Source organism: Bos grunniens, chromosome 13 (genome assembly GCF_055505025.1).
Source record: "Bos grunniens cultivar Pamir isolate PY7600 chromosome 13, Bosgru_T2T1.0, whole genome shotgun sequence".
NCBI classification, from domain to species: Eukaryota; Metazoa; Chordata; class Mammalia; order Artiodactyla; family Bovidae; genus Bos; species Bos grunniens.
Genome location: NC_141177.1, coordinates 11,309,798 through 11,371,194, shown reverse-complemented (window position 1 = coordinate 11,371,194; position 61,397 = coordinate 11,309,798). Strand labels below are relative to the sequence as shown.

At 48.3% G+C, this 61,397-nt stretch overlaps 2 protein-coding genes across 3 annotated transcripts; one reads left to right on the top strand and one right to left on the bottom strand.

Moving 5' to 3' along the window:
* Positions 1 to 2,103: 2,103 nt before the first annotated feature.
* On the top strand, positions 2,104 to 37,890 carry MYBL2 (MYB proto-oncogene like 2). Of its 2 annotated transcripts, XM_086331718.1 has the most exons (15): positions 2,104 to 3,214; positions 3,317 to 3,536; positions 15,136 to 15,229; positions 19,093 to 19,164; positions 19,981 to 20,073; positions 20,215 to 20,435; positions 22,769 to 22,931; positions 26,981 to 27,268; positions 30,091 to 30,501; positions 30,912 to 31,051; positions 32,355 to 32,454; positions 33,784 to 33,897; positions 35,279 to 35,371; positions 36,636 to 36,785; positions 37,375 to 37,890. In XM_086331718.1, exons 6-15 carry the CDS (start codon positions 20,422 to 20,424, stop codon positions 37,501 to 37,503), a joined length of 1,602 nt encoding a protein of 533 aa, XP_086187844.1. In that variant the 5' UTR covers positions 2,104 to 3,214; positions 3,317 to 3,536; positions 15,136 to 15,229; positions 19,093 to 19,164; positions 19,981 to 20,073; positions 20,215 to 20,421; the 3' UTR covers positions 37,504 to 37,890. The 2 variants fall into 2 exon arrangements, with proteins under 2 accessions (XP_086187844.1, XP_086187843.1); XM_086331717.1 differs by lacking the exons at positions 2,104 to 3,214; positions 3,317 to 3,536 and adding an exon at positions 11,341 to 11,615.
* Positions 37,891 to 55,930: 18,040 nt separating this feature from the next.
* Positions 55,931 to 56,808, bottom strand: GTSF1L (gametocyte specific factor 1 like). Its single transcript, XM_086331716.1, has one exon. It carries the CDS (start codon positions 56,479 to 56,481, stop codon positions 55,981 to 55,983), a length of 501 nt encoding a protein of 166 aa, XP_086187842.1. The 5' UTR covers positions 56,482 to 56,808; the 3' UTR covers positions 55,931 to 55,980.
* Between the last annotated feature and the right edge of the window lie 4,589 nt (positions 56,809 to 61,397).

The following is a 61,397-nucleotide window of genomic DNA, read 5'->3' as shown; positions in this document are numbered from 1 at the left end:
TTAAAAAGAATACATTTGAATCATTTCTAATGAGATGGATAAAACTGGAACCTATTATACAGAGTGAAGTAAGCCAGAAAGAAAAACACCAATACAGTATACTAACACATATATATGGAATTTAGAAAGATGGTAACAATAACCCTGTATACGAGATAGCAAAAGAGACACTGATGTATAAATCAGTCTTATGGACTCTGTGGGAGAGGGAGAGGGTGGGGAGATTTGGGAGAATAGCATTGAAACATGTATAATATGTATGAAACGAGTCACCAGTCCAGGTTCGATGCACGGTACTGGATGCTTGGGGCTGGTGCACTGGGATGACCCAGAGGGAGGGTAGGGGAGGGAGGAGGGAGGTGGGTTCAGGATGGGGAACGCGGGTATACCTGTGGTGGATTCATTTCGATATTTGGCAAAACTAATACAATATTGTAAAGTTTAAAAATAAAATTAAGAGTCTTCTCCAACACCACAGTTCAAAAGCATCAATTCTTCCGCGCTCAGCCTTCTTCACAGTCCAACTCTCACATCCATACATGACCACAGGAAAAACCATCGCCTTGACTGGATGGACCTTTGTTGGCAAAGTAATATCTCTGCTTTTGAATATGCTATCTAGGTTTGTCATAACTTTCCTTCCAAGGAGTAAGCGTCTTAATTTCATGGCTGCAGTCACCATCTGCAGTGATTTGGGAGCCCCCCAAAAATAAAGTCTGACACTGTTTCCACTGTTTCCCCATTTATTTCCCGTGAAGTGATGGGACCGGATGCCACGATCTTCGTTTTCTGAATGTGGAGCTTTAAGCCAACTTTTTCACTCTCCTCTTTCACTTTCATCAAGAGGCTTTTTAGTTCCTCTTCACTTTCTGCTATAAGGGTGTCATCTGCATATCTGAGGTTATTGATATTTCTCAGGGCAATCTTGATTCCAGCTTGTGCTTCTTCCAGCCCAGTGTTTCTCATAATGTACTCTGCATAGAAGTTAAATAAGCAGGGTGACAATATACAGCCTTGACGGACTCCTTTTTACTATTTGGAACCAGTCTGTTGTTCCATGTGCAGTTCTAACTGTTACTTCCTGACCTTCATATAGGTTTCTCAAGAGGCTACTATACAACCCAGCAAACATGAGCCCTTTATCCCCACTGCTGTTCACCTATGTACACAAACTTTTTTCTGGCACATAAGGCACTTGAGATGAAAAAGTTAGCTTGAATAAATGTTGTTTCAATTTCACACTTAAAAAAAACAAAACAACAAAGCAACCACAAAAAAGTGATAGAACTTGGCCTAGTAGGTAATAGCAACAACAACAAAAAATTGTTGGAGATTTTATTTAGTGAACTCAAATACATCTCTGAAGGAGTTAACATAGAAAGAGTTACCCATGGGTGACAAAAGTTCTCTCCCTCCCAAAGAGCAAGGCGGAAAATTAAAATCTGTGCTATCTTATGACAGATCACAGATCTACTATGTGGCTTTTGCTAAGTTACTGTTTACTTATAAAATCAAGTAAGACAGCTTTTCAAACTCTTCTGTAAAAAGTCCTAGTACACTACTTATGCCTCAATGAAACTGAAGGATGTTGGAGAGAGTTTCAACCTCTTCAGCCATTCAGTTCCCCTTTCTGCAACCAAGGCTATTAATTTCTTCCGCTGCCTTCAAGAGACAGGAAGAAATATATACACTTTAAAAAGAATAATAAATCTTGCTCATACCAAATTTTAACATGCAGATGACACCACCCTTATGGCAGAAAGTGAAGAGGAACTAAAAAGCCTCTTGATGAAAGTGAAAGAGGAGTGAAAAAGTTGGCTTAAAGCTCAACATTCAGAAAACGAATATCATGGTATCTTGTCCCATCACTTCATGGGAAATAGATGGGGAAACAGTGGAAACAGTGTCAGACTTTATTTTGGGGGGCTCCAAAATCACTGCAGATGGTGACTGCAGCCATGAAATTAAAAGACACTTACTCCTTGGAAGGAAAGTTATGACCAACCTAGATAGCATATTAAAAAGCAGAGATATGGGGGTGGAGCCCGAGAGTCTGCATTTCTAACGAGCTCCCAGCCCGTGTGGGCTGCCCGGGTCCGCCCCGCGCTTCCCCTGGAGTCCAGAGGTTTGGCTGCGGGCCAGTCCGCAGCCTGTTTAAAAAAAAAAAAAAAGCAGAGATATTACTTTGCCAACAAAGGTCCGTCTAGTCAAGGCTATGGTTTTTCCAGTGGTCATGTAGGGATGTGAGAGTTGGACTGTGAAGAAAGCTGAGCGCCGAAGAATTGATGCTTTTGAACTGTGGTGTTGGAGAAGACTCTTGAGAGTCCCTTGGACTGCAAGGAGATCCAACCTGTCCATCCTAAGGGAAATCAGTCCTGGGTGTTCATTGGAAGGACTGATGCTGAAGCCGAAAATCCAATACTTTGGCCACCTCATGCGAAGAGTTGACTCACTGGAAAAGACCCTGATGCTGGGAGGGATTGGGGACAGGAGGAGAAGGGGACGACAGAGGATGAGATGGCTGGATGGCATCACCGACTCGATGGACGTGAGTTTGAGTGAACTCCGGGAGTTGGTGATGGACAGGGGGGCTTGGCGTGCTGCTATTCATGGGATCGCAAAGAGTCGGGCACGACTGAGCGACTGAACTGAACTGAACTGAAGCCTACTAACTTTTCATCCTAAGGCTGTGCTCCTGTAGCTCACAATGTAAAGGGTGAAAGAAATTAATCTCTTACGTGGCAAACGGTGACAAACAACACGAAGGAAATCTGCAGCGTTAGGGGCTCGTTCAGGGCTGCTTGCTGAGCCACAGAAGGGGATCAACCGGGCTCTGGGTCGTGACCGCCACGGCGTCGGGGGCCGGCAATGTACCTGCCTTGCTCCCGCTCCCTCCTGAGCATTTCTGTCATCGTCCTCCCACGATCTGAAACAGCAGGCTCTCAGCGAGCACGGCTCTGGAAGGGGCAGGACCGGAGGGATCGGCGGGCGACAACGGAAAGCCGAGAAAAGACGGTGAAGACCCACAACCCAGCAGCCAGACTCCAAGCGGCCCCTGAGCGCCCGCGCCCTTTAGTGACGTCAAGGAGCGCGACTCCCGCCCTGCCTCGCGCGGCGCCGTATCTGGGGCGCGCCCCTGAAAGTGGACGGGCTGAGACTCAGGCGCCGGCTGCGAGGTTTACCCTGCCTGGCGGCTTCCGCCTTTGTTTACTAGGTGGGGCGCTTTAAAACTGGTCACGTTTCTAATTCCCTGTCACTCGGGGACGCCAGGGACTGCCAGGTGGACTCCAAGGCCTGATTTTCCCTGTCTTCACAGAGAAGAGCGATGTTGCCTCCCAGTGCGGCCCCGGATCCTGGCAGGGCTAGCCGGTGCCTCTGGACTAGGCCTTGGTGTTCGTCGTCAGTTCCCTCCCTGACTGTGTGCTCTAGCTCCGTAGTCCGTGACTTCTTCCTGCTTGATTGCTGAACTGCAAGTGGCCACGTTACAAAAGGAAGAACTAAGTGTTTGCGAAAGCTGATGCCCCAGAAGGCACAGGGTAAGAGATCAGAGGTGTGGGCTGGACTTCGTGTGTGTATGAAAGCACCCCAGGTCCTGGCACTCGTCTCAGTCTCATCCTCCTCATCAGGCATGCGAGAGATTTGCAGTAGATGGTTTCTAAGAGACCAAATTGTCACCGTTTGGACCTACTGTATAGCACTTGGAACTCTGCTCAATGTTAGGAAGCACCTTGGATGGGAGGGGAGTTTGGGGGAGAATGGATGCATGCATGTGTGTGGCTGAGTCCATTAGCTGTTCACCTGAAACTGCCCCAACATTGTTTGCTGATCAGCTATACCCCAATACAAAAAGTTTTTTAAAAATAACAAATTCTCACCCTTTGCAGTTGCATAAATGACACAGCTAGGGCTGGCATGAACCTGGACAAACCCAGGCAGGATTGATTGCTGTGTTCTGTGGTAGTGACCCCACACTTCTCCCAGTGATTGAAGAGGGACCTCTAGAGTCACGCTGAAGGAACATATCCATCACTCCTCCAAAACTACTCGTGTCCCTTTGTTATCCCTTTTCTACAACCGTTGTCACGTTAGATTGGTTCTCTTACTGCTGATTGGTTTGCAGTTTCTAGAGTTGTGCGTAAATGGAATCAGACGGTCTGTACCCTTTGTCTTCTTTCAGCATAATTATTTTGAGATTGATATTGAAGAAGTAATCCCTTTTTATTGTCAGAGTGGATATATTTGTTTTATATCTGTAATTTGTTTTCCCAGTTACCTGTTGGTGGACGTTGAGGTTGCCTCCAGTTTGGGCTCTTACAAATAAAACTATGTGAAAGGCTCTGTGTGGACATGTGCATTCACTTTTCTTGGCTCCATATGGCATTAACAGGTGTGTATATTTTTAAGAAACTGCTGAGCTGTTTCTAAAGTGATTGTACAATTTCATATTCCACCAACAGTATTTGAGATGTCTGATGACTCCCCATTTTCATCAACATTTGACGTGATTAGTCTTCTCAGTCAGGGATTCTAATAGGTGTGTAAATCTCATTGTAGTTTTAATTTGCATTTCCCTAATGAAATAGTATTGAGCATCCTTTCATGTGCTTTGCCACTTCATATATTTTGAAGGTGAAGTTGGAGGGGAAAGCCAATAGGATTTGCAGGTAGATCAGATAAGTGATGTGAGAGAAGAGTCAAAAATATCTTCAACTCTGGTCAGTCCCTGAGTACTTCCTAATAGTTCTGTCCCTAACATGCACTGGCTGTTCCTGCAGACCGCCTTGCAAATTCCTAAATCACCCAACTTTGAAGAGTCTTCAGTGACATGTTCGTTTGGTACCCACAGCCTTTGCCTTTATTTTCACCCTTAGAAATCTAATTTTTTGTTTACTCATTGTCTCCTCTGTCAGCTGGTGAGCTTCTGGAGAAGATGGATGGTTGGATTGTCTCCAGATGACTAGCCCCTGGTGTAGCCTAGCCCAATCGTTTTGGCATATTTTCACAAACTCTAGTCTTCAAATTTGCATTTCAAAGTATGGGTGCTTTGCTTCAAGTTATCTGCATCAAGCTGTGTGATCATGGCAGCTTAACATCTGTGTGCCTCAATTTCCTCATCTTTAAAATGGGGACCTGTTGATTGACACCTGCTTCTCATAGTGATGAGTATTAAATGCAAAATGGATGCAAAGCCTTTACTATGTTGCCTGGCCCATGGTGTCTTCCCCAGTAAAATCTAGCTATTATTTTCTGACCTGAATATTTTGCCAGTCCTTTGCTAGAACTCAAATATAGATGCTTTGCAAATAGTTATCCATAAAATCTCAATAATTTGAAAAGTGGATGGGGAAATTTCACTGTTGAAGTCTGATTTGTTGAATCAGATAATTGAATTGCTTCCCTGCCTTGAAATGGGAAAGTCTCCCATTTCCAGTGCTGGTCCCGGACCTCTCATGCCTCTGGCCACCTGTTGCTGTGATCTACAGTGATACCCTTGGGGGTGAGGCAGAAGTATTTTTTTCTTTTTTAGCCATACCGCAAGGCTTTCGAGATCTTACCTTCCTGACCAGGGATTGAACGCTGATCCTTGGCCTTGAGAGCACAGAGTCCTATCCACTGGACATGGTCAGGGAATTCCACGAGCAGAAGTATCTGAAAAACATACTTTGTTTCGAAATCTCTTTTGATGGTCCTTATAAGACAATTCAAACTCTAACATTCCAAGTTCTCCCAATTCTCTTCTGTGCCTTCCTAACAACTCTCCAGCCCAAATGTTAGCTTTAATATTTCATTCATTCATTCAGTTAAGAATGTGTAAAAGCCCTAATGTGAGTACCTGCCAAGAGCCAAACATGGTCAACCTCCAAAGCTAAAAAAGTGAATGCAGGAACTTCCCCAGTGGCCAGTGGTTAAGACTGAGCTTCCGCTGCAGAGGGTGCACATTTGATCCCTGGTCCGGGAACTAAGATCTCACAGGCATGCTTTGCTGTGCAGCCAAAAAAAATGTGAATATAGGGTTGTCCCTGATCTTAGGAGAGCAGTAAAATCATGGGCAGAGGAAGTATGGGTGGGAGGACAAGGACGATAAGGAGGTGCTCCCTGGATAGTCCGTAGGATTGCAAAGAGTCCAACATGACTGAGGCAATTTAGCACACACATAGTAGATGGAGGGGAGATGCCTGGCAAAGGGACTGTGATCCTACTTACCATTTGTGACCCCGTGGACTGTAGCCTGCCAGGTTCCTCCATCCATGGAATTCTCCAGGCAAGAATACTGGAGTGAATTTTCAGAGGCTCTTTCTGACTCAGAGATCAAACCAGGTCTCCTGTACTGCAGGCAGATTCTTTACCATCTAAGCCACCAGGGAAGCCCACTTATCACTGACTTATTATCAATCAGTGTTTGATTTGTGTCTAGCCTGATGCTGCACCTGGAGCATTTGATAAGTAGATTTGATGCTGTCTTCCCAAGCAGGGGCAAGCTCTGGGTCTGGAGCCTGAGGTGGGGCAGATTGTGAAATGACCAAATGACTGAAGCCTCCCTGTCCAAAGAGGCATGTGCAGAAAAAGTTTCCTGATAGAGTGTAATCTGTATGTTATCAGTCCTGGGCCCAGGGACCACTCCCAGCTGTGGCTGCACCCAGGACACTCGGAGTCCTCTCTCCAGGGGTGTCTGTTGGCGTGATGATAACTGGAGAAGACACACTTGTTCAGATAACCAGATTCCATCTGGTACCAGAGTGACCTCCCTGCTCACTGACTCCAGGCTTCTTAGGCTCTGGTGTAGACAAAGAATGCCACCCGAGTCACTTCAGTAAACAAAGGATGTTGTGGCCCTCAGCCACTACAGCTGCCCCTGACAGTGTACCCTGAGAAGATTCAGGGTGGAGAAAAATAGGATACTGGCCCTAGATAGTTAAGGTGCAAATCAGGTGAATGATTTCAATACACCTAGACCCTGGGATCTTGCTGTACGTAGAAAAGTGCTAAATTCATTAACTTGAGATGTTTTCTTTAATTAGCAATAATCATTTGATGTTCTGACCCCTTGTTTTTATTTTTTGTTTTATAAAAACTCCTGTATAGGAAATTCCTTGGCAGTCCAGTGGTTAGAACTTGGCACTTTCACTGTCATGGCCCTGGTTCAATCCTTGGTGGAGAAATAAGATTCCACAAGCCACGAAGAGTAGCCAAAAACAAAAAGCGAACAATTTCTTGGCTCCTCCCTTACTTCTTCAGAACAGTCCCCTCGGAGCTATCTGAGAGGCTGTATGCCAGTCTTAAGTCCTCAGTAAGTCTGCTGAATAAAATGTGATTCTCGACTTTTAGGTTGTACATGTGTTTTTCATTCAGTAAATGTATTGGTCAACTGGCAACTGGAGACAGCTGCTTCCTATCTCTGGCATTGGGCAAATACCTTGCCCAGGGTGCCAGTGTTACAGCAGGTAGGTAAGTGCAGAGAAACGGGCCAGGGGCCAAGTGGCAGGAAATCGCGCAGCTTGTAAACAGTGGGGGTCCATGGACAGACAAGGAAAAGCAGGAACCTCCAGACTGACAGGAAACCACACATTTTAAATGATGTGTGTCCTGGAAGCAAAGAAGGGTGACTAAAGGCGGGAATCTCCTGGGTCAGAGTGTAACCTGTTGCTCATTAAGCTCGCATTACAATAAAATTAGCCTTATTAAGTTGACAGATACAATGTTCCCATCACGCACCAACGCCATGACTCTTCGGATCTAAGTTAGATAAGGACAAAAATCCCTCTTCCCCTTCGGAAAATGGAGCTGGGATGAAAATCCGGGAATATGACCCCCATACTCCTCCTTCCTCAGAGAGTCTTCCACCCTTTCATTTGTATCCCCCTCAGAGCCAGCTTGCCAGAGAAATCATGGCAGCACCTCCCCACCTGTCTGCCTGCTCTGGTTCTGAGGGAGTATTCTTGCTTAAATAAATTCTCACTTTACTTTCCTAATCTCCTTGCTTCCTTTCTAAATTCTCTTGAGACAAAGAACTTTAACCGAGAACACCAGGTTCTATCTTTTTCCTAAAATGAGACTAATTAGCCATGTGAGAGAATGTGCTGTGTGCAGTGCAGCTTCCTAGACCTGAAAGGACAAGCATGAGAGCAGCTGAAGAGTAATAATAATACAATAAGTAATGTAGAGCTTATCACATGCCAGGGATTGTTCTCAGAGGTTTACATATATCAATGTATTTAATCCTACAACCACCTCACAAAGTAGATAACCAGTGTAGTGATTAAGAGCATAGACTCTAGAACTAGACAGCCCAGGTTTGGCTTCCTGCTTTGCCATTTACTAGCAGTGTGACCTGGGGGAGGCCTGTGGGTCTGTCCCCATCTGCCAAAAGAAGAGACTGCTATTACTAGCTCATAGGAATAAATGAATTAAAATCCATTGTTGTTCAGTCGCTAAGTCACATCTGACTTTTGTGACCCCATGGACTGCAGCACACCAGGCTTCCCTGTCCTTCACCATCTCCCAGAGTTTACTCAAACTCATGTCCATTGATTTGGTAATGCCATTCAACCATCTCATTCTCTGTCGCCCCCTTCTCCTCCTGCCCTCAATCTTTCCCAGCATCAGGGTCTTTTCCAGTGAGTGGGCCAAAAGTATTGGAGCTTCGGCTTCAGCATCAGTCCTTCCAATTGAATATTCAGAGTTGATTTCCTTTAGAATTGACTGGTTTGAACTTGCTGTCCAAAGAGTCTTACAAAGTGGCTGAAGGTGAAAGTGAAAAGTCATTCAGTCATGCCCAACTCTTTGGGACACCATGGACTGCAAGTCCATGGAATTTTTCAGGCCAGAATACTGGAATGGGTAGCCTTTCCCTTCTCCAGGGGATCTTCCCAACTCAGGGATCAAACCCAGGTCTCCTGCATTGCAGGCAGATTCTTTACCAACTGAGCTGAGGGAAGCACAAACCAGTGGCTAGCACATAGTAAAGGCTGTCTAAGTTCTTGGTAAATATCAAGACCTGATAAAATACATCACTTTTATAGATGAGAAAACAGAGGCACAGAGAAGCTACTTTCCTGTGATTCCATAATTAGTAAGCACAGAGTTGGGAATCAAATCCTGGGCAGTGTGGCTTCAGAGCCTGGACTCTTAAATACTACGTGCTATTTCAAATCCTGAAAGATGATGCTGTGAAAGTGCTGCACTCAATATGCCAGCAAATTTGGAAAACTCAGCAGTGGCCACAGGACTGGAAAAGTCAGTTTTCATTCCAATCCCAAAGAAAGGCAATGCCAAAGAATGCTCAAACTACCACACAATTGCACTCATCTCACACGCTAGTAAAATAATGCTCAAAATTCTCCAAGCCAGGCTTCAGCAATATGTGAACCGTGAACTTTCTGATGTTCAAGCTGGTTTTAGAAAAGGCAGAGGAACCAGAGATCAAATTGCCAATATCTGCTGGATCATGGAAAAAGCAAGAGTTCCAGAAAAACATCTATTTCTGCTTTATTGACTATCCCAAAGCCTTTGACTGTGTGGATCACAATGAACTGTGGAAAATTCTGAAAGAGATGGGAATACCAGATCACCTGATCTGCCTCTTGAGAAATTTGTATGCAGGTCAGGAAGCAACAGTTAGAACTGGACATGGAACAACAGACTGGTTCCAAATTGGAAAAGGAGTACGTCAAGGCTGTATATTGTCACCCTGCTTATTTAAATTCTATGCCGAGTACATCATGAGAAATGCTGGACTGGAAGAAGCACAAGCTGGAATCAAGATTGCCCTGAGAAATATCAATAACCTCAGATATGCAGATGACACCACCCTTATGGCAGAAAGTGAAGAGGAACTAAAAAGCCTCTTGATGAAGGTGAAAGAGGAGAGTGAAAAAGTTGGCTTTAAACTCAACATTCAGAAAACAAAGATCATGGCATCTGGTCCCATGACTTCATGGGAAATAGATGGGGAAACAGTGTCAGAGTTTATTTTCTGGGGCTCCAAAGTCACTGCAGATGGTGACTGCAGCCATGAAATTAAAAGACGCTTATTCCTTGGAAGAAAAGTTATGACCAACCTAGATAGCATATTGAAAAGCAGACACATTACTTTGCCAACAAAGGTCCGTCCAGTCAAGGCTATGGTTTTTCCAGTGGTCATGTAGGGATGTGGGAGTTGGACTGTGAAGAAAGCTGAGTGCCGAAGAATTGATGCTTTTGAACTGTGGTGTTGGAGAAGACTCTTGAGAGTCCCTTGGACTGCAAGGAGATCCAACCAGTCCATTCTGAAGGAGATCAGCCCTGGGATTTCTTTGGGAGGAATGATGCTAAAGCTGAAACTCCAGTACTTGGCCACCTCATGCGAAGAGTGGACCCGTTGGAAAAGTCTCTGATGCTGGGAGGGATTGGGGGCAGGAGGAGAAGGGGACGACAGAGGATGAGATGGCTGGATGGCATCACTGACTCGATGGACGTGAGTCTCAGATAACTCCAGGAGTTGGTGATGGACAGGGAGGCCTGGCGTGCTGCGATACATGGGGTCGCAGAGAGTCGGACACGACTGAGCGACAGAACTGAAACTGAATTTAGTGCAACCGATGAATTCTGGGCCTTGGGGATACTGCTGTGAACTGAGGGGCCCCTTGGACTTTAGTAAGCCGATAGTTCAAATCAGGACGTGCATAAGTCAGCAAGTAGATTGTGGGCTGTGGGCTCTTAAGGATCAACAGGAACTAGTTCCGGTGGGAGAGGTGGGATGTGTATCCGCCCCAGCAACGGCCAGGAGGCTGAAGAGTTTCCTCTCGCTAGGGGCGGGGTGGTGATCTAGCAGAGTGCTGTAAACCTGATTGCAGAATATTTTACCCTGAGGGAGAGGACAGAGATTTTAAGTTCTGGAGAGGCAACATCAGGTTTGCTTTTTAGGAGGCTTGCTTTGGGCTGCCAGGAGTCCAGCTGAGGAGCTGGAGCCACTTGAGTTCGAGGCTGGAAAGGAAGAAGGGAGTGAGTTCCAAGTCTCAGCCCTGGCCTAGGTGTAGGTGAGGAGGCCGCTTTGGGGTGGGGTGGGGGGTGGGGGGTGTAGGGACACAGGAGCTGCTTGGACTAGCGCCGGGCTCTTTGCACAGGCAGTTTCACCCGGCCTCACTCTCCCACCCTTGCGGCTCATTCCCTTTTCTCAGTCTTTCCTCTTCCAGGCCTGCCCCAAGGCTCTTGGGGCCATTCCTCAGTCACCGGGTGGCGGGGTCAACGCCGCGCCCACTAAGCTCCCTGCCCTGGGAGCTTCGGGGCGGTGCCCTCGGGCTCGCAGGCCCCGCCCCGCGCAGGCCCCGCCCCGAGCACGGCCCTCCCGCTGGCCCCGCCCCCGCGCACCAGCCCGCCCGCGCGCCTGGCCCGGGCGGCGCCGACGCGCTTGGCGGGAGATAGAAAAGTGTTTCTGCGAGCGCCGGCGGCGGCCGCAGTCTCCGTGAGCAGCGGCCGGACCTGCGGTCACGCTGACGCCTCGCCACGCGGCCCCGGGGCCCGGAGCGGCCAGAGCAGCTCGCACGCTGACCCCGGCCCGGCTCCCGCTCCGGGCTCGGCCGGCGGGCGGGCGAGCGCGGCGCGGCCCGGGCCGGGGGGATGTCGCGGCGGACGCGCGGGTGAGCGGAGCCGGCCGGCGGAGGGCCCTTCCCCCCTCCCCAGGCGCCATCCTCCTCAGCCCTGACCCCTGCCCCCACCGCCACCCTCGCCGAGGCCCTTCCGAGCCCGGCCGGGCGCGGTTGGGGTCGGCGGAAAACTCAGGTGTCCCGGTGCGCGCGAAGCCGGGGGGCTCCCGGGAGCCCCTCACTTGGCACCCCCGGGCCTGCTGGGCCTCGAGCTGGGGCGGGCGGGTCTCCTGGGGCCCGGGCCAAGCCTTGTATGATGTCATTTTGTCTCCCGCCTAATTGCGGGGTGGGGGTGGGACGGTGGTGTCAGCTGGAAGGGCCTTTACCGGGGAGGGAGGCGACCCCTGGAGAAGAAAAATGATTTTCGGAGTCGCGGTGGGTGGGAGGCCAAAGCCTGGAAGACGCTTGTCTTTCGAACCTTTTGGGGGTCCGGTGGGCATTTCTTAGCGTTCGGGGAAGCACGGAGCACTCCCGGCTCTCTCCCCTGACCTAGGAGGGCTGCTGGGGCCGGGAGGGACTTTTTGGTCCCCCACCACCTGGGCTCGGGGCCTTAGGTCGGTCTCGCTCCGGAGACCTTCTTCCTGTTCTACATGCGGGGGTTGGGGCAGCTGGGGTTGAATGCTAGGGGAAGAGAGACTGATCTGTGGCAGCAACCCCTGGGGCGGAGGCAAGAACTGCAGTCTCCATTTTACTTATCCCCCCAGAGTGGCAGAGACAAGCCAGAAATCAGGTCTGTGGGTTCCATGTCCCTGTCTTACACCTGTTCCTTCAGTGTCTGAGTTCTAGGCTTTTCAACCAGTCTGGGAGTCACAGTACAGAACCACAAGGGGTTCTGACCTGTTCCCTCCTAGGATTCATGTATCCATCCCAGATAGCCTGAAATCCCGCTTCAGGTGGTGGTTGCCTTCACAGGCTTCTCAGCAAGGAAACATCTGATCCCGGGGCAGTCATCAGGCACAGGGTGTGTCTTCCTCAGGCCATGGTTTCTCAGGGCAACTCCAATTCCCAGGAGTTATTTTCTGGGCAGGCGCTGGTCAGGCCCTGAATTTCTGGTTCAGGAAGTGTTCACTCCAGGCAACAAACCCAAAGCCCCTGACAGCCCCCAGGTCTTCTACCATCTATGCCCTGGGGCTCAGTGGAGGAATCCCAGCTCCCAGTGAGGGATGGATTCTGCACCCTGGAACCCCACAGCATTCAGTTTAATTCATGGCCACTTGCTGTAACTCTCTTCTGCACCAGTGCCCTACTTCCTGCTCAGCTTCTGACTCACCCCAACTGGAGCAGAGCCCAGCACATGGAAGGGCATAGAAAGGGTGTGTGAGACCTCCACGTGGTTGCCACTACTGACTTAGCCTCTGCTTTTGCTGCTGGGATTATCAGATGAGGACCTGCAGGTGCAGGTTAACCCCTGTGAGCTTTGTGTGTGCGTGCTAAGTCACTTCAGTTGTGTCTGACTCTTTGCAACCTTATGGGCTGTAGCCTGCCAGATTCCTCTGTCCATGAGATTTTCCAGGCAAGAATACTAGAGTGGGTTGCCACGCCCTCCAGGGGATCTGCCTGACCCAGGGATTGAACCTGTGTCTTTTATGTCTCCTGCATTGGCAGGTGGGTTCTTTATTGCTAGTGCCACCAGGGAGCTCAGTTTTCACATCTATTAAATGGGAATAATGAGAATGCATGTGAAGTAGACAATCATTACCGTGATGGTGATATAAATATATTAAACCTCACGGAATTGTCCCAGCCGTCTGAAGTACTGTCCCCATTAAATAGAGTATTGGAGCTCCAGAGAGTGTTCACACAGAAATCACTTTGTCCTTGAAGGAACATTTGCTGAGCTTCTGTTAGAAGCTGGATGTCAGAGAACCAAAGATAGTTTCTGTTAGAACAGAGGCCAGGGTCAGTTGATGTTAAAGCCAGCTTCTTTCTGTTATTAGTATCTTGAAGCATTTTTCCCTCCTGTTTTGAGATGGTGGAGTACTCCATGGATTGGGTTGGGAATGATGAGACAAGGTTGAATTCCAGCTCCCGTGACTGGTGTTGCTGGGTTTAGATAGCATCTGTCCCTTCCTTACCTCATTCTAAAAGTTGACTTATGTTAGCATTCTCTGATCAACTAAGAGGCAGCAGCTTTGCATGTTTATTAGTCATTCATTCCAAATCTGGCCATTTCCAGAGCAAACATTTCTTAAGGCATTTTGGTGCCATCCTCCAAAGGCAGATACAGAGGTGGAGGTGACCTCTGTCCCGGTTGTCAAGGAGATATGCATTTGCAACCTAAGGGCCTCTGTTATGAGACAGGAGGATTTCCAAGGTGCTATAGGGAATGTGGGAATGACTAGGGAGATGCTGAGAAGGGGAAAGGAGTGTGGCTGCAGAGGACGTCCTCTTTCTTCTTTTGATACCTGACCTGTGCTTGGAGACTCAGACTTTTCCTACGTAAAAATGCATGAATGAGGAATATCCCTGACAGGTCCACCTGAGTTGGGAGGGTGCTCCAGTGAGTCCCCGACATCCCTGGGTGTGGATAGCGTCATCTTCATTTTTGTTAACATTAAACCATGCAAATAGGAAGATTTTGGAGTGACTTGGAAAATTACTTATTAGAAAATAAAAACATTGAGAATTCAAAGTTGCTTGTACTCTGATTTTTTTGCTCCATAAATTAGGCCTGTGTGAAGGCAAGGATTGAGAAGGGGTATGCAAAAATGCACATAGTTACTGAGGTAATATATTTTCTTTTTTAATATATATTTATTTGGCTATCCTGGGTCTTGGTTGTGGCACGCGGAATCTCTAGGAACTCTCACTTGGAGTATGTGAGATCTAGTTCCCTGACCAGGGCTCCAACCAGACTCACTGCATTGGGAACATGGAGCCTTAGCCACTGGACAACCAAGGAAGTTCCTGAAATAATGTATTTTAAATGGTTTTCTCAGATAACCAGTCTTTCTTAAAATCCTGGTGCGTAATGATTACATACATCTTTGGCTTTAATCCTTAAAATACCCATGCAAGTTAAAGTTTTGTTACTGAAAAGGAAACATGAAATGGGTATCTGGTGTTGAATATCCTAATATTCTTGGTGAAATCTTTTTTCTTGTAGCTTTTGAAGTCATAAGGGTGTTAGTGAAAAGACAAGAATAAAGAAAAAAATAGACCATAACTCTATTTCTTCTTTTAATATTTATTTTAATTTATTTCCTTGGCTGTGGTTGGTCTTAGTTGCCACATGTGGGATTTAGTTCCCGGACAAGGGACCGAACCTGGGCCCCCTGCATTGGGAGCTCAGAATCTTAGACACTGGACCACCAGGGAAATCCCTGTAACCCCATTTCATCAAAAACTTTTTAGAAAGGGGGAGGGTGGAAGTACCTACATTTGTGCCTACAGTAGAAGCCCGCTTCCCTGAAACCTTTCCCTCGAGGTCACTGGCCTCTGTTCACACTGTCCATCCATCGGGTGGCAGCCCTTAGAGACGCATGTCCTTGACCTTTGGCTTTTTTCCCTGCAGTGAGGAGCTGGATGAGCTGCACTACCAGGACACAGATTCAGACGTGCCAGAGCAGAGAGACAGCAAGTGCAAGGTCAAATGGACCCAGGAGGAGGTGAGTGACACTGAGGGGCAGTTGCGGGGGATGGAAGTGATGGCAGTGTGGGGCGGGGGGCAGACAGAACTGAACCTGGGGTGTGTCTGCCCCGACCAGTATGATGAAGGGGAGGCGCTGTTGAACAAGCCAGTGGGCCCTCTGTTTCTCTCTGATGCTTCTTAGAGCATTCCTGGACCCTGTCAGTATTGAGGACTCTGGGAGGGATGTGTCTCTGGGAAGCTGGTGTGTTCTGTATCCTGAACTTTAATTGTGCTGCTTGTCCTGTAACTGCTGGGAGGTTTAGCCAAATCTGCCAACCCCTACTTTATTATCATTTAAAAAAATAATAAATGTATTGTGTCTGTAATACCGAGCTCTGAATTGATTTTCTTTTTATTCTTTAATAGTGTTTATGGAGTGTGTATGTGTGTGTGTGTGTGTATATATATATATATGTAGTCAAATGCACCTTTTAAAAGTGGACAGTTCCATCACTTCTAATAAGTGTGTGTTACTTACATAAGTGCCATCTTGATTATCCCTGGAAGTTCCCTTTGTGGTTCATCTTTCCCAGCTCCGGGCAGTGGCCCATCCAGTCAGTGTCTCTGTTTGATCTTTTTGCCTGCTCTCTACTGTAAATGAATTCATAGAGCTATACTCCTTTTCTTTCTGGCTTCTTTTGTTCCACGTAATGTTGCATGATTCAGTACTTTGTTCATTTTTTCTTGCTGAATAGTATTCCATTGTTTGGATAGACCATGGTATGTTTCACTTGTTGGTGGGCATTTTCGCTGTTTACAGAATTCGCCTATTGTGGCTCGAGCTGCTGTGAACATTCTTGCCTAAGCATTTTTGAGGATTATGTTTCATTTCTCTAGGCGGGATGCTTAGGGATGCTCATGGGGTAGGTATATGTTTAGTTTTATAGACTGTCAGGTCTTTTTGTAACTTGACTGTACCATGTCAAACGCCTATTGGCCTTATCTTTTTATTCTACCTCTGTTTGCCTAGATGTGTTTAGTTGTGAGTCTCTCCCCCCCAACCCCCTCTTAACTTACTGTTTGAGTTATGAAACACTCTTAAATCATAAAAGATGTTTCTTTACAGGAGTGCTAGGCCAGCCTTTTCTGTTCATCCCACTGTAAACCAGGGACTATATTCTGCTCTTGTGGTCTTAGGAGACCAGACAAGATGGGGTCCCTACCCCAGAGCATCTCTCTGCCTGGGATGGAGAAATAAGACCACGCAAGTCCTGTGGACATGCTGTGGCCATCATGGTGCTGGCAGGACCGATGTTCTTTATGCCCACCATGGTGTCTCCTGTCTTACACTAAGCCTCCTGGACCTAAGAGGTGCCAGTCATTGTCTTAAATGCCTTTAGAAGTTGAGTTTACTGTTGTCTGAGTGGTTAAGGAACGTTTCATGGGTGAGGATTTGGAAATTCAGTGATCAGGGAAATATGCAAAGTGGTGGGTGAGTCAGAACAGGAAAGGGGTTGTAGGTGGGAAAAGGCAAGTAGAAGGGCCCTGGTGTGCCTGGAGGGAAGGGTCCTTGAAGAGTTTCTGAAAAGGTTGATTTAGACGGAAAGATGGAACAGGGTCCAAGCAGGAAGGCCTTGAAGGTTGGGCTCAGAGACAGGCTTGCTCAGCTGGCAGAGAGGATCCAGTGACGATTTTTAAAGCAGATGAATGATGTGACCATAGCCCGGCTTCAGGGAGCTGGTCTACTGGATGTGGGGTGGATAAGAGATCTGGAGGCAGCCTGAGGCTGAGCAAGCAGGGAAAGGCGCTGAGTCGTTCAGATAGAAGATGGTTGTGGCGGGACGAGGGCAGTGCAGGTAGGAGTCGACAGGTGGAGGGGCCCATGGGGTCCAGGAGGACTTGGAGAGGGGGGGAATTGTCCACCCTGGTTGTCCGGGAGGATGGTGGTGCTGCAGATGGACCCAGGGGACATGGGCAGAAGGCAGGGGTTGGCCTGACCAGATGGGATGGGCAGCAAAAGAGGGCATGGTGTCCGGAGCTGACTGTGTGGACGTGGACTGGCCCTGCAATAGGATTTATGGGGCCTTTGTCCAGCTGGTACTGGGTGGTGGCCAAGCTGCAGTTGAGGGTCTGGATGTCTGGTGGCCTTTTTTTTTTTCCTGCCCAGGAGAGAGAGAGTGAAAAAACACCTAATGTTAAACCATTGTAACTGTTTTTAAGTGTATGTTGAGTACATGAAGTGTATTCTCACTGTGCAGCAGATCTTTGGAACTGTCATCTTGCAAAAAAAAACGCTGAATCATGAAACACTAATTTTCCCCATCCCCTCCCCCCAGCCCTTGGCAACCACCTTGTTTGACTTGCTGCTTTTGGTTTCTTTTTTTGTTTGGCTGCACTGGTCTTCGCTGTAGCACTTGGGGTCAGTTTTTAGGTGCCACATGCAGGATCATTAGTGGCAGCATTTGGAATCTAGTTTCCTGATCAGGGATTGAACTCAGGCCCCCTGCATCGGGAGCACAAAGTCTTAGCCACTGGACCACCAGAGAAGTCCTGGTTTTTATTTTTGACTACTTTCGATTCTTCATATGAGTGGGCTTAGACTGTCTTTGTCCTTTTGTGTCTGGCTTATTTTGCTTAGCATAATGTCCTCAAGGTTCATCCATGTTGTAGCTTGTAACAGAATTTCCTTGTTTTGAGGCTGAATAATATTCCACTGTATGGATAATACTACGTTTTATTTATATATATAAAGTTTTAAAAAATAACTTTGAGGGATTCCCTGGCCATCTAGTGGTTAGGACCCCAAGCTTTCAATGTGAGGGCCTTGCTCGGTTCAATCCCTGATCGGGGAACTGAGAACCTACAAGTTGCAGGGGGTAAAAACGGTCGGTTTGCTGGAGGAATATTTTACACACAATCAGATACAACTGTTGACGTACCATCCAGTGAGTTTCAGTGGATGTGCTGCCGGGAAACTCGGAGCACACCACCCTGCAGGGCGCTTCCATCGCCCCAGGCGTCTCTTGCTCCCTGCTGCTCTTTTCTCCCACCCCCCAACCAACCTTGACCACGGACACCACCGACGATCTTTTTGTCCCTATAGCTTAGTTTACCTTTTCTAGAAGTTCCTCTGCACAGAATTAAGCAATGTGTACTCTTCTTATGTCTGACTTCTTTCTCTCATCCTAATGATACTGTGATTTTAATGTTGTTGCGTGAATCAATAGTTTATATTCAAGAGAACGAGTTTATGTTCAGGAGAATATTCTAACAAATACTGTTTTTCCCTTCCAAGTGCCCACGTTTCCCTGTCTCCAGGGCTGGGTCACTGTGGCCTGGATGCCTGTAATGGCCTCCTATCCTCCCTTCTGCCCTCCTGCAGCCCTTTCTCCTGCAGCCACCAAAGTGAAGTTCACAACAAGCACGTTGGACTGTGACCACCTGTCAGTGGTGATGCTTCAGTGCATCGGTGGCTTTGCATGATGCAGAGGCCCGAGTCAACCCTGCGCGTGGTCTGGTCCCCGCCGCCCCCACCCCCAAATCCTCTTGCCTCCTTCTCTCCTGCTTCCTGCAGCCTAGCCTCACTAGAGTTCCTTGGAGCCTGTCCCTTGGATCCCCCATAGGCCTCACTGTCCATTTCTCCGTCCGTGCAGCACAGAGTGGCCCTCCTTTTGTTTGCAGGAGCCTTTGATTAGCGGGTGCTTCCCTCTAGACTTTAAGTCCCCAAAAGTTGAGCAGCTCTGATGCTGGCATACCTGGTGCGTAGTTAGATGATCACTTCGTAACATGACTGGATGAAGGAGGCTGCTCCCTTTGTTGGAGGGAGGGTGGGTCTCGGTCCAGAGCAGCCACCTTCTGCACACGTGTGAGCTGAGCCCTCTGTCTTCCTGGCTTTGGCAGGACGAGCAGCTGAGGGCCCTGGTGAAGCAGTTTGGACAGCAAGACTGGAAGTTCCTGGCCAGCCACTTTCCCGTGAGTGCAGCCCCTCTGCCGCCCGCTCCCCCAGACGGGGGGCCTGGGAGGAGAGACTTGGTATCAGGGAGAAGAAAGGCGAATTCCTTACCAAGCACCCCCCCAGCTCTCCCAACAAAACAACCTTCCAGCCTCCTGAGGCCCTTTCTACCCAAACTGAAATCAGGGGCACCCTGATGTAAGTGTCCCCACGTGGCAGCCTCTGGGTGCCTGGGGGCCTTAGGCTCCATGATCATGCGTCACATCAGTGGCATATTTGCATTTCTTCCTGCAAGTCATTGACGAGTTGCTGCTCGATTTCTCAACCATGAAACTGAACCTGAGAGGAAACGATACTTGAGCAGGCTTCATGGTGAGGCCCCCGCAGAGCTGACCGGAGCCACCCTGTCCAGCATCTAGAGCCTCCTGGTGATGCGGGTCCCCCTAGGGTCCCCCACCCCCAGCTCTGCAGGTGGCCGACAGGGAGGGGATGTGTCAGGAGGTGCTGTTGGCTTTCATGGCTCATCGGGCAGCTCGGGGACCAGGAGTGAATGGCCGCATTCCTCACTCCCTGTCCTCTACAGGGTCTGAAACCTTCAGGGAAGTAGCCCCTCTCGGAAGCAAGCGAGAATCCCTGATGTAGCCCGCAGGCTGGCACAGGGCGGTTGTGTGCAGTGGCCCTGCACAGGGTTCTGAGTTTGCCTGCTTCCATCCAGGCCCGCTTGTAGCAAAGGGAAGCACAGTGTCCTGGCCCGTGGGTGTGTAGTGTGTGGTGGTTCTGGGAACGAGGCAGGGCCGTAGGCCAGGAGTTCTCAAGGAAGCCTGTCCTCTTCCCAGAACCGCACTGACCAGCAGTGCCAGTACCGGTGGCTGAGGGTCTTGAATCCAGACCTCGTCAAAGGGCCATGGACCAAAGAGGAGGACCAGAAGGTAACGCCTGGGCCTGGGCCTGCTGCACCGTGGCATTCACGCACCCTGGGGAAGGGGTCAGGGGACATCCCACTGGTGGGTGCTAGGGTGGGAAACGGGGTGGAGAGGATCCCGCTGGCCTCACGGCGTCTTTACCTCAAGGTCATCGAGCTGGTCAAGAAGTACGGCACGAAGCAGTGGACGCTGATTGCCAAGCACCTGAAGGGCCGGCTGGGCAAGCAGTGCCGTGAGCGCTGGCACAACCACCTCAACCCCGAGGTGAAGAAGTCCTGTTGGACGGAGGAGGAGGACCGCATCATCTGCGAGGCCCACAAGGTGCTGGGCAATCGCTGGGCCGAGATTGCCAAGATGCTGCCGGGGAGGTGAGCCGCCCGCTGGGGCCGGGGCCGGGGCCGGTCAGGGCATCCCCTGGCCTTTGTGGGGATGTTCAAGGCCTAGTCCGATTTCTCTGGCGTTGTTCACTTTCCCCAGAAGAAGAGTCCTTCAGATTCTTGCCTCGGGCGGTGCAGGGACCTGGCTACTGGGAGACTGGAGCGGGGTGGGGCGGGCCTGGGGGCCTCCTGTTTACTGCGCAGGTTCTCATCTGGTCCCACTTTTGGCTTCGTGCCCTGGCCATGGTTGCATGCGTGCTAAGTTGCTTAAGTCCTGTCCTGACTCTTTACGAGCCCATGGACTGTAGCCCACCATGTTTCTCTGTCCATGGAATTCTCTAGGCAAGAATACTGGAGTGGGCTGCCATGCCCTCCTCCAGGGGATCTTCCCGACCCAGGGATCAAACCCATGTCTCTTGAATCTCCTGCATTGGCAGGCAAGTTCTTTACCACTGGCGACACCTGAGACCTGGGTTGCCTGGTCTTTTTTTTTATAAAAGAGAATACGTCTCTTTCCTCCTGCCTGTGAGATCAGGGCCAGGATCTGGATGTCCAAAGCACTGCTCTGTTTTCACTCTACTCTTCACTGGGCCTGGCCGCTCCAAGAACTGGGCCTCTTGGGGTTCTGCAGGGAGAACTGGAACAACTTGGGACTTGGGCTGCAATCTTGCCAGATCTTCCAGGGTCGACTCCAGTCTCCCGAGTTGTTTCCCACAATTCCTTTCCATCTTCTGGAAACCATAAAAATCTCTTATTCACCACTACCGTCTCCCCTGCTCTCTTGTCTGTATACTTTAGTGTGTGTGTGTGTGTGTTGACCACCCCGTATAGCATGCGAGATCATCGTTCCCTGACCAGGGATTAAACCCATGCCCCCTGCCTTAGGAGTGTTGCATCCTAATCACTAGCCCTGTCCATGTGCATTTTTACTTTGCTTTATTTTTAATCTTTTCTTTACGATGGCATTGTGGTGCCATGGTAAATGGCTCAGAGGGAAAGGAGATAGAATACCAGATGGCCTGTTTTCCCTGGAGTCTGAAATCATCTGTTTCCAAAGTCAGACCTAAGTGTGTTAATCCTTTTTGGTGCTTCCTCTAACCCTTGGATTGGAGACTCTTCCCCGTGTGGCCAGCCTGACCTGGCCGATGCCACCAGCTTCACCTTGATCCGCAGTCACCCTCGCTCACCCGTCGGGCTTTGCACTAAAAATGGCAGCCCACTCCAGTGTTCTTGCCTGGAGAATCCCAGGGACGGGGGAGCCAGGGGGGCTGCCATCTATGGGGTTGCACAGAGTCGGACACAACTGAAGCGACTTAGCAGCAGCTCTCCTCCCACCCACAGACACGGAGCCTGGATGCCCCCCTGCCTTGTGCGCACTGTGTAGCCAGCTTGCTCTCATCCTTTGGTTTTTGATGGGGAATGTTGTTTACTCGGGGGAAGGTTGGTCTGTCCTTCCCGACCATGGTGAGTCCCTGGCCACCTCCCCGTAGTGCCCAGACCCGCCTCTGAGACTGGTGGGTTAGTCAAACTGTTATTCTGGTGGAAAAGCGCTCAGCTCAGAGCCCCAAAGAAGGCACTCTGTCCACGCTTGTGCACTGCTGTGACCCGTGTGCACTGGGGCTGCTCACGCGACACCGATGTGTGCTTCCACAGTCCGTGCTGCTCTGTGCCTTGTGCTGCTCTCCACTCCTGCTTCCCTGCTGCTCTGTCCTTCTCTACCGCGTACCCACCGGCCTCTCCCCGTCCACACCTCCTGCGCTCCTGTACCGCTGTGCTGCCCTCCCTGCTTCTACGTGTCACTGCTCTGACTTAAGCGAGTATACGTGTTTCCTCTTTAATCTTTAACAAGTGATGGAGGAGGAAGCGATCTGATTCTCCAGATTAAAAAGCCAAGGCTCAGAGTGGTCAGCAGGGGACCCTGTGTCCTCTTGCTCTGCCCTCTCTGGCCGTTTTCTATCTATGGGAGGTGATCAGGGCTCGTGTTTGAGGACCAGGGCCAGCAGCCAGCAGCTTGCTTCCAGTTTCTACAGATGCCCAGTGAGCTGGGAAGGGACTGAGTGTTGCCAGAACACTTCAGTGTTAGGATTTTTATCCTGTCAGCTGAATAAGATGTTTGCTTACTTCGAAAAGCTGTGTGGAAATACTCTGTAAATCATGCCAGGCCGCAGGCATGTCAGACTTCATCTTAGAGCTGAGAGCCCTTAGAGGTCCTCAGGTTGAACCCTCCTTGACAGAAGCCGGAGCTGAGCTTAGGGAGGCTAATTATGCACCCGGTGGGGCGCGGGCCACCGGGCTGGGGTCAAAGGTCCCGTTGGCCCCTGCAGGACGGACAATGCTGTGAAGAATCACTGGAACTCCACTATCAAGAGGAAGGTGGACACGGGAGGCTTCCTGAGTGAGTCCAGAGACAGCAAGCCCTCCATGTACTTGCTGCTGGAGCTGGAGGACAAGGACGGCCGCCAGAGTGCCCCCTCCTCGGAAGGCCAGGTGAGCAGTGGGGAGTGGAGCTTGGGAGGGCTTGGCCACTGCGCTTGGGGCGCTTGGGTGGGTCGGTTTGTTTTCACGTATATCCGATGCTATCCCACCAACACCTGCTCCTCCCTTTTCACCCATTCCTTCGGCTGTTTGATCCTGCAGGAGGGTCTGTGTGGCCACATGTCTCTCATGAGGGCCTTTCCCTGTGACACCTGTGTCCACGCTTGGCACTCACCTCCCCACAGATAGAGGATGCAGAAGCCAGCATCAGGGAGGGTCAGGCGGGGAGGTCTTCAGCCTCCTTCTCGTCATCAATGGCTTCCTTCCCACCTGTTACTCTCTCCAGCTTTTTCATGGTAAAAACATATGTGTACTATCAGATGTGTCAAGGGTGCAATCACAGTAAAATTCATCGTTTCCTGTGGAGGTCAGGACCGAAACCACCAGGTCATGTCGCCACCACCACAGTCAGAATGCAGAATGTCCCCATCACCCCCAGGCTCCTGTGCCCCTTTCAGCCCAGAATCTCCCATCCTTAGTCCCTGGCACCTTTCATCAGATTTTTTAATCTGTAATTTTCTAATAAGTCATATAAATGAAATCATACGGTATCACTTTTATAATTGTTAACATCTCACATCCCTTGTGGCTCAGCTGGTAAAGAATCTGCCTGCAGTGCGGGAGACCTGGGTTGGATCCCTGGGTTGGGAAGATCCCCTGGAGAAAGGCTACCCACTTCGGTGTTCTGGCCTGGAGAATTCCATGGACTGTGTGATCTGTGGGGTCGCAAAGAGTTGGACACGACTAAGCGACTTTCACATCCTACACCCTAGGGCACACTTTTTAAAAAAATTAAAGTTTCAGTTCGGTTGCTCAGTCGTGTCCAACTCTTTGCGACCCCATGGACTGCAGCACGCCAGGCCTCCCTGTCCATCACCAACTCCTGGAGTTTACTCAGGGTCATATCCATCGTGTCAGTGATGCCATCCAACTGTCTGATCCTCTGTTGCCCCCTTCTTCTCCTGCCTTGGTAGTAAATGTTGGCATATGCATTAAACAGTATATCCGTTCTCTCTAGAAGTTGGGATTTATAGGCTCAGCCTTGCGCCTTAGAGGCTTGTTTCTAACCCTACAATGATCATTGTATTATTTTTGAAGCACAGAAAAAATTTATAATTGCAAGCATTGTCCAGTGAGGTAAATCCCATACACACAGAAAAAGGTGAGCATTTTCTGGCAGGCAGTCTAACAAAATGCATTCAAGTTTTTAAAGAATGTGTCTACCTACCTCAAGGAACTTCTTAAGAAAGAAGTGAGCAAATGAGCAGTGATTTTAGCTACAAAGACAGTCATTAAAGTTGTTTCTAACAACAAAAAGTCGGATGTTAACTTTAGTTAAATAAATTACCAGCACAATAGAATCATTAAAATGACAGTGGAGAGGAATGGCTGAGGCTGGACCTGTGAGGTCCAGATCCAGGTCTAGGCACCCCCTTGGGCCAGTAGGGCCAGCCCCTCAGACACAAAACATCAGGGGGTGTTTTGTGTAAGATTAGACCTTCAGTTTAGTTCAGTCGCTCAGTCCTGTCCAATTCTTTGCAACCCCATGGACTGCAGCACACCAGGCTTCCCTGTCCATCACCAGCTCCCGGAGCTTATTCAAACTCATGTCCATTGAGTCAGTGATGCCATCCAACCATCTCATCCTCTGTCATCCCCTTCTTCTGCCTCAGTCTTTCCCAGCATCAGGGTCTTTTCAAATAAGTCAGTACTTCGCATCCGGTGGCCAAAGTATTGGAGTTTCAGCTTTAGCATCAGTCCTTCCATTGAATATTCAGGACTAATTTCCTTTAGGATGGACTGGTTGGATCTCCTTGGTGTCTTACAAATGGGCTTCCCTGATGGCTCGGTGGATAAAGAATCTACCTGCAATACAGGAGACATAGGAAATGTAGGTTTGATCCCTGGGTCAGGAGGTACCCCTGGAGGAGGAAATGGCAACCCACTCCAATATTCTTGCCTGGGAAATCCCATGAACAAAGGAGCCTGGTGAACTCCAGCCCATGGGGTCACAGAATCAGACATAACTTAGCAACTAAACCACCAGTTTTACAAACATCTTTTCCCCCTTATATCTTCCCCTGTCGTCATGTGTGTACAGACCTTTGCCTCATTCTTGAGTCTGTCATGCCACCTGTCATATCTTGTATCGATGAGCGTCTTGTCACCATGTATGCTGCAGTGAACATCATTGTTCACATTCCTTGTACATGTGCCTTTTTATGTGTGTGGAATGCTTAGTCGAACAGTGTAGACGTTTGAAATTTTCATAAAGTGAAAAGTGAAAGTCACTCAACCGTGTCCAACTCTTTGCAACCCCATGGACTATACAGTCCGTGGACTTCTCCAGGCCAGAATACTGCAGTGGGTAGCCTCTCCCTTCTCCAGGGGATCTTCCCAACCCAGGGATTGAACTCAAGTCTCCTGCATTACAAGTGGATTCTTTACCAGCTGAGCCACAAGGGAAGCAAATTTTCATAAGGCATTGCTAAATTCCCACTCAAAGGGCAATGTCATTCTGCTGTAGCAGTAAGTGGAGCTGCCTGTTTTCCCACACTGGGTCACAGCTGGCTAAGATTTTACAGAATGTCTTTGCCAGTTTTATGAGCAATTGTGCAGTACCATTGCTTCACTTACATTTCTTTTACTAGTGAGGTTGACCATTTTCTCTTTTTTTAATTAATATTTTATTTTATTTATTCTATTTTAGCCACACTGTGCAGCCTGCAAGATCTTAGTTCCCCAACCAGGGATTGAACTTCTGCCCCTGCGTTGGGAGTGTAGTCTTAGCCACTGGGAGCCTCATGTGTGCTGTGTTCAAGGCTCCTCGGGCTGTCAGGTCAACATGTCAAAGCTTGTTTCCAGATTCTGCCAGGAGAGCTATTGCCACAAACGATCTTCCTCTATTTCTTTTTTCTTTTCCTGTCACAAAATTAGTATCCATTCCTTTTTCAAACCTTCGTTTTGAAATAATACTAAACATACAAAAAAGTTGCAAGAAGAGTGCTCTCCTGTACCCTTTACTGGGTTCATTAATTTTTAACATTGGTCAGATTTGCTTTATCTTTCTCTATGTGCATATATATTTTTCAACCTGAGCTATGTGAGAGTCGGTTCCATACATTGTGCCTTTCATCCCTTAATACCTGAGTTGTATTTCCTAAGAATAAGGACATTCACCAGTGTACCTTCAGTACACACTTGGAATTTAACTACTTGGAATTTTAACTAATCTTCCATCCAGATTCCATTTTTTTCCTGCCCATGATCCAGTCAAGGATTAGACACTGTTTTGTTGTCCTGTCTCTTTCATTCCCTTTAGCCTTTCATGGTACTGATACTTTTGAAGTACAAGGTTAGGCTTTGTTGTTGTTGAGCTGCTAAGTTGTGTCTGAATCTACACCCCCATGGACTGTAGCACGCCAGGCTTCCCTGCCCTTCACTATCCCAGAATTTGCTCAAGTTCATGTCTGTTGAGTCGGTGATGCCATCCAACCATCTCATCCTCTGCCGCCCTCTTCTCTTCTTGCCCTCAGTCTTCCCCAGCATCAGTGAATTGTCTCTTCGCATCAGGTGGGCAAAGTATTGGAGCTTCAGCTTCTCTATCAGTCCTTCCAATGAAAATTCAGGGTTGCTTTCCTTTAGGATTGACTAGTATGATCTCCTTGCTGTCCAGAGGACTCCCAAGAGTCTTCTCTAACTCCACAGTTCAAAAGCATCAATTCTTCAGCACTCAGCCTTCTTTATGGTCCAACTCTCACATCCATACCTGACTGCTGGAAAAACTATAGTTTTTGACTAAGCTGACCTTTGTCGGAAAAGTGATGTCTCTGCTTAGTTGTGTTGTAGACCGTCTTTCAGTTTGGGTTCACTTGAGTTTCCTTACCAAGTGCTAAGGTTGATAGGCTTCCGAAAAGGTTCAGGTGGTACATTTTTGCTGAAACATGACACAGTTTGTATCTCATAATGGGAAACCCAAACTGCATGCCCTGTGTCCCCAGGGAAGTGTCGTGACCAGCTGGCCCCCGGCATTCCCTGCCCTGAAGGAAGAGGAGAGCAGCGAGGAGGAGATCACAGCGGCCGCCCCCGCCCAGGAGCAGGAGCCCGTCCCCGCGGAGCCGGATGGAGTGCGGACCCCAGAGCCCCTGGAGGACTTCCCCAAGCGTGAAGACCAGGAAGGCTCCTCGCCAGAGACCAGCCTGCCCTACAAGTGGGTGGTGGAGGCTGCCAACCTCCTCATCCCGGCTGTAGAGTCCGGCCTCTCAGAAGCCCTGGACTTGATCGAGTCGGTAATGTTGGTCACGGGACTTCCCAGTGGGCCCTGAGCACCCCTGTCAGGGAGCACTTGTCCCCCTAGACAGACGTCCTTCTGTCTGCTTATCGTCTCGCTGACGTGGCTGAGCCAATGCTGAGCGCCTGGCCAGGGCCTGGCAGCCCCAAGAGAGTGGCTGACATCCCTGTCTTCAGGGAGCTCCTGACTCACTCGTAAAGCCCGGGGTGGTAGGGCATGCTCCCCAGCGGAAGTGAGGGACAGAGTCCTCGGGGGATGGGGAGGGTGTGGAGTCCACAGCAGCACCGCAGAGCACTGGTGTTCATGGTAGCGCTGACGGTCAGGTTTCCTGGAGAGGACTCCGGGAAGGGCGGGGGTTTGGGGCTGCGGCCGTGTGTATGTCCTGGTTACTCAGGGAGAGCCGCCCCTGAGCCACACTGGCTGTGGGCTATGCCCCTTGGGGAGGGGCTCTGGGGGGGGCTGTGCTTCTTGGTGTGACTTCACAGCTCTGTCCGCCAGGCCTGAGGCGTGGAGTGGATTTCAGGAGGTGGTGGGCAAGAGGCTGGTGACTGGGGGGCAGAGGGGTTCAGTGGGCAGTGCCCACACAAGCCTTCCCACTTAGGCTTCCTCTTATTAGCTGAGGATAATGATGCTGTTCATTGAACATCTGCTAAATGTCAGGCTGTGGGCTTCACCTGTGGTCCACATGGTATCTTGGGAGGGGTGTCTTTTCTGTGTTTTTGTAGATGAGGCTCAGAGAGATCAGATAGTGTACCCAAGGTACAGCGAGTAAGGTGCTGAGGTCTTAACCATCGTGCCCAGTGGCCTGCCCAGTGAGGGCTTAGACTGTGAAGTCGGTCTCAGGGGGCTGCCTGCTCAGACCCTCTGGCTCTGGGTTTCCCCTCTTGCCACAGTGGCAGGATCTCTGGTGTCTCCTCTACCAGAATGGATCTCAGAGTTAGCTGTGTGTGGCAGTCTGTTCAGCAGACCGCCCTCGGTCCGCCCGGGGCCACCGAGGGCCAGCTGAGAGCGCTGCCCGCCCTGCTGGAGCCTCACCGGCTTGCCTCGGGCCATCCTCAGACTCCTCTCAGGCACCTGTCACGTCCCGGTCCTGGGGCTCCTTCTGGGAGGCTGGTTTCTAACCCTGCGCGCCTGCCACGCGCCAGGCTCGCTACTTCCTGCCTGTCTGCGCTCTCGGTCCTTTAACAGCCTGTGAAGGGGGTTGGGTGGTGGACTCAGCTCAACCTCAGACAGGTTAGGAGGCTTATCCAGAGTCACACAGCTGGTGAGTGCTGAGCTTGGGCTGTCTCCACGATGACCTTCAGTGACTAATGGGCGGTCAGAGTAGCTGCAGAAACACTGCCATCCGTCCCCCAGGCCAGTCCTCGGCACGTGTGCTCGGGCCTGTTGGATGCCGTGAATTCCAGGGGCCCCTGCAAGGTTGGCGTTCCATGCTGGGAGGTGGCTCTGGAGTCAGCACTTCCCTGAGCTGCCCTCCACCTTCAGGAATGAACTTGCCAGGCTCCTGCGAGCCCTAGGGACCAGAAATCACCACTGGGGTCCATGTCCATTCAGGGCCAGATGCCCAGGGACCAAAGTGGAGACTTTTGTCTCCAGAAGCCCTAGGGCTAGGTTGTCATTAACTGGACAAAGGCAGAAAGGACCTAAGCGTTCCTCCCAGAATTACTCTGGGAACTTAGTGACCTTACCCTCTCTGAGTTTGCTGCCTTGGGTTGAGAGGGAGAGGGTCATACTCCCTCAGCAGGGTGGCTAGAGGGTGGACACAATTTAGCTGAAGCACCCAGTGAGGTGCCATGATGTACAGGCTCATGGAGCCCAGGGCTGCCTCCTGTCTGGGAACGTGCCTGGCAGATGGAGACCCTTCATCCTGCTCATGGCCTTGGGCCCAGGTCTTCACGTCCAGGTGTCTGTCAAGAAACAGAAGGTTTATGTCCAAGATGTTCATAAAGAACATCTGTTTTTAATCTTTAAGAATTAAGAGGAAGAACCCAAATGTCCAACAGAAGGGGACTGAATAACATATATTCAAATGATAGAACAGTTTTTGGCTGTAAAAATTATTATAAAAGTTAATGTTTTTGCTATAACAACAACTAAAGTCTACTGATGGTAAACACTAAACTTTGGGAATAGAATGAGGTGCCTGCATTGTTCCAGCTCTACAGAAATTTTAAATGGAAAAAGAAGCAAAATAGAAATTATTTGTATTAAAGTTAGGAACATTGAAAATACTAACTATTTAGGGACACGTGTTAATTGATAAAGAAATGCATAAAGATGATCAGTACTTAATTTCGGCAGTGGTTTCCTACCTACAGGCAGAGGTTTGCCAGATAGACCTGGAGCTTTAGTGGTAAGGTTTTATTTCTTAGGCTTCTTGATGGGCATATGAATTTTCTTTGTATTTTTCTTGGTGCTTTTTGTGTATCTTAAAAATGCTTAGCACATTTTTTTTTAATAACAGCAAGCAGCCGTGTGCATGATAGGATTTCAGTTATGTTTACAAATACAGATATGCAGACATAGAAGAATCTTTGAGGAAAGGCAAGGAAGAGTTACGGGCGATTGTTCCTGGGCTGTGGAATCGGGTTTTTTTGTTGTTGGTTGTGCCGCATGGCATGTGGGATCTTGGTTCCTTGACCAGGGATCGAACCTGTGGCCCCTGCAGTGGAAGCGTGGAGTTTTAACCATGGGGCCGCCAGGGGGTCCCTGTGGGATCATCCTTGACACTCTGATATTTTCCAGTGGCACATGAGCCCTGTGGTTTATCGACCACTGGGAAAGCCAGTTACTCCTAACCCCACCCCCGTCTCCGGGCAGGACCCTGACGCGTGGTGTGACCTGAGTAAGTTTGACCTCCCCGAGGAGCCGTCAGCCGAGGGCAGCCTCGTGGGCAGCCCGGGGCAGCCCCAAGCCTGGCAGCAGCAGCCCGCGCCGCCCCGGCCGGCTGCTGCTGCCGCGCCCAGCGTGACCGAGTACCGCCTCGACGGCCACACCATCTCCGACCTGAGCCGCAGCAGCCGGGGCGAGCTGATCCCCATCTCCCCCAGCACCGACGTGGGGGGCTCGGGCATGGGCACACCGCCCTCTGTGCTCAAGCGGCAGAGGAAGCGGCGTGTCGCCCTGTCCCCCGTCACGGAGAACAGCGCCAGCCTGTCCTTCCTGGACTCCTGCAACAGCCTCACCCCGAAGAGCACCCCCGTCAAGACCCTGCCCTTCTCTCCCTCCCAGGTGTGTGCACCCCACCCCGACTGCTCACTGGGGGCGGGTGTCGGCCCCCCTGCCCAGTACAGGCCATCCTCTGGGTGTCTGCTGTGTGCAAGGCCGTGTGCCCAGTGCTGGGGACATGGGACCCCAAACCAGGTCTGGCCCTGCCCTCATGAAGCTTAGGAAGACCATTTCAGAGCTACTTTTTTTTTTTCCTTCTGAAAAGAAGCTGCCCTCAGACAGCCAGCTTGCTTTGCCTTAAGTTCACGGCCAGCAGCACATGAGGGTGGGAGATGGACCTCCCGTCAGGCTGGTAAAGGGAGGATTGGGCGACGCCAAGCCAAGGGTCCACATGGACTTGCATATCTGTCCTGGCCTTTGCTCTCCGGCCCTGAGCTCATCGCCTCGTCTGGTTTCCTTTGTCTTCCTGGCAGTTTTTGAACTTCTGGAATAAACAGGACACACTGGAACTGGAGAGCCCTTCGCTAACATCCACCCCTGTGTGCAGCCAGAAGGTGGTGGTCACCACGCCGCTGCACCGGGACAAGACGCCCCTGCACCAGAAACACGCTGCGTGAGTGCGGGCCTGCCCCTGCACCCCCAGCAGAGACCGGCTCCCTGGGCGAGGGATGCCTTGGGAAAACACCTGGGACTCTTGTTTCATGAAGGCAGCCTCCTCCTGGTCATCACACCTCCTTCATCAGTGTAGTCTGGGGCTTCATTTTTGTTTTAATTCTTTTTTTTTTTTTTTCTTATTTTGTTCTTTTGGCCACATGGCTTGCGGGAACATAGTCCCCAACCAGGGATTAAACCTGTGCCCTCCGCAAAGTGCAGAGTCCTAACCACTGGCCACCAGGGAATTCCTCTTTTTTATTTTTTTTATTTGATGGTTTTCTAAATTCAGAGATTAGAAATGTGGAGAGTCCACCTTGCCATGAAAAATGTAATGTTTGCATCATTTCTGTAAGTTCCGAGTGCAGATCCCTGTGCTTGAGCAGCTCTGCGGGAAGGACACAAGGCCCCCCAGTTCTCTCCATTTTCTGGTGCTCAGGAGGGACGGCTGTGTTCCACCTTCAGGCCTGTACAGGTGGCTTCCCTGCTTCTGTGGAGGTGTTTTCACAATAAGTTTTCTTCCTTGTATCATCATGACTCTTGAATTCCAGGTAGAGTTGCTTAACTGGTCTTCAGCTCATTACATTTGCTGGGTGGGGGAGAAGCGTTGCTATTTATATTTCAGGAGTCAAGCTGTAATTCAGGGATCTGCTCAGGAATTTTAGTTCTCATAATGATAGGTAATTTCAGATAAGCTGTATGGATCCCTTGGTCAGAAATCAGTCTTTCAACAATGGATCTAAAATTTAACATAGATAGGTTTCATGAGAAATGATTCTCCAGTCAAGTAAAAGTATTGGTCTTCAAATCTAAGCTCTTAAACAGACAGCTGGCACCGCAAATGGAGTAGCTGCTTCTCCGGAGAGACCGGGAGGGGTGTGGTCTTCCTGGCCCCTCGTCTTCCTCGCCTGCCTCTTCTCCTGCTGGGGTTGCAGTCTGGCCACAGGCCGCCTTGTTTTATGGAAAATCCTAGTGACGGCAACATCTTCAGCCATTCTTCCACCCATTCGGGTCTCTTGGACTCCCTCAGGCTCTTCCTGTTCTTTGCTATTTTTGAGGATGGCCCTTCCTCTCTGCCCCCGGAACTCCCCTTGCAGATGGGGAGGTGGGTGGGCGGGCGGGCAGATGGGATGGGAAGAGACCACGTCTGGGGGCTGCCTTTCTGCCGCTGAGGCCAAAGGTCAGTTGGGGGTATGGGAGTCAGGGGCAGCCCACGGCAGAGCCCCCCAGTGCCATCGCCCAGTCTCCTTCTCCATGCCTGGCAGGTTTGTAACCCCAGATCAGAAGTACTCCATGGACAACACTCCCCACACGCCCACCCCGTTCAAGAACGCCCTCGAGAAGTACGGACCACTAAAGCCCCTGGTAGGTGGTGTGGCCGGGCCAGTCCTCCAGCTGTTGATGATCACTCGCCCTGTCCTTCTGAGATCCCATTAGCGTCTCCCGACTGCCCTGAGAAGTTGCGATTCCCTAGTTTGATAAACAGGGCCCCCTGTTACAGTGAGTTACCAGCTTGCCAGATGTCTCCAGAGCAACCACCATGCGGGCGGTCCTGGCTGGTGCTGGATCCACGGCGGCGTCCTGGTGGAACCGGGGGTGGTGGAGGCTGACGTCCAAAGTGACCGAATACTCAGCTCGTGGCTGTACCAGGCAGAACGCGGGCAGGCGTTGGGATGGAGAAGGACTTACGGGGGCGCTGCAAGCTGGTTGAGGAAAGTGGCGAATTGCTCGTCACGCCTAAGCCTGTTGACTAGCTGCCCATCGGTGGGCTGGAGGCAGCTGGGCAGTATGGAGACATCTCCTGGGTTGCTTTCCCCACAGTGTGAGGACGGCCCTTTTCCCCCAACTCCTAGTTCGTGAAAAGATCCTGCTTTACCCCAGGGCAAAAGAGAGGGCTGGCACCCCGGGTTTTCTGAAGCAGGCTGTTTCTGAGAACCCAGCCGCAGGTGGGAGAAAGGCAGGTCATGGAGAAGAATCCCTGCAGTGAGCTCCCCTCCTGGCTCACCACGTGGGGCACAGGTGGGGGGCCGTGGTCTCCCCATCCTCGCTTGGAGCTGGCGGAGTTGCCCCAGGCCAGGCACAGTCAGCCCGGCCCTTTCCTGACTTGGACTCAGCTCCCAGATACTGAAACGTCTGTGTGCTCTTGGGACATCCAAGAGGGCAAGTCCAACCTTGGCAGCGACAGTTCAAGTACACGGGGGCTTTTAGAGTGACTTCTCTGGGTTCACTGTGCCCTACACCCGCTGGCCTCTGCCACCTGAGCGCCCAGGCCCAAGAAAGGGACGTGGAACCAACACCTCTGTTAGCGTGGGGCCAAGGCGTGGAGGAGTTTGGGCTCTGAGTGCGTCCAGGTTCTAAGCTCACAGCTGTGTGACCCTGGGCTGGGCTCTCGTGCTCTCAGCCTCCGTTTGTACCCAGTGGAGGATGCCAGCTGGTTCCTCGGGCTGAGTGAGGGTGGCTGTGATGAAGTGGAGTGCCCTCAGCCCTCAGGGAGCTGAGGCCAGTGTCCCAGGCAGGACGGTTAATGGCCATGAACACCGTGTGTGAGGCCAGCGTCCCGGCTCCAGGCCGCCTCCTGCATCACCCAGGGCAGCAGAGGTGCAGCCGGGTCTGCCCCGCCGCCCCCATGAGCAGCCTCAGCGCGACTCCTCTGGCCTGGGCGCGGAGCCTCACCCTAGCCATCCCCACCCGCAGCCCCAGACCCCCCACCTGGAGGAGGACTTGAAGGAGGTGCTGCGCTCCGAGGCTGGCATCGAGCTCATCATTGAGGATGAAGTGAGGCCCGAGAAGCAGAAGAGGAAGGCCGGGGTGAGCAGCTGGGGAACGCACTGCGGGTGGCAGGGCTGGGGAACAGGCACTAGGGGCAGGGGGGCGGGGGCGGCCAGGGAACAGGCAGCGGGGTGGGGGGCGGCCAGGGAACAGGCACAGGGGAGCGGGGGGCAGCCGGGGAACAGGCAGTGGGATGGGGGGTGGCCGGGGAACAGGCAGCGGGCAGGGGGCTGCTGGGGAACAGGCACCAGGGGGCAGCAGGGCAGGGGCGGCCGTCCATTCCTGTAGCCTGGGGGTCCATGAAACTGGCTGGCGCAGCTGCCTGCCACCCTTCCCTGTCCCCTTGAACTGGTGCCTCAGTTATTCCGCGTTGTTTGGACCCTCCTGAAGCGGGCTCTGGGCCAGGCGGGGTGTGTAGAGTGGTGGTTAAGAGCCAGAGGCTCACTCCTGGAGTTCAGTGGGCAGAAATGGCAGACACCCCCAGTGACTCAGTACAGGCAGCATTTGGGGACAGAAAAGGCAAAGAGGATTTCACCATCCGGATGTTGGTGCAGCGTGAGGAGGTGGGGTCAGCCGGCTCAGGTGAGGTGGGGAGCGGGTGGGGATACTGCTCGACGCCCGGGTGCGGAGGCCGGGCTGCGCTGGACAGCCTGTCCCGCCCCCAGCCCACGTGGTTTCCTGACCGCAGGCGGCTCTGTGTCCCCTGTTTTGAAGCCCCTTTCTTCCCAGGGGCTCTCCTCTAGGGAGAAGGGAAGGCGGGAGTGGGCCAGAGTGGTGGTGGGTGGGGAGGGTGGGCGGCAAGGCTGGGAGGGGACCCTCCAGCTGGGCCCCGGGTGTGTGGGCAGAGTGTGACTGGGGCCCTCCCCGGCCTCTCTGTGTCTGAGGGTGGTTCCCAGCAGGGGTGTCACCTGTTGGGGGCACAGGGCTGAGTTGGGGGACAGGTGTCAGTCTCAGAGGCCCTCCTTGGGGTCGGAGCCGCCCCCTGATCTGCTTATAGGAGGCACAGGGCACAGGACTTGGGGGCTGGACATGCCCATAACAGCCTGTGTCCCACGGGGTTGTGTGTAGCTCCCCGGCTGGTGGGTGTTCCAGTTGTGACTTGGCTGTGTGGGTGAGTGTTTAGTGTGGTAGAGACTCGGGCTGCACTTGGTCCCCTTGGGGCTGAGGTTGGGTGGAGGTGGCATTGGTATCCTCCATACCTGGTGAGCGTCTGGCAGGACAGTCTGCCCTGGGGACAGAGTCTACGACGGGGCCAGTGTCCTGGGCCCCGCGGCTCCCCCAGAAGATCCTCTCCTGCCGGGCCTGCTCAAGGGCTCCCTGCACCAGGGCCTGGCTCTGGCCCAGGGCAGCCGAGGCCAGCGTCATCGGGCACTGGGGTGACGGGAATTCAGGCGTGTGCCCTGACCACCACCTCCCCCAGATGCGGCGAAGCCCCATTAAGAAAGTTCGCAAGTCCCTGGCTCTCGACATTGTGGATGAGGACGTGAAGCTGATGATGTCCACGCTGCCCAAGGTTGGTCGGGTCTGGGAGAGAAGCCATCCTGTGAGGCCAGCCCCTACGCCCCATCCAGCTGCAGGAGGCTGAGAGTATGGAGTCTCCCTGGGGGGCCTGCGCCTCTGGAGCCCTTCAGCCTGGGGAGCCCTGGGGGTGGAGTCAGCGGGGCTTCCCTGTGCCGGGCTCAGCGGGGAGGAAGGGGGCAGGTGGCACTGGGCATTCCCCACTGGTCAATCCAGGCGGCCCTGCTCTGGTCCTTCACAGAAGGTTCGGTTGGCAAGAGCTGATTGCTAGAACTTGTTGGGCATGTGTGTTTTCTGAGTCCCCAGCACCTTCCCTTGTATTGAACTGCTAGGGAAGACCCCGGAGACGATCAATGAGGTGCCTTGGGGCCCTGCCAGGTGATCGGGGCACCTCTACCCTGGCATGGATGCTGCCCTATTCCCAGGCCAACCTCCAGAGGGGGCTGCTGCTTCCACAGAGCCTGGGCCCCAAAAACCATGCCAGGCAGTCGATCCCTTGCAGCAGGCAGTGAGGTGAGCTTGTTTTTCGCTGGTGGCTGGTAGCAGACAGTGAGGGCTGTGGAAAGGCCCACGAGACAGATAATTGCCTGGCAGCTCCTACAGGACCACCTGCCACTCTCAAGTCCTGGCAGAGAAAGCTCCGTCTAATGAGGCATCCACGCCAGGCTGGAAACTTGGTGCCCTCCAGACAGACCCTTGGGCGAGTGAAATAACTAGCGGGAAGAAAAAAAACCAGGTCAAGTGGTTAAATGCAGAGGATGTGGAGCGGAGGGCCTAGTCTCTGGCGTCTCTTGAGCTGCCTGTGCCTCAGGTTCTTGCCTATAACAAGGACGCTGAGCCCAGCAGGCTGTTTCGAGAGTAAAGGCCTGTCTGGGAGGCTGCCCAGGCCTGGGGCTGCCTTGACTAGGTCCCCCGTGAGTGCTGGTTGACTCAGGCACCTGTGTCCCCATGGGTGCTTCTGGTCCCTGGAGAAGCCGGAACACCTTCATCTCCACCTGAGATGGGGAAGAACCAGCTTCATGTAAAAGGAACCTGGGTTCCTGGGTGTTCATCAGGTGCCAGGCTCTGAAACAGGCACTTGCTAGCTGTTTTCCTACTTCATCTTTAAGTGAAGCGGAAGCTGAGGCTCAGAGAAGTATCACCTCCTGCCCAGATCTCCTGGAGGTGGTGGTGCTGGGATGTGCCTGCTCTTCTGTGTTCTCCTTCCCACAGAAAGCCTGTGGCAAAACGCTGAGCCTCTGACTTGGTTTTGCTTTCAGCCAACCAGCATCCTCGCAGCGGGCTCCTCGGGCCTCACCCCATCGGGCAGCAGAGAGGACAGCAGCCTGCTGAACGAGGGCTTCCTGCAGGCCAAGCCCGAGAAGCCAGCGGCCCCGAAGCCCCGGGGCCACTTTGCCACCCCTGCCCCCGTGAGTGCTGCCCCTCAGGGCCTCGCTCCGCACCCTCCACACCCCAGGGCCTTGCACCGGCTTCTGCCTGATGCCCTCCAGTGGCTCTGCTGACTGATGAACATGGGCTTCACGTCTCTGTCCAGATGCCGCTCCCGCGGGGGACCTGGGTACCAGGGATCCCGCTCCGCAAAGCCGCTCCTTCATGATGTGGTCTCACTCGTAATTAAGACAGATCTCCGTGACTTTGTCTTTGAAGGCAGGGATCCCCTGCCTGTTTCCCCAGCCATCTGCAGGTGTCAGCCCCTCTCTGCTGCTCTCCAGCCTGCAGAGTTATAGCTTTTTTCCTCCCGCGGGTGCTGTCCACATGGTGGGCACAGGGGAGGGTGGGGGCTCATGCTCTGGTCCAGTCTCCTTGCTCTATCCCTGAGGATGCCTAGAGATGGCACTAACTCCCCAGGTCCACCAGGAAGGTGCGGTGAGCAGATTGTGACTTCTACAGGCAGGGAGCATGATAGAAAACGTCCCCACCCCTCCCCAACCAGGGTCTCCAGGCTTCCCTAGGAGCCCTGGCCGCTGCCTTGATGGTAACCCCCTTTCCTCCTCCCAGATGACCAGCGCCTGGAAGACGGTGGCCTGTGGGGGCACCAGGGACCAGCTCTTCATGCAGGAGAAAGCCCGGCAGCTCCTGGGTCGCCTGAAGCCCAGTCACACGTCTCGGACCCTCATCTTGTCTTAGGGGCTTGGCAGTCACGAGCCCGTTCTCATGTTTACAGGGGGCTGGGGGCCGATTCTGGGCTGTGAGTGAGAATCACACTCAGACCGCCTGCAGGGAGCCTGCTGCCACCAGCCCCTCCCAGACTGCTCAGGGGGGGACAGGCAGGCCCACCTGCTGTCCTGTCTCCGAGCCCGGCTGCAGCTGCGGGCAGTTCCTGGTGCTAACAGAACAAAGTCCCACCTCTGAGCTGGCCTGGCCCTCCCTGAGTGCCACAGTCCTGAGCCCTGGTCAGGCCTGGCCTCATCTCAGACCTCTGTTTAGGACAGGGGACCTACCTTACCAGCGTGCTCCTTCCTTCAACTTGTTGGTGCATTTTCTTGAAAGAATAAAAGTTGTCTTTCTCCTGGACTCTGGTCTCCACCTTCCTCCTGAATCCCGCTTGTGGTTCCCTGGTGACTGTCCTTAGGGCCCTGAGGGATGGGGGGACCTGACCCCCATCCTAAGAGTGCCACCTTGTCTGCACAGCCCAGGCCTGGTGCTCTGGACCCTATTGCCCCTGGGAAGCCAGGGTGCCAAGAGGCAGTTTTCTCTGCATCCAAGCGACTGAAGGCTCCGAGGTCTCTTGGCTGTTGGGTGGGGTTGGGGGAAGGTGGGACAGTGGTGGGCCTCTGCTGTAGGGGGCTGGACTGGCCTATGATGAGCCCCACTTCCAGATCGGGCTGGTAAAGCAGGAGTAACCATCAGCTGGGTGGAACCTGGCCACAGTGGTCCTAACTTCGCAAGACCGTGGTAGCAGCTCCAGCCTGGGCTCTGGCCATCCCTCGTCATGGCCCAGCGCGCAGACTGTGGCCCTTGGCTTGTAAGCTGGGAAGAGTCCTGGGCTGGGTAGACAAGGGGCAGGTCCCAGGTCTGAGAAGGTCTAAATTGAGGAGCAATGTTTCCAGCAGTGGGATCCCTCGGATGGGGCCTTTGGCCATCCCTGGGGGCTGGGACCTCAGTTCACCACAGGACAATCTGTTGGGGGCAGGCTGGTATCCACAACCTGCTTCAGTGCCTCTGGTTCCCCAGGGAGACTTGAGGGCAGGTCGTCTTGCCTGGGGTCGCCATCCTCTAAAGAGGAGTATTGGGAGTTACCGGGGTTCAAGTCCGACTGACACGCCATCTCCATCGAGGCTGCTCACTTGTCACCCAGTCGGTACTGGCAGCCTTCCCCAGGTGGCCCCCATGTGCTCACACATAGTCGAGCCTGGCTGGAACCCTGACCTGCTGCACCTGGTCCCTGTTTGAGACCTGGGACCGGCCTTCACTCTTCCCACCTGCTTCCCACAGTCTCACATGGCTAAACTGGACACCAGCCAGTGCGGTGGCTGGGCCATGCCTGCTTTCCACGCCGTCTGTGACTTTGCTGCTTTCTTGGCTTGGATCGCCACTCTGCCCACTACCAAATTCTTGCCCCTGGTGACCTGCGGGACCCAAGCACAGTCACTGACTGCCCCAAGCAGGGCTGCTGGCTTCGATGGGCGACCTGCCCTGCAGTGAGGTGAGGGTGGGGTGTCTTTATCTCTACTGTGACTGGAACACCCATAGCAGACCCGGCGTGCCTTGGGACAATTTGCACACCGTTTCCCCTACTCCAGGCGCATCACGGGGGGAACGGAGGTGGTGCCAGTGGTAAAGAACCCACCTGCCAGTGGAGGGGATGTAAGAGGCGCGGGTTTGACCCCCGAGTCAGGAAGATCCCCTGGAGGAGGGCATGGCAACCCACTCTAGTATTCTTTCCTGGAGAATCTTACGGACAGAAGAGGCTGGTGGGCTATGGTCCATTGGGTCACAGAGTCGGGACACAACCGAAGCGACAACACGCACGCACAGGTTCATCATAAGCTCCCGGGGGGCGTTTCACAGTGGCCTGGCCTGCAACCTGGCAGGGGCTTCTGCCCAGCGCCCCCTCCCCGCAGTCCTACTCACCCACTCTGGCTTATCCTGAGGTTCTTCCCTTTCCCCTGAAGGAGGTGGCCAGAGTAACTGCAGACCTGTTAGCTTGCCCAGGAGTTGTTCGGCTGCATGAAATACACATGGAGTTTTCACAGGAGTCTTTTCAACTCCTCCCACCAACCCCCTGGTGAGGCATGGTTCTGCTGCTTAGCAAAAAAAAAAGAAAAAGTACCCCCACCCGACCCTACCCTCAAGCAACCTCACTCTCCTGGGTCTTAGATCCTACCAAGGGCAGACAAATCTACACACTACATGCTGGAGCCAATAGGGGCTTTGAGGAAAAATAGCAAAGGAGTGTTAGCATGGGGGCTGGGCTGTCTGCTGCAAGGTAGGGGGAGGATTGAGATGTGTGTCCACTGTGTAGACAGGGAGGAAACAGCCCACTCGGGAATAGGGGTATTGGGTTCCACTGAAAGGAGGCTGAGGGCCCTGCTTGAAGTTTGACCATGAGGTTTGGGCCACAAGTGCTCCAGCGAGGCCTGCGGCTTTGGAGATCTTGACTATTCCAGCTGCTCCAGAGCCTGGTGTTTTCCAGGCTGGAGTAACAAGCCAGGAAGGAACAAGCCTGCAGAGGCCGAGCTGCTAATCTATATACCCAGAAGTGGGAATGTTGGAAGTATGGTATTCCTATTTTTTCCTATTTTAAATTATATTTTGTTCAAATTAGGTTTTTGGTACTTTGAAAAAAACTTCTGGGTTAGTAACACTTTTGCAACGATGATGTAACTCTATCGCCACCTGGTGGCCATTGATGTGTTTGCGGCAGCAGGCAAAGGGCGCCCATAGGTAAGTCCTTGAAGCATTTTTCTGATTTTTCAGACCCTTTCTTCAACATCTACATCAAGCAGTTGTCTGGCCTTTGCTTGAACACTCCCACTGATGAGGAGATGTGACTCTATTATTCAACAGTCAGTTCCATGGTGGACAGCAGTTGTGAAGAAAATGATTCTTTATCCAGAGAAAAAATTTTCTCCCTTGTAATACCAAAGTAATAGGAAAGCTGATTGGAGCACTTCTTGGTGGTCCAGTGGCTAAGACTCCGTGCTCCCAATGCAGGGGGACCCGGACTCCATCTTTGGTCAGGAAACAATCCCATAGGCCACAACTAAGAGCTTGCATGCCATAACTAAATGTCCCACATGCAGCCAAATAAATTAATTCTTTTAAAAAAGAAAGAAAATTGGTGGGGAAATCAGGCTCTCAGAACAGGTAATTGATGGGCCATATTAGCTTGGGACTGAGATTGTCTAAATGAGCCACTTTCTCAGCAGACCCCAGTGTGAATCATTTCTATATTCCAGCTATTTCCAGAGATCACCAAAGCTCTGATGAATAGTGATGGCAGTGATTTAACTCCCTTTAAGATGGATTTTATGTTTCCACCCTTGGCTGGATATGCTGGAAAGCAATTAAGTTGAATTTCTAAATGAGTGGAAAATCGAACTTTTCACTGATACAGACCATGGTCTCAGCTGCACAGGATGAAGGTGTTTTACTTGTATATTGACTAGGGCTGACCTAGTTAATAGGTATTTAGGTAGTAGTCCCGGAGAAGGCAATAGCACCCCACTCCAGTACTCTTGCCTGGAAAATCCCATGGACGGAGGAGCCTGGTGGGCTGCAGTCCATGGGGTTGCTAAGAGTCGGACATGACTAAGCGACTTCACTTTCACTTTTCACTTTCATGTATTGGAGAAGGAAATGGCAACCCACTCCAGTGTTCTTGCCTGGAGAATCCCAGGGACGGTGGAGCCTGGTGGGCTGCTGTCTATGGGGTCACACAGAGTCGGATATGACTGAAGCGACTTAGCAGCAGCAGCAAGGTTATAGTCCATGATGAGCGGGACAGTCTGACAAGGACAGGTGCAGACCCTGAGTCTCAAATGCCCTGCAGAAAGGCATGGTTGGGGGATGTTCTTCTGAGAGTAGCAGGCTTGGTACCAGTAGCTGTTAATTAATATCTCATCCTGCCATGATGGGATGTGGCACAGAGAGAAGCCTAGGGAAGCTAGAACTAGAAGGGTAGGGAAGGCTTCATCATTTTTAGTGTTAATTCTTAGCTGTATCCTCCTGTTGTCAGGGAGCATAGTCCATGTGACTTTAAATCTTTGAAATTTGTTGATATTTGGTCAAGCATAGGATTGATTCTGTCAGCGTTTCCTATGCATTGGGAAAAAATGTGAGGTCTGCTTGCATGGGCAGCAGTATTCTTTTTTTATTTTTGTCTGCTCTTTTTTTTGTGGGCCTGGATTAGCCAACCCCCAGACGACACGTGATACAAATGTTGCTGGGACTTGCCTGGTGGTCCAGTGGCTAAGACTCCATGCTCCTAATGCAGGGGGCCCAGGTTCAATCCCTGGTCAGGGAACTGGATCCCACATGTGCGAATAAGCCTGAATGCTGCAACTAAAAATCCCAAGTACCGCAACTAAAACCCACTGCAGCCAAATAAATAAATAATTCTCTTTTAGAAAAAGAATGTTGTTTGAAGCCACTGAACACTGGGATGTTTTTTAAACAGCATTAATGCAGCAATAACTAGCTCATAGGAAGGTCTGCTGAAGAACTCCGAGGAAAATGAACAATTCATGGTGGGCTCAACGAGGTGCAAGAGGAACTTAGGAGACTCAGAACTTTTCAGAAATGAGTGGGAGGAAGGATTCTGGAATCCAAAGCTCCTGTGAGGATGCTTGAGTCTTGATTGTCACGCATTGTCAGGACATCTGGCAAACCTTCCAGGGCTCTCCTGGTAGCCACGGATAAAGCTCTGACTTTGCATCAGACAGACCCAGATGTGAATCCCAGCTTGTCTCTGAGCCTTGGAGTCCTTGGCTATAAAATGGGAGAAGCTTTAACCTTCCAGAGTGGTTGAAGAAGTTGAATAGAATGCTGGCAAACACGTGGGGGCTCAGAAGACACAGGCTCTTGTGATGTTATTACAACACGCTTGTTCGTTTCTTTCTTGTGTGCAAGAACCCTGCAAAGGAGAAGTTAGTGTCCAAGTTTCAGCTGACTGTTCTGAGTGGAAGTTACTAGAAAGTGGTCGAGTCAGGACTTGAGCCCAGTCAAGGCCAGCACTTCAGTGACTAGCCAGGGCATCAGAGATAAACAGTAGAGAAAGCATCTGCATTAGGTATAAGTTCAGTTTTTCAGGACTTTTCACGGAAGTCCAACCTACAGGACAATACACAGATCCCAAGTGAATAGCTGGATGGATTTTTCACAAAGTGAACACACTACCCAGGTCACACAGTACCCAGGTCACACAGTACCCAGGCCACACAGTACCCAGGTCAAGAGATAGACCATGGCCAGCACCCCGGAAACCCCTCCTCCTCCCCGCCAAAGGTAACTACCATCCTGAATCCACACATCATTGATTTATCTTGCTTTTTAAAAAAAGTCTGTGTAAACTGAATTTCACTTTATGTAAGATTTACCCTTGTTGACCAGGTAGTTACAGTCAGTTCGTTTTCAGGACTGCATCGCGTTCCATCATGGATCTTTTCTATACTATACCCATTTCTCCTGCAGGACAGGTGGAATATTTGGGGACTGGCATTACATATAGTAATATTCATTGAATATTAATAGTAATTAATAAGGTTTATTATTAGCTAATATGGCAGAGGAGTAGGACGGGGAGAACACTTTCTCCCCCACAAATTCATCAAAAGAACATTTAAACGCCGAGTAAATTCCACAAAACAACTTCTGAATGCCGGCAGAGGACATCAGGCACCCAGGAAAGCAACCCAAGTCTTCGAAAGGAGGTAGGAAAAAATATAAAAGACAAAAAAAGAGACAAAAGAGGGAGGGACAGAGTTCCGTCCCGGGAAGGGAGTCTTAAAAAGAGAGAAGTTTCCAAACACCAGGAAACCTTCTAACTGCCAAATCTGTGCCGAACCTTGGAAGCACAGAGGGCAACATAACAGGGAGGAAAAATAAATAAACAATTAAACCCCGCAGATTGCGAGCCCTACGGTAACTCCCCCAGCGGAGAAGCAGCACAGACGCCTGCACCCGCCATTAGCAAGCGGGGGCTGGGCAGGGAGGCGCGGTGCGGGCTGCATCGCTGAGAGTAAGAATCTGGCCTGAATACCCCGAGCGCTATCTGAGCGAAATAATTTGGGCTAGCAAACCAGACTGTGGGATATCTAACACGCGAAAAGCCAGCCCTAACCTAAGACACTGCCAGGCCTGCGCACAGAACAAAGGACTGAACAGAGATAGCCGGCTGCAGACCTTCCCCCTCCGGTGACAGGCAGCCAGAGCCGGGAGGGGGCAATCACAGCCCCAGAGAGACATTATCTACAAAACTGTAAGCAGGCTTCTTTGCTAACTAAAACTTCTTGGGGGTCTGGACGGTCAGCATCTGCCTGAGAAGGTGCACCAGTTGTACACCTAGATAACGGAGTGGCGGGGAGGCGATAAGTCGCAGCAATCGAGCTCGCCAAACACCTCATCACCTGAGCTGCTCGGACCTGGGAAGGGCACAAAACGCAGGCCCAACCGAGTCTGTGCCTCTGAGGACTACCCGAGTGCCTGAACCTGAGCGGCTTGGACCTGGGAGGTGCAGGCAGCCCAGGGCCGGCCACGGATGGTTCCCGGCAGAGCAACCTAGAGCCTGAGCAGTGTGGGCAGGGAGGCTACACGCGCCCTGAGCTGGGGCAGACCCAGTGTGGCTGAGGCACAGCAAGCACACGCCAGTGTTATTTGTTTGCAGCATCCCTCCCTCCCTCCCCACAGCCCAACTGAACAAGTGAGCCTAAAAAAAAAAAAAAAAGTGTCCTCCACCGTTCCCTTTGTGTCAGGGCGGAAACCAGACACTGAAGAGACCAGCAAACAGAAGAAGCTATAACAGAGGGAACCACCTTGGAAGCTACAGGCAATAGATTAAAACCCTGTGGTTAGTACCAACTACATAGGAAGGGGCCTATAGATCTTGAGAAACATAAGTTGGACCAAGGAACTAGCCAAAAATGAACTGAACCCACAATACTCACAACAAAACCAGAGAAAGTCCTAGATATATTTTTACTATTTTTACGATCATTCATTTTTTTTTAATTAAAAAAATTTTAAGTCCTCTATTATTCCTTTAATTTTCACTTTTATAACCTATTACTTTGCAAAAAAAAAGACCCTATTTTTTTAAAGCAAACTTCATATATATTTTTTTTATAATTTTTTTACCTTGTTTTTTTTTTTTCTCCTTTTCTTTAACATTGTATTTTTGAAATTCCAAACTCTACTCTAGATTTTTAATTTTAGCTTTTTGGTATTTGTAATAAATTTTGTACCTATAGTTTTTTTTATAATTTCTGTGACTTTTTTTTTATGTTTCTTTCTCTTCTTCTTTTATATAACATTGTATATCTGAAATTCCAAATTCTACTCTAGATTTTTAATTCATGCTTTTTGGTATTTGTTATCAATTTTGTACTTGTATTTTCTTTATAATTTTTGTGACTTTGTTTGTTTTTGTTTGTTTTTTTTTTTCCCTCTCTTTCTTTTTCCTCTTCTATTTTTTAACATTGTATTTTTGAAATTCCAAACTCTACTCTAGATTTTTAACTTTTGCTTTTTGGTATTAGTTACCAATTTTGTACCTATATTTTCTTTATAATTTTCACGACCTTGTTTGTTTTTGTTTGTTCGTTTTTTCTCTCTTTCTTTTCCTTCTTTAACATTGTATTTTTGAAATCCCAAACTCTACTCTAGATTTTTAATTTTTGCTTTTATGTATTTGTTACCAATTTTGTACCTTTAAGAACCCAATCTTCAGTACCCATTTTTCACTAGGGAGCGAGATTACTGGCTTGACTGCTCTCTCTCCCTTTGGACTCTCCTTTTTCTCCATCAGGTCTCCTGTGTCTCCTCCCTAACCCCTCTCTACTCTACCCAACTCTGTGAATTTCTGTGTGTTCCAGATGGTGGAGAACACTTAGGGAACTGATTACTGGCTGGATCTGTCTCCCTTCTTTTCATTCCCCCCTTTTATCCTCCTGGCCACCTCTGTCTCCTTCCTCCTTCTTCTCTTCTCTGTATAACTCGGTGAATATCTCTGAGCGGTCCAGTTGTGGAGTGCACATAAGGAAGTGATTACTGGCTAGCCCACTCTCTCCTCTATTAATTCCACCTCATGTCATTCGGGTCACATCTAACTCCCTCCTCCCTCTTCTCTTCTCCATGTAACGCTGTGAACCTCTCTGGGTGACCCTCACGGTAGAGAAACTTTTCATCTTTAATGTAGATGTTTTATCAATGGTGCTGTATAGAAGGAGAAGTTTTTAAACTACTGTAAAAATAAGACTGATAACTGGAAGCAGGAGGCTTAAGTCCAAACCCTGACTCCAGGGAACTCCTGACTCCAAGGAACATTAATTGACAGGAGCTCATCAAATGCCTCCATACCTACACTGAAACCAAGCACCACACAAGGGCCAACAAGTTCCAGGGCAAGACATACCAAGCAAATTCTCCAGCAACAAAGGAACACAGCCCTGAGCTCCAAGATACAGGCTGCCCAAAGTCACCCCAAAACCATAGACATCTCATAACTCATTACTGGACACTTCATTGCCCTCCAGAAAGACGAAATACAGCTCCACCCACCAGAACACCGACACAAGCTTCCCTAACCAAGAAACCTTGACAAGCCACCTGTACAAACCCACACAAAGTGAGGAAACGCCACAATAAAGAGAACTCCACAAACTGCCAGAATACAGAAAGGACACCCCAAACTCAGCAATTTAAACAAGATGAAGAGACAGAGGAATACCCAGCAGGTAAAGGAACAGGATAAATGCCCACCAAACCAAACCAAAGAGGAAGAGATAGGGAATCTACCTGATAAAGAATTCCGAATAATGATAGTGAAATTGAAAATCTTGAAATCAAAATGGAATCACAGATAAATAGCCTGGAGACAAGGATTGAGAAGATGCAAGAAAGGTTTAACAAGGACCTAGAAGAAATAAAAGAGAGTCAATATATAATGAATAATGCAATAAATGAGATCAAAAACACTCTGGAGGCAACAAACAGTAGAATAACAGAGGCAGAAGATAGGATTAGTGAATTAGAAGATAGAATGGTAGAAAAAAACAAATCAGAGAGGATAAAAGAAAAACGAATTAAAAGAAATGAGGACAATCTCAGAGACCTCCAGGACAATATTAAACGCTACAACATTTGAATCATAGGGGTCCCAGAAGAAGAAGACAAAAAGAAAGACCATGAAAAAATACTTGAAGAGATAATAGTTGAAAACTTCCCTAAAATGGGGAAGGAAATAATCACCCAAGTCCAAGAAACCCAGAGAGTCCCAAACAGGATAAACCCAAGGCGAAACACCCCAAGACACATATTAATCAAATTAACAAAGATCAAACACAAAGAACAAATATTAAAAGCAGCAAGGGAAAAACAACAAATAACACACAAGGGAATTCCCATAAGGATAACAGCTGATCTTTCAATAGAAACTCTTCAAGCCAGGAGGGAATGGCAAGACATACTTAAAATGATGAAAGAAAATAACCAACAGCCCAGATTATTGTACCCAGCAAGGATCTCATTCAAATATGAAGGAGAAACCAAAAGCTTCTCAGACAAGCAAAAGCTGAGAGAATTCAGCACCATCAAACCAGCTGTCCAACAAATACTGAAGGATATTCTCTAGACAGGAAACACAAAAACAGTGTATAAACTCGAACCCAAAACAATAAAGTAAATGGCAACGGGATCATACTTATCAGTAATTACCTTAAACGTAAATGGGTTGAATGCCCCAACCAAAAGACAAAGACTGGCTGAATGGATACAAAAACAAACCCCTACATATGTTGTCTACAAGAGACCCACCTCAAAACAGGGGGCACATACAGACTGAAAGTGAAGGGCTGGAAAAAGATTTTCCATGCAAATAGGGATCAAAAGAAAGCAGGAGTAGCAATACTCATATCAGATAAAATAGACTTTAAAACAAAGGCTGTGAAAAGAGACAAAGATGGTCACTACATAATGATCAAAGGATCAATCCAAGAAGAAGATATAACAATTATAAATATATGTGCACCCAACACAGGAGCACTGCAGTATGTAAGACAAATGCTAACAAGTATGAAAGGAGAAATTAACAATAACACAATAATAGTGGGAGACTTTAGTACCCCACTCACACCTATGGATAGATCACCTAAACAGAAAATTAACAAGGAAACACAAACTTTAAACAATACAATAGACCAGTTAGACCTAATTGATATCTATAGGACATTTCATCCCAAAACAACGAATTTCACCTTTTTCTCAAGCGCACATGGAACCTTCTCCAGGATAGATCACCTCCTGGGCCATAAATCTAGCCTTGGTAAATTCAAAAAAATAGAAATCATTCCAAGCATCTTTTCTGACCACAGTGCAGTAAGATTAGATCTCAATTACAGGAGAAAAACTATTAAAAATTCCAACATATGGAGGCTGAACAACACCCTGCTGAATAACCAACAAGTCACAGAAGATATCAAAAAAGAAATCAAAATTTGCATAGAAATGAATGAAAATGAAAACACAACAACCCAAAACCTGTGGGACACTGTAAAAGCAGTGCTAAGGGGAAAGTTCATAGCACTACAGGCATACCTCAAGAAACAAGAAAAAAGTCAAATAAATAAACTAACTCTACACCTAAAGCAACTAGAAAAGGAAGAAATGAAGAACCCCAGGGTTAGTAGAAGGAAAGAAATCTTAAAAATTAGGGCAGAAATAAATGCAAAAGAAACAAAAGAGACCATAGCAAAAATCAACAAAGCCAAAAGCTGGTTCTTTGAAAGGATAAATAAAATTGACAAACCATTAGCCAGACTCATCAAGAAACAAAGGGAGGAAAATCAAATCAATAAAATTAGAAATGAAAATGGAGAGATCACAACAGACAACACAGAAATACAAAGGATCATAAGAGACTACTATCAACAATTATATGCCAATAAAATGGACAACGTGGAAGAAATGGACAAATTCTTAGAAAAGTACAACTTTCCAAAACTGGACCAGGAAGAAATAGAAAATCTTAACAGACCCATCACAAGCATGGAAATTGAAACTGTAATCAAAACTCTTCCAGCAAACAAAAGCCCAGTTTCAGATGGCTTCACAGCTGAATTCTACCAAAAATTTAGAGAAGAGCTAACACCTATCCTGCTCAAACTCCTCCAGAAAATTTCAGAGGAAGGTAAATTTCCAAACTCATTCTATGAGGCCACCATCACCCTAATACCAAAACCTGACAAAGATCCCACATAAAAAGAAAACTACAGGCCAATATCACTGATGAACATAGATGCAAAAATCCTTAACAAAATTCTAGCAATCAGAATCCAACAACACATTAAAAAGATCATACACCATGACCAAGTGGGCTTTATCCCAGGGATGCAAGGATTCTTCAATATCTGCAAATCAATCAATGTAATACACCACATTAACAAATTGAAAAATAAAAACCATATGATTATCTCAATAGATGCAGAGAAAGCCTTTGACAAAATTCAATATCCATTTATGATAAAAACTCTCCAGAAAGCAGGAATAGACGGAACATACCTCAACATAATAAAAGCTATATATGACAAACCCACAACAAACATTATCCTCAATGGTGAAAAATTGAAAGCATTTCCTCTAAAGTCAGGAACACGACAAGGGTGCCCACTTTCACCATTACTATTCAACATAGTTTTGGAAGTTTTGGCCACATCAGTCAGAGCAGAAAAAGAAATAAAAGGAATCCAAATTGGAAAAGAAGAAGTAAAACTCTCACTGTTTGCAGATGACATGATCCTCTACATAGAAAACCCTAAAGACTCCACCAGAAAATTACTAGAACTAATCAATGATTATAGTAAAGTTGCAGGATATAAAATCAGCACACAGAAATCCCTTGCATTCCTATACACTAATAATGAGAAAACTGAAAGAGAAATTAAGGAAACAATTCCATTCACCATTGCAATGGAAAGAATAAAATACTTAGGAATATATCTACCTAAAGAAACTAAAGACCTATATATAGAAAACTATAAAACACTGGTGAAAGAAATCAAAGAGGACACTAATAGATGGAGAAATATACCATGTTTATGGATTGGAAGAATCAGTATAGTGAAAATGAGTATACTACCCAAAGCAATTTATAGATTCAATGCAATCCCTATCAAGCTACCAACGGTATTCTTCACAGAGCTAGAACAAATAATTTCACAATTTGTATGGAAATACAAAAAACCTCGAATAGCCAAAGCTATCTTGAGAAAGAAGAATGGAACTGGAGGAATCAACCTACCTGACTTCAGGCTCTACTACAAAGCCACATTTATCAAGACAGTATGGTACTGGCACAAAGACAGAAATATGGATCAATGGAACAAAATAGAAAGCCCAGAGATAAATCCACGCACATATGGACACCTTATCTTTGACAAAGGAGGCAAGAATATACAATGGATTAAAGACAATCTCTTTAACAAGTGGTGCTGGGAAAACTGGCCAACCACTTATAAAAGAATGAAACTAGAACACTTTCTAACACCATACACAAAAATAAACTCAAAATGGATTAAAGATCTAAATGTAAGACCAGAAACTATAAAACTCCTAGAGAACACAAGCAAAACACTCTCCGACATGCATCACAACAGGATCCTCTATGACCCACCTCCCAGAATATTGGAAATAAAAGCAAAAATAAACAAATGGGACCTAATTAAACTTAAAAGCTTCTGCACATCAAAGGAAACTATTAGCAAGGTGAAAAGGCAGCCTTCAGAATGGGAGAAAATAATAACAAATGAAGCAACTGACAAAGAACTAATCTCAAAAATATACAAGCAACTCCTACAGCTCAACTCCAGAAAAATAAATGACCCAATCAAAAAATGGGCCAAAGAACTAAATAGACATTTCTCCAAAGAAGACATACAGATGGCTAACAAACACATGAAAAGATGCTCAACATCACTCATTATCAGAGAAATGCAAATCAAAACCACTATGAGGTACCATTTCACGCCAGTCAGAATGGCTGCGATCCAAAAGTCTACAAGCAATAAATGCTGCAGAGGGTATGGAGAAAAGGGAACCCTCTTACACTGTTGGTGGGAATGCAAACTAGTACAGCCACTATGGAGAACAGTGTGGAGATTCCTTAAAAAACTGGAAATAGAACTGCCTTATGATCCAGCAATCCCACTGCTGGGCATACACACTGAGGAAACCAGAAGGGAAAGAGACACGTGTACCCCAATGTTCATTGCAGCACTGTTTATAATAGCCAGAACATGGAAGCAACCTAGATGTCCATCAGCAGATGAATGGATAAGAAAGCTGTGGTACATATACACAATGGAGTATTACTCAGCCATTAAAAAGAATTCATTTAAATTAGTTCTAATGAGGTGGATGAAACTGGAGCCTATTATACAGAGTGAAGTAAGCCAGAAAGAAAAACACCAATATAGTATACTAATGCATATATATGGAATTTAGAAAGATGGTAACAATAACCCTGTGTACGAGATAGCAAAAGAGACACTGATGTATAGATCAGTCTTATGGACTCTGTGGAAGAGGGAGAGGGTGGGAAGATTTGAGAGAATGGCATTGAAACATGTATAATATCATGTATGAAACAAGTCGCCAGTCCAGGTTCAATGCACGATGCTGGATGCTTGGGGCTGGTGCGCTGGGACTACCCAGAGGGATGGTATGGGGAGGGAGGAGGGAGGACGGAGGAGGTTTCAGGATGGGGAACACATGTATACCTGTGGTGGATTCATTTCAACATTTGGCAAAACTAATACAATATTGTAAAGTTTAAAAATAAAATAAAATTTTAAAAAAAGAAAAGAAAAAAAATAAGGTTTATTAATAGTAACATTCATTGAATATTTGTTGGAAGGACTGATGCTGAAGCTGAAGCTCCAATATTTTGGCCACCTGATGAGAAGAGCCAACTCATTTGAAAAGACCCTGATGCTGGGAAAGATTGAAGGCTAAAGCAAAAGATGGCAGCAGAGGATGAGATGGTTGGATAGCATCACTGACTCAATGGACATGAGCTTGAGCAAACTCCGGGAATTTGCTCAAGGAAGCCTGGCGTGCTGTAGACCATGGGATCACAGAGTCAAACACGACTTAGTGACTGAACAACAACATTACAAATAGTGCTGTTAAGAATAGCTGTCCTCATCTTTTGGCAAACTCATGTACACATTTCTGGTTTGTACAAATTTAGGAGTGGAATTTCTGGAGATGGATTCATTAGGCTACTCATCACTTACTAACTTTATGAACCAAGGCAAATTATTTAGCTTCTCTAAGACTCACTTTTCATATCTGTATATTGGAAACAAAAATACTTTCCCCTCAGGATTGTGGCTGGGGCTTAGTATCTGCAAGGCAACTGGCCCCAAGGTAGCTCCCCCCACTTTTTTTCTCCAGCTATGCTGAGTCCTTGTTACCTCACACAGGCCTCTCTAGTTATGGTGTGTGGACTTGGCTGCCTCACTGCATGTGAGATCTTAATTCCCTGACCAGGGATCGAACCCACATTCCCTATAGTGGAAGGTGGATTCTTAACCACTGGACCACCAGGGAAATCTCTAGCGCCCCTTTCTTTTTTCCTTCCTCTGTTATGCCAGAACCCCCTCTGCCTGAGCATATGGCTTTTCATGCCAGGCTCCTCCTCTGCCAGGAATCCTCACCAGGAACTTCGGAAGTTCACCTGCTGCCCAGGGGTCCTGGGGCTGCCATTACCCCCAGCCCATTCTCCTCTGTGATCCAGTTGCTGGCACCCAGCCCAGCACTGGCTTACTGTGCTCACTGTCACTGCTAACATGTGTTTTAATGATGGTCCCTGCTAGAGGCTGGCTTGCCGGGATGTCTCCCCAGAGATAGGCCCAGCAGAGGTAAGGGATGAGGAGAAGACGGAAGAGTTGGCTGAGATGTAACTCTGGCGTTTAGAAAAGGCATCCCTCTCTTGCCTGGTCTTTCCTCTAGATTTCCATCTAGGATGTTTTCTTAGGTTCCTGTATTTCTTTGTTCCTTCTGGAACATGAGTTGGGACGTGAGGGTCAGAAAGGATCAAGTGGGGAACCTGCCTAGGGGTGGACGCTGTCAAGACAGAGCCGACCTCTGTGTGACCTCCTCTGCCTAGAGCCTTGTGTTGAGGATTCCGAAAGAATTGTCCAGGCTCAGGAAAGAATGCCATGATCGATGGTTATGTGTTACATGTATGGGAGGTGGTGGAGGTGGTGGTGGTTTAGTCACTAAGTCATGTCCGACTCTTTGTGAGCCCATGGACTGTAGCCTGCCAGGCTCCTCTGGCCATGGGCTTCTCCAGGCAAGAATACTGGAGTGGGTTTCCATTTCCTTCTCCAGGGGATGGGAGGTGGTGGCGGCATGTATTTCCTACAATCTGTTAGTATGATCAAAATGGACATATATTTGATTTAGAAAGATAAATAGGACTTTTAAATAGGTAAGTTAAATCCCTTTACATTTATATGAATATTGATATATTTGGGTTAATTTCTGCCATTTAAAGTTGTGTTTTCTCTTTACCATCTATACCTTTTTTCCTTTTCTTTTCTTCATTGAATTTGTGAAGTTTCTGTAATATCCTGGTCTCTTTCCTCCTCTTGGCTGGTTTGTAGCATATAAAACTTGTTTTGGGGACTACATAAACAAAGGGAAGGGCAACCCACCCCAGTGTTCTTGCCTGGAGAATCTTAGTGATGGGGGAGCCTGTGGGCTGCCGTCTATGGGGTCGCACAGAGTTGGACATGACTGAAGCAACTTAGCAGCAGCAGCAAACATTTTTAATATACATATTTGCTATTCAGTGTTTCTTTCCTTCTGAACAATGCCCTTTCCTAGCTGATTTTTATCATGTTAAATGCAACATTGATGATTTTTCTGAGTTGATTAAATTTGTTTATATATTTTATAAATTGACTTGCTCATCATTTTTTCCCTTACCACATGACATTTTCTTCTTGCTGAATACCTCCACCATTACCAGTACTAGCGGTTAACATTAATGCAGGGCTTCCTTTGTACCAGACACTGTCCTAGTAATCCTGCTTGTGTTAAGTCCTAGTCCTCCACAACATCCTATGAGCTTATCATCTCTGCTCTGCAGATGAGCAAGCACAGAGGCAGGCAGGAGTTGGACATGACTGAGCGACTAACATGACCACAGCAAGGCAGCTGCCCAAGGCCAACGGGGTGGAGGAGAGTCCAGAGTTCTGCTCATTGTGTTGCTCTTTGCTCTGTCTTTAAATTTTATTATTTTGAAATCATTTTAGGTTTACAGAAAATTTGCATGGGTGGTACAAAGAGTTCCCCTATACCCTCCAACCAGCTTTCCCTAATGTTAACATCTTGAAAGACCATGGTGCACTCAATAAAACGAAAATTCACGTCAGCAGAATGCTGTTAACTAAACTACAGACTTTAATTGTATTTCACCACGTTTCCACTAATATCTTTTTCTGTTCCAGAAGCCAACCCAAAATACTATATTGCATTTAATGTGTGTGTATATATATCTCTATCTTATTATCTATTTTTATACAAAATTGAAATATTCATAATATATACTTAAAATAGTGCATATAAATATATTTATATATTTAAACTTTTTAATTAAAAATGTAATATATGATACACATTTATATGTAATATATAATAGTTTTTAAATTAAAAAATTGAAGTATAGTGAAATTGCAATATTGTGTTAATTTCTGTTGTAACAGCAAATTGATTCTGTTATATAGTATATAATTATATTACTTACATTATTATATATTTATATTATTGTATATATTATATATATTATAAGATATTGAATATCACTATTATATTTATATCACTAATATATCTATATATATATTATTACAAGATATCAAATATAGTTCCCTGAACTAATAGGACCTTATTGTTTACCTATTTTATATATAGTGGCTTGTATATGCTAATTCCAAGTCTCTAATTTATCCCTGCTACCTCAGAGAGGGCAGTTGACTTTAGCCTTCCCTTGTGGCTCAGCTGGTAAAGAATCTGCCTGCAATGTGGGAGACCTGGGTTTGATCCCTGGGTCGGGAAGACTCCCCTGGAGAAGGGAAAGGCTACCCACTCCAGTATTCTGGCCTGGAGAATTCCACGGACTGTATAGTCCATGGGGTTGCAAAGAGTAGACACGACTGAGTGACCTTCACTTCACCCACTAATATATATATTTATAATATATTAAGTATATCATAAAATATATTTAAAGCTATTTTTATTATGGAAGGCTTCAAATTTATATATAATACATATTTTAAAAACTATTTTTATTAAAATATGACATCTAATTTATATAAAATATATGATTGTATAATATATTTATGTTAAAATATATTGTGAATATATTAAAATACATTTAAACTATTTTTATTATGTAAGATTTCAAGTTTATACAAAAATAGAGAATAATAAAATAGTAAAATAAACATTTAAATAAAAGTAGAGAGAATTAAAATTTATCCTTTACTCAGCTTCAAGAATAACTAACTCATGACCAATTTGTTTCATACTCCAAACCAATTTTTTTTTTCCTGATCTTGTCGACCTGAATTTCATGGATGTATGCCTTACACACCACTTTCTTATTTTACCTACTTCTTATGTGGCAATTCTCTAGTCCAAGTATTTTATTAACCATAGAGTTTCTAGGGCCAACACTGGGAACTTCTCTTTTTTTTCCAAAAAGAAATCTTTACATAACACTTTGTATAAACAGTTGAAGGGGCCAGGGGTGGCAAAGTTACAAGTACTTAAAAAAAATGAAAACAATTTAGCACCATAGGTTAGGACACGTGGCCTGGGGACTGACTCATCTGTGTCCTTTGCTTTTGGTCACGTTCCCCTGGCCATGCCATTTCTTTGGTTTAAACCCCAATCTCCTAATTTACAAAGTGTGGATACTTAATCTACCTCATTGAATTCTTGTGAGGATGCCATTGCATAGTATATTTTAAAGCCGTTTTAATATTGTGTAGTTTGTATGCACATTTAAAGTCTTGTACTTCCCTGGTGGTCCAGTGGTTAAGAATCCACCTGCCAGTGCAGGGGCTGCATGTTTGATCCCTGGTCCCAGAAGATCACACATGCCGTAGAGCAAATAAGCCTGTGCACCACAACTGCTGAAGCCCCTAGAGCCTGTGCTCCACGAGAAAAGCCACTGCAGTGAGAAGGGGGGGCACAGCAATGAAAAGTAGCCCCGGCTCGCCGCAACTAGAAAAAGCCCGTGTCCAACAAGGAAGACCCAGTGCAGCCAAAAAATAAAATGAATCTGTTAGGTAGGTTAAAAACAAACAAAAAAAGCACCCCAGTGTGGTTTGCTTTGTATGCCTTTTATTCCGGTGAATTGCATCTCCCGTCATGCTTTTAAGAGGCTTGTATCTTCTGCTGGCGGTTCACTCTCCCGGTCTGATGATCTTCTGCGGGGGCAGTCAGGGATGGGGTGTGGTCATCTGTCTCTGACTCTCTGGTGTCGCTTTCACAAACAAGCTTCTGGGGAATGAAAGACTTAAGGACAAACATGGGGTGGCAATTTGTGCTATCAACATTCCAGAGGTCAGGGTTGGGGAGACGGGGGGACACTGGAGAGGCGTTTCTGTTGCCCTTCTGCCCTGCATTTGGGAGGTTGACCTTCAGGGGACTCAGGCTGTCCTCTTCCTCCATGGTGCTTTTGTTGACACAGGCAGCCTCGTGCTCCTCCAGCTTCTTGATGGGGACCACGTGGCAGGCGTTGTATTTACAGCTGGCCATCTTTTTGGCTTTCTTAGGGTTCTTTCTCCGACATGATGCCAGGTGGTACTGAAATCTGCTGAGTGGGATTCGGTGGTGAGGGTTGTAAGGGCAAGTTTCTAAGGCTTCTGGCTCCATGGGAACTAGTTGTTGAAGCAGGGTAGCCTGCTGCCCAGAGTCACGATGAAATGCCCTTCATGGAAAAGGCCTTTGGCAAGAAGGATGGAGCGGTCCTCCGTGCCAGTGCTGCCCCTTGGAACTCTGGAGCCGCAGGTCTGAACAACTCGGGCTGCCTATTCTCGGGACCACGAGCGGTGGGTCGGAGGAGGGACAAGGGGCTGATAGGAGCAGCTGTACAGACAACAGGCGGTCATCAAGCGGCATGTGAGACGGAAGGACCACACAAAGCAGATGCCAGAGCCCAAACCACAGTGGCCCCTCAGGGAGCTGAAGAAGGGACGTGCCAGCCAGCCCTTGCCTTTAACTCTCACTTATGTGATGCTGCCAGGCAGCTGTGAACGGTCACAATGGGCATTGTGAGTCATCAGCCAAAGTCTTGTTGTCCTTTATTTTCAAGGCATGAGGTGGGCTTGGGGAAAGCTGCCATGCGCAACTACTGGTGACCCGTCATCATTTACCTGTCTTTCTGTTTGTTTTTTTTTTCAATTGAAGTTTATGTTAGTTTCTGGCATACAGCCAAGTGATTCAGCTACACACACACATATATCCTTTTTCATATTCTTTATCATTATGGCTTATTACAAGGTGATGAATATAGTTCCCTGTGCTGTAAAGTAGAACCTTGTTGTTTATTTTACATAGAATAGTTTGTTTCTGCTAATCCCAAACTCCTAATTTATCATTTACCTGTCTTTAAACTTACATGTTTAATATCATTTGTGATATAGTTGGGTTTAAATCTACCATCTTTTATGCTTGGTTCATTTTCTTCTATCTTCCTTTAAATAGACTTTTAAAAGCTCCATTTCTTTCACTAGTTTGTAAGTTATACATTGTAGAACTAATCGTTTCATGGTTACTCTACAAGTGAAAACAAAGATAATTTATCAAGTCTTAAAGTTAATAAGTATTAGCTTCTTTCTGGATAATACAGAGCTTTTTCTTCATTTACTTCCGTCGTGATTTATTATGTTTTGTTCCCCGTTTTTGTGTGTGTGTGTGTGTGGCCGTACCACATGGCACGTGGGATCTTCCTTCCCTGACCAGAGATCAAACCTGTGCCCCCGGCAGTGGAAGCACAGAGTCTTTAACCTCTGCACCACCAGGGAAGTCCCTGTTGCCTGTATTTTAAGCCTAATTTTTTAAAAAACTTCGCAAGACAGTATTGCTATTATCAAAGTTTGATTACACTTGTGTTCACATTTATTTCTCTCTCCTTTTGCACCTCGACTCACTATGTGGGATCACTTTGTTTCTGCTGGAAGTTTTCTATTTTTAGAATTTCCTCTTGACACACTCTTCTGATTTCATTTGTCTGAAACCATCTTTATCTCACCCTCATTCTTTTTTGCTTATGTATTTATTTTGACTCTGCTGGATCTTCACGGCTGCACGGGCTTTTCTCTAGTTGCCAAGAGCCGGGACCACGCTCTAGTTGCAGCATGTGGCCATCTCACTGTGGAGGCTTCTCCTGTTGGGAAGCACAGGCTCTAGGGTGCTCAGGCTTCAGTAGCTGCAGCTCCCGGGCTCCAGAGCACAGGCTCAGTAGTTGGGGTGCTTGGGTTTAGTTGCTCCCCAGCATGGGGGATCTTCCTAGACCAGGGATTGACCCTGTATCTCCTGCACTGGCGGGCAGATTCTTGACCACTAAGCTATCATGGAAGCTCGCACTCTCATTCTTGGAAGGTGTTTTTGCTGACAGTAGTGGTGCTATTTTCTTTCTTTGTGTTGAATCAGAGCCCAATTTCTTCTAACTTCCGTGTTTGAGAATTCAGAATCCCAGTTACCTCACTTCTTTTGAAACCCATCTGTCTTTTCATAGGTCTGTCTCAAAGAACTTTTATCTTTGATTTTCCTACAGTTTCACTAGGTTGTCGACCCATGGATTTCTTTATACTTATTCTCTCCTTATATTTATCAGCCGCACTTCTGGGTTAAGTGTCTTTCATTCGGTTTGGAAAATGCTCAGTCATTGTCTCTTCAAATAGCTCTTCTACTTTATGCTTTTACTTCCACTGAAATGACAACATTTTCATTCTACTGACATTTCATGTCTAAAGTGAGTTTCGTGGCCACACCTAACTTCAGGGATCAAGGAAGTCCAGGCTTCTCGCATGCATAGGAGGGGGAGAATAGGAACTTCGGCAAGAGTCGTGACAATGTCCCCATTCTGTTTTTTTTTGTCACCAGTAATTTTTCCCCCTTTTCTCTACACATGCAGAGTATGCTACCTCCTCCCCAAGGTAGAAAACCCCCCAGACTGGGAGAAGATGCTCAGTCAGTGCCCACTGGGACCTTCCCTGATTCCACGCAGGACGTCACACTGCATGGGTGGGAATTCTAGTGCCTCCAGCTAAGCTGTCCCCTGTGAGGAATGAGAGGCTTGCAGAGTTTTGCTCACTGTACCCCTGCCACCCACTGGAACGTCCTCTACACAAGGACAGCTCCTGGTATATTTTGCTGAGAAAGGGTCCTTGGAAAACTAACTTCCATACCATTTATGCAACAGAGAGTCCATTTTCTCTAAGCCTGAAACCCAGTGTTGAAGGAGCTATCGGGCCCATGGGGAGTTAACAGGTGGTTCAGCATATGCTCTGATGTGTCCCCAAAGCCCAGCATGGTGTTTGTTGATGATGCTGACAATGTTTTTTTTTTTTTTTTATTCCCATTCCCATAGCCTCTTTCATGCCCAAACCAGAGGTGGCTGAGGCTCGAGTGATTTAAGCATCTATAAGTCTGTGAATGGAATTGATAATGAAAGCATTTCTTCTGTCACTGACATAATAGGGAACAGGGCATTAGCTGTTGTAGGTTTCTTTGTGGCCAAGAACGCATTAGTGGGGCGGGCTAATGTTTAGTCCATTACGGAGAGAGGGAAGACCAAGCTCATTAATGCTTCTAATGGACCTCTTGAATGGTCCTCCAGCTTTCAGCCTTCTCGCAGCATCTACTTCATGTCCGGGATCTGACAGGTCACTCACCATAGCAACCGGATGGGGGAGAGGGATGCAGATCCACCTGTCTGCACTTCTCAGGCACTTCTCAGGCCTGTACATGTCAGAGACCAATAATGCAAGTGAGGTCAGATCTGCCTTCTGCTCCCTCCCTCCCCACTCTGATCATCTTGAGAGATGCTGCCGACAGCTGGAGATGCAGGCATGGAGAAGGTCACAGATGTGCAGAAACAGTGGTTCCTGAGAAAGAAAAACTATGCGTCCTGGGCAGCCAAGTCAGCAATCATCATTATGAGGTGGGATGGAGGATCAGAGTCACCATAAATCCGAATCCTTCAGCCTCGGAGAGACTTCAGGTCAGCTTCTCTCTCAGGGCCAACACCCTCTCCCAGGCATCCCTGAAGGATGATCACATAGTGACAGGGAGCTCCCTGTGACCTTCCCCGCCCAAACATTCCCTAGTTAGCTTTATCCTGCATGCGTGTTCACTCACTCAGTCGTGTCTGACTCTTTGCAATCCTATGCACTGTAGCGACATACAGTCCATGGGGTTGCAAAGAGTTCGACACGACTGAGTACACGTACACACAGTAGTCTACTAAATGTGCAATAGTTACACGATTATGTCTAAAGCAACAATCTACACACTTTAAAATTACTTTACGGCTAAAACATTTCTAACCGTTATCTCAGCCTTCAGCGAACTGTAATCTCTTTACAACAGTAACATCAAAGATCACTGATTACACAGATCACCAAAGGATATTTAATAATAACTTAAAAATTCAAAACACTGCAAGAATTGCCAAAATGTGACACAGGGACATGAAGTGAGCAAATGCTGTTGGAAAAATGACTCCAAAAGACTTGCTTGGTGCAGGGTTGCCAAAAGCTTTCAATTGGTGAAAAACACAATAAGGGCTTCCCTGGTGGTCCAGTGGTTAGGAATCCCAGTGGTTAGGCCTGCCAACGCAGGGGACACGAGTTTGATCCTGTCTAGGAAGATTCCACATGCCTCGGGGCAAGTAAGTCCGTGTGCAACAACTTCTGAGCCCACTACAAGAGAAGCCACCACAATGAGAAGTCTGCACGCTTATATAGAGAAAGCCCTTGCACACCTGGAAGACCCAGCACAGCCAAAACACAAACAAAACAACACAATAAAGCAAAGTGCCGTAAAAGTGAAGCATGCCTGTACCAGGACACTTCATAAATAGTTGACCCTCAAGAAATAAGAGAAAACATTAAAATGGGATTTCCTGAAACATGGTCCATGGAAAACTAGCTGCTCGAGGCTGTATGAGGAGTTGGGAGCAACGGCTGCACCTGGAGACACTGAGCCGACGCAAGGTCCACAGTGACTCTGCCTGAGGGCTTCCTGGGTCCCCGATGGTGGCACCAGAATCCCCGGAGCTACTCGCAAGATCCATGCATCAAGGAATGTCAGCTTGGAAAGAACAAGCTCTGTGTCATAAATTAATACAAACGGAAAAGACATTTCATTCAAGCATCTGTGAGGAACTGAGAGAAACGCACCATCCTAGGCCACAGAGACAACCTCTGAGGTGCTGACAAGCTGCCTTTTTCTGGCCACATTATCTGACCACAAAACAGAAATTAAAAACAAAGGGACAAACAGAAAAAAATTAAACCACTTGGAAATTGATTCCTAAATAACTCAAACAATGGAACAAAACTGCAATTATAGGCCATTCAGAACACAACAATTGGAACGCCGCATAGCGAAACTCGTAGAATGTAACAAAAGAGTCCCAGGGCGCAAATGCTTGTGTTATTACATGGGGAAGACTGAAAGTTAATGAAGCGTCCAACTCAAGAAGCTAGAAAATATGCCACAAGATAAACCTAGGGAGAGAATTAAAAGTAAGGGTAAAAATTAATGAGACAGAAAACATAAAA

Excerpts from the sequence above, each read along its gene's own strand:
- GTSF1L (XM_086331716.1), bottom strand. The coding sequence starts at position 56,481 with ATGGAGCCAGAAGCCTTAGAAACTTGCCCTTACAACCCTCACCACCGA.
- MYBL2 (XM_086331717.1), top strand. The coding sequence starts at position 11,596 with ATGTCGCGGCGGACGCGCGG. Across the intron at positions 20,074-20,214 it reads CCAAAGAGGAGGACCAGAAG|GTCATCGAGCTGGTCAAGAA; the intron begins GTAACGCCTGGG and ends CTTTACCTCAAG. Across the intron at positions 32,455-33,783 it reads ACGGACCACTAAAGCCCCTG|CCCCAGACCCCCCACCTGGA; the intron begins GTAGGTGGTGTG and ends CCCCACCCGCAG.